The following is a 72089-nucleotide window of genomic DNA, read 5'->3' on the forward strand; positions in this document are numbered from 1 at the left end:
TGATCCGAATCATGGATGCTATATTAGACAATCAGTGCTGAACACAACACGACCGTACAGTATGTCAACAACACTGTACATTATGTCCGATACCCAGCACCTATGATCCAAATGAGAGCTAGGAGCTGAGCACTGGTACCTTTGGTTATGAAATTGTATTATTATCTAATGAAAAATCGTTGTCCACATTTCATTTTGCTCGGCCAATACCACAAGCAAGTAACAGAATTGATACTCGGACGTCTTACTTTAATATCAACAAAAACCATTGATTTCAAAAGTTGAAGGAACCATACAGCTCTATGCACAAGGACTACTTTACAATTTACACAGAGCATTTCACAAAAACATTTACTGGGAGAACTGTGTAGATGCAAAGTTTGGTAACAGAATTACGATATAATTTCCCTGTTAATTTTTATGTGATGATGTTTTCCAAAAACATAAATATCTTCCACGTAATTAAGATTCAAATATGTCCGTAGAAAGAGTGGGGTGTCAGCTATGACATGATACAATATTTGTTACAGTTAGGGTAACGGAATAACATCATGGGTCCCTGATCTGTACGATACAGAAATGCATAATGTATATGATTGTCATTCTCTTCATGGTGATGTATCCTGAATAGGTACACAAAAAGGTAGAAATATGCAAAATCATCCTTTCATATCCTGACTATTATTGTAATGAGCTCCGCCCCCAAAACAAGACCAAATTTGGTTGAAATCAGACCGGACCAAATCTGAACAAATCATCGATTTAAGTTTCACAATTTCGGACATCACAGCACAGCACAGAAGAGCACAGTACAGGACATCACAGTAGAGTTTAGTACAGTACATGAATTCTACAGTATGTACTCTACTTTTCTTCACTATACTGTGCAATCTTGTGAAACAGAAGTTTATGATTGGTTTAGATTTGGTCCGTTCACAAATCATGGACTGTTCGGAGGAGACTGCATGAAATCAGGCCTTCATGGTCAAATTACTGCAAAGAAACCACTACTAAAGGACACCAATAAGAAAAAGACACTTGCTTGGGCCAAGAAACATGAGCAATGGACATTAGACCGGTGGAAATCTGTCCTTTGGTCTGATGAGTCCAAATTTAACATTTCTGTTTTCCAATCGATGTGTCTTTGTGAGACGTAGAGTAGGTGAACTGATATTCTCAACATGTGCGGTTCCCACCGTGAAGCATGGAGGAGGTGGTGTGATGGTGCTTTGCTGGTGACACGGTCAGTGATTTATTTAGAAATCAAGGCACAATTAATCAGCTTGGCTACTACAGCATTCTGCAGTGACACGACATCCCATCTGGTTTGCTCTTAGTGTGACTATCATTTGTTTTCAACAGGACAATGAAAAATGAAGAAAAACCCTTGAATGAGTAGGTGTGTCCAAACTTTAGACTGATACTATATAAGGCAGAGGATGACTATTTGAAGAATCTCAAATATAAAATAATATATTTTGATTAACAATTATTTGGGTTACTACATGATTCCATAGGTGTTATTTCATAGTTTTGATGTCTTCACTATTATTTTACAATGTAGAAAATATTACAAATAAAGAAAAACCCTTGAGTATGAGTAGGTGTTCTAAACTTTTGTCCGGTAGTGTATGAGGGCGAGCGAGCGAGGGCTTGTTCAGACTGTTTTCACCCTCTCGCTTTGACCAGAAAGAGAAAAAAAAAACAGTATGCCAGTGGAAGGGAGGACAGTAGCACAACTGTGGTTTGTGACTATGACTACTATGATTTCACATTGTAGCCAATTCAATTGCAGTAAACTCTGTTACAGATTTGCCATCAGAATTACAAGTTTTAATCACTTAATTCATAAACATTGATTTCAGTAAAAACCCTAACTCATTGGTAGGTCTACCTTTACTTGTTACTTCTGTGAACTTTCATTGTCTTTCCTCCTATTGAAGGAGAGAAATGAGAAAATATCTTAAAGATGGGTTTTTTGGTAATGGAATTACAAGGCACGAGGCAATGTTTCTTAAACTTAATGGCAAATAATTTCTCCATTACTAAATATACAGTTGAATTCTGAAGTTTACATACACTTAGGTTGGAGTCATTAAAACTCACTTTTCAACCACTCCACAAATTTCTTGTTAACAAACTATAGTTTTGGCAAGTCAGTTAGGACATCTACTTTGTGCATGACAAGTAATTTTTCCAACAATTGTTTACAGACAGATTATTGCACTTATAATTTTATACTTATAAACATATAATATAATTCACAGTTCCAGTGGGTCAGAAGTTTACACTAAGTTGACTGTGCCTTTAAACAGCTTGGAGAATTCCAGAAAATTATGTCATGGCTTTAGAAGCTTCTGATAGGCTAATTGACAAAATTTGATGGATCACCTGTGGATGTATTTAAAGGCCTACCTTCAAACGCAGTGCCTCTTTGCTTGACATCATGGGAAAAATCAAAAGAAATCAGCCAAGACCTTAGAAAAACAAATGTAGACCTCCACAAGTCTGGTTCATCCTTGGGAGCAATTTCCAAACACCTGAAGGTACCACGTAGATCTGTACAAACAATAGCACGCAAGTATAAAAACCTTGAGACCACACAGCCGTCATACCGCTCAGGAAGGAGACGCGTTCTGTCTCCTAGAGATGAACGTACTTAGGTGCGAAAAGTGCAAATCAATCCCAGAACAACAGCAAAGGACCTTGTGAATATGCTGGAGAAAACTGGTACAAAAGTATCTATATTCACAGTAAAAACGAGTCCTATATTGACATAACCTGAAAGGCCGCTCAACAAGGAAGAAGCCACTGTTCCAAAACCGCCATAAAAAAAGACTACGGTTTGCAACTGCACATGGGGACAAAGATCATACTTTTTGGAGAAATGTCCTCTGGTCTGATGAAACAAAAATAGAACTGTTTGGCCATAATGATCAACATTGTTTGGAGGAAAAAGGGGGACACCATCCCAACCGTGAAGCACGAGGGTGGCAGCATCATGTTGTGGGGGTGCTTTGCTGCAGGAGGGACTGGTGCACTTCACAAAATAGATGGCATCGTGAGAAAGGAAAATTATGTGGATATATTGAAGCAACACCAAGACATCAGTCAGGAAGTTGAAGCTTGGTCGCAAATGGGTCTTCCAAATGGACAATGACTGCAAGCATACTTCCAAAGTTGTGGCAAAATGGCTTAAGGACAACAAAGTCAAGGTATTATAATGGCCATCACAAAGCCCTGACCTCAATCCTATAGAAAATGTGTGGGCAGCCTGTGCAAGCAAGGAGGCCTGACTCAGTTACACCAGTTCTGTCAGGAGGAATGTGCCAAAATTCACCCAACTTATTGCGGGAAGCTTGTGGAAGGCTACCCAAAACAAAGGCAATGCTACCAAATACTAATTGACTGCATGTAAACTTCTGACCCACTGGGAATGTAATGAAAGAAGTAAAAGCTGAAATAAATCATTCTCTCTACTATTATTCTGACATTTCAGATTCTTAAAATAAAGTGGTGATCCTAACTGACCTAAGACAGGGAATTTTTACTCGGATTAAATGTCAGGAATTGTGAAAAGCTGAGTTTAACTGTATTTGGCTAAACTTCCGACTTCAACTGTAAGGGTTGATATTAGTTGGCAGGGGTCTTTACTTAAACAGTTTTATGTTTTGATGTATTTCTAATACCTTTTAAGACTTTCTGGTAGACATTTTCTAAAGACCTCTTTTCCATGTGTTTGACCAGAAAATCAAAGCCATTACTTTTGCCTAGTTTTTAAGATGGAAAATGTTTTTTTTTAAATGGGAAAACGGGAAAATGTATCCATGCCTTCATTTCCCAAAAATACAGACTCTTCGCTTTCATTTGACACACAATTTGATATGCTCCTCTGAACTTGTTGGAGCTCATGGGTCCTGTTACATGGAAATGACTGGCAGTAAAATCATCAGACAACTCTATAGCAGAATATTTGACCTATTCAATTGGTCAGCTTGTCGCATTCTATGTGAGAAAAACATATTCCTCGACTCTCAAAATGCATGCCCAGTCATTGTACAACATTCCTAAAGCAGTCCCGAGAAAACACACCTTCGAAAAAGCCGTTTTGGTGGCCACTGTTTAAAGCGGATCAAAGCTTTCTACTTTCTCAACACCACAAAATGTGTGAATTGCACCATTTTAAAACCAGAGCTTTTAGCAGCAGCATGGTTTATGCACAATAGTGCTCACTAATGGTGTTGAATGCCTAGGAGAAACTGGGGCTAAATGTAACACGTCAGGTGTAACAGGTGTAACAGCCTACATTATATTCACAGTACATGATCCTTGGCTGAGTTCCAGTGGAATGTTTTTTTGCGGACCTTCAAGCTATCAATATGTTGCTAACTAGCAACAAGATCATGTTTTAGAGTGTGTGATCTAGCTAATGATTAGCCCACTGGGGTAAATGCAGATGTGCAACCCTATGCTGCATCAGTTGGGCTACAGCAGGTGACAATCCTTATTGCCTAAGGGCACACCTGCCTGATAATATGAACCAACATGTTAATGGGTTCATTTCTGGAGGGTGGAAATTATATATGTTTGATGACAGGATCATTTAATTTTCATTCATTTCAGAGTAATGTCCTTTTAAAAATTCACCAGAATTGACCTTCTCAAAGTCATTCTACAACAAAAATCATTGTAGGTCCCTCTGTGATCTGTAGTATGCAGTGATGTGCTTTTGACAGTATATATATTGTTTAGGCTAGTATATTATATCAAAGTTAGTGTTTCATCACCTTTTTCAAACTTACCTAAGGTCTACACTCATTTCTGTACTCCCTCGTAAAGGCCTACTATTTCTATTGTAAATGCCATTATAGGCCTAATCATCATCATCATCAGAAACTATGGCCTACAGTGTGAATAGGATGAATAGAGATGAATTGTGACTTAGCAATTCTCCCACTGACCTAAAATTATTGTACAGTAGGCCTAATAACTAGGCAACCATGCTTGCACTGTTGATGATATATTGTCAACCCATTTCATATCCTTATACTGCAGGAAATAGAAAGCTTGTTCATGATTGGCTAGTCATGACACCTATACAGTAATTACCAGTCATCAACAAAGTTGTCATGCCCAATCAAGCACCTCTCCATTAGTTTTCTGTTTACAATTACTGTAAAATACATGCCAATATTGTAGGAAAGTATTGTGAAAGAGTAGACAAATAGCCTATAAAAACCCCACTGTGTCCATTTTGTGCAGCTTGCCTATTGGCATAATCTGATGTTAGACAAACAGCCATTTTCATTGGCCGTCAACCAAGGCCTAATACTAGCTACTATTGGCATGTATTTAGTGTAACTTGGTGGGGGGAAAAAAACCTTTACATTTCACCATTCTGTCATAAAGAGCAAATGTAAAAAAAAAAATATATATATATATATTCCCATTTTAAGAGATATAAAAGAAAATGACTACAGTGAGTGTCTATTAAGTGCCAAATAAAGTAGCATGGTTGACCGTAACCAATTCATAGACACCAATTAACTACCTTTAGCGCCTATTGACGGTAGTACATGCGTCTTCTGGTCAGGGGAGTTTGGTTAGAAGCCCAGACGCTCGTTCTGAACGTTAAAACGCATTGCTCGCGGTACGGTTTTGGAAACATAAGGACCATATTTTTCCTACCAGCGAGAAATAATAACAAAAGGTTAAAATTACTACACACCTTTATAGGGTTGATGTTACAGCTCTTGCTTACCGAAAACATAGGTGGCCATCTATGCTAATTAGCTATCTAGGGTGCCCCGAACACCTGTGAGCGTAACTGTTGGCACGCACAGCATATAGTCTGTGCAAAACTGCTAAAGTAACTGCATCTGTTTTATTTGAAAGATTCTTTCTCAGTGATATAAAAGATAAGGCGCATATTAGGATGTTTCTAAAACCGTTTCGCAAGCGATGATTATTGACGTTGCTAAACGTTAAAACAGTAAATTGTAGTTCACATGCAGCCAACCGTGGGCGAAGCGAACTGCTGAAAACCCTACGGATAAGGAGAGTTTGAGAGCTAGGTTGACAACTTCATATTAAATCAGCCATGAATACTCTTGTGACAGGGGGAATGGAAGCTTGTTGTGCGCAAAGGAGGGCCAATTGAACGCAAGCTCCACAAAATGTTTTAAATTGTTCAAACATTTCTAGACTGTCTATCAAGGTAAAATGGTTGACGTGTTATGCTCGACCTGCTCAGTTTTCCACCACAAAACACCAGAAAAATGCCAAAGAGTAAAACCAGCTCAGCCGCTATTACACTGATTACATCTTCAATTCTCTTGAATTTAAAAAAAAAAAAATTAAGGAATAGTTTCTCCATATTAACAGTTAACGTAACAGTGTTGACCTTAAAATGGACAGTTTTTGTACCTTATATGAATCACTAATAACATTGTCAAAGCAACAAAATAACGATGGTGAAATCTTGGAGAAGTGTTTGGGTTAATTGTGTTAATCTTCTTACAAGTCATGATGCATCTAAGGACATGTCAAAATGCTGAAATGTCTTTATTCACATTAAAAATCCAATTTATAGAATTGGCCATGTGGTCTATATTAAAAAGGGCACCATTTAATAACAGGCCTTTGAAATTAAATATTTATGTGAGAGTCCAATATCAAAAAGGGACGCAAGAGGCACTCATTTCGTGGAAGGACCCAATTATTTAAATAATACCTGTACATGTGAACTGATGAGTACAACCTTAGATTGGCCTACACCCTAACATTACAACTGTATAAAGTCGAGCTGCCTGTAGCCTACAATTAACTGGAGTAGGTCCACAATTATAGAGAAGCCTAGCATATGCGGATCCCATAACTGTTAGTGAACTAGGATTGTCTTATGCAAATTTCTTTAGCACAATGGATTGAATGCTATGCGTAAACCCGGTAGAACCTGCAGCATTCATGGGAGAGCGGATGAGTTTGAAGCCGCCATAAATACCGCATAGGTCTGCGCATTAAAGGGCCAGACATTAGGTTAACAATTGGGCGTAGTTTGTATTAACGATACTTTTAGCTGCAATTGCACAGGAAATTATGAAATCATTACAGGCCCAAACCTCAAATTAAGATATAGGCGAGAGGACACAATGTCGCCCCGTATCCATTGTGTAAATTGATACAAGTGTAGTGATCTTTCCAATTGTTTTACCTATAGCGTGTGGAGTTCCGCGTCCGAAGTAGCGACCAAATAAGAAGTCAAGCAGATAATCCTCCTTTTTCACACGATCTCTGCATTTCCTACTTTACACTGAAACGGCCGCATTTGTGTAAATGTATCTTCTTTTAAAAAAGCAGACAAAAGTAAGGACATTAATCGATTTAACTTTCCATTTGATACAGCGTTTGGCCTGCTACTCTCGATTCAGCTGAGGTTGGCCTGACGCGAATATGGGCGGATACCGGGTGCAGCGTCGTACAGTTTACCCAGAAAGCAAAGCAGGATTTCAACTGGTTTCGGTGATATCACTACACTAGTTTGGCAATAAACGTTATAAAGACGCTCACTTGTTCTCCACCCAATTCACTTTTAGTTTACCTCAATATATTGTTCTGGTGAATGCTTGTGTTGGTAGACTGTGTTTTGAAACGTTTTGGGTCGATGTGTTTTTCACAGATAGGACTGTGATATCTGCGCACAAATACATCGATCATTATGACAGTGTGAATTGAATTATTCTATCTAGCATCAATATTTCAAGACCTGTCTCTGGGAATAGATAGCCCTCTTCTTCCCAGTGAAGCGGGTACAACAACGGATGAGGGGGGGACCACTATATATAGGCTCTAAATATAACTGGAATGTACTGTAGGGACGTCATTCCCAAGCAAGGAAATGATTTGGCGATCCCTTTGTCAGTTTTCCTCGGCTTTCACTGGTATACCTTCAGCGCTGAATATGTGCATATAAATAGAAAGTGGGGGGGATACAGTACAGTAAGCCCTGTGGTAGAATCAAACAGTTAACGTTAGGCTCAGGGAGGCCAAACAAAGAGATGGTAACCAATTCACACAAGTATACATTTGCATTAGAACAAAATTACGCATGTGCGTTACAACTATGCAGTTTTATGTTTATTTTTTTGTGTGGGTGTCAGACCGGGGCAGCATTGCGCAAAACAGCTATGGACAGATCCATACCCCTCGCTTCTTGTTAGAATTCAAACAATGTATATTCTCAATTTTTTTTAGTGACCAGTGCTTTGTCATACAACTAAATGTATCTGAAAAAACTATTTTAGGCACCTAGCCAAGATTAATCATCTTGATACTAATTACATCGTTATCAAATATTACACCATTCTGGAGACAGTATCATGCTCACACGTAGTCATTAAAAAATACATTTAATTAAAATGTGAATTTCATATTTAAGTTAGAGGATACAAAGTTTGAGTTTCAGCACTCTCAACCCCTCTGAGAAAAATAATATAGCATATCAAATGGATGGACTGAAGCATTTAGACTGGATTTAGATGGAGCCACGAGGGGTCAGTAGGTATCCATTTATGAGCTAGCAAACAATGCCATTGCCAATGCTCCATCAGCTGTTTTCATTCAGTCTTGTGTGGCATAAAGTATGCTCTGTGCATATTTATTGCTTTATGCTGTAGATTGATATTGAAAACGTTTTGTGGTAGGGATACTTTAAGTTGCTCTTAAATCTATGTATTTACATTGTAGTTACATAAGCAGATATAGTGTAAGTAGCCTCACGTGGTGTAGGAGACATCTTGATTTATGTTTTCTTATCCTCTTAATTTTACATGCTTGAAATGCCACTGTCTGTAAATTCGCCATTTTCTCTCAAATGAATGGTCCACTCAATGACAGAGAAAAGACACTATTTTGTTTTTTGGAATCCTGAGTATGAGGCATGCATTAATCCAATAATAAACATGATCAAAACTGTGATGTTTTGCTAAATGACCTTCACTGATCCCGCAGTAGACCAAGGGTCTCTACCAATGATTTATATATACACTAGATCAAATCAAATTTAATTTGTCACATGCTTCGTGAACAACAGTTGTAGACTATCAGTGAAATTAACAATTGGAATAAATACACAGTGATTAACAAATAACAATAAAAAGTACATATCATGTCTGTAAAGATAAGATAAGTTCACCACCAGTCACCTAGCTATTTTCCAGTTAAAAGTCTATATGCAGACTACCACAGAAGTTCACTGGAACATTCAACTGTTTGTTAATTAGAACATGTAACTTGCCATCTTGACTGACTGACTGACTCAACCCAATGCCGCAGTAAATCAGTGCCTCCATTGCAGACTTTCAAGTGTCTTCTGTCTTGGTCAATAAAATGACGCTCAAAGCTACGCAGATAACTGATTAACTCTCAAGATACTTGTTTACTCATAGAGATTATGATGAGGCTCAAAATCAACTGCAGACTTGAATTGTAATGTCCCCAGACTGCATGAATCATAGACTTATATTAAATATCATATGAATACATGAATATAATTACATTTGACAATTTAGTCACTTAGCAGACACTCTTATAAAGAGTGACTTACATTTAGTGCATTCATCTTAAAATGGCTAGGTGAGACAACCACATATCACATTCGGGTCGTTTTATGTCATTTCAGCAAGCCATGACACCAACCATTTCAGATTGTTCTGAAATCTTTTCTGTAGTTAGAAACAGATACGATAAGAATTCCAGAAACATTATTTTGTTGATATATAATAGGATCCTTGAAAAATATCATTAATTGCAATTAAATTGGTCAATTTAATTTATAGGATTCATATAATGTTTAATAATTATAGTACCTAACATCCAATTTTGACCAAACTTTTTTTCTAACAATGACTAAGACATGACTAAGACATGAGTAAGACATGAGTAAGACATGAGGAATCTAAAGAAGTGTTCAAAAGCCAGGCATAGTCCACCCAAATGACATATTGGTTTTCTTACCCTGTATGCAGACTATGGACCAGGTGTGACTTTCTTACCCTGTATGCAGACTATGGACCAGGTGTGACTTTCTTACCCTGTATGCAGACTATGGACCAGGTGTGACTTTCTTACCCTGTATGCAGACTATGGACCAGGTGTGACTTTCTTACCCTGTATGCAGACTATGGACCAGGTGTGACTTTATTACCCTGTATGCAGACTATGGACCAGGTGTGACTTTCTTACCCTGTATGCAGACTATGGACCAGGTGTGACTTTCTTACCCTGTATGCAGACTATGGACCAGCTATGACAGCAGCACCCCATGCTTTGGTTTTGTTTACCTGACCACTGTTTCAAATGCTACATTTTTTGCATATGTGTCACAAATCCAATGTAATTTAAAGGTACCTATATTAGCATTCAGCACTTCATATCCAAATCATATACAAGTAACATCATTGAGTTACACAATACATTTTTTAGACACTTTAGGATGATTTGGACATGAAGCTTGAAAATGCTATTATCAATACCATTGACTTGCTTTGGGTTTGTGACACAAATGATGAAAAGTTAACATTTGAAACAGTGGACAGATAAACAAAACCAAAGCATGGGTTGCTGTCATACCATGTCCAGAGACTGCTTACAGGGTGAGCGTCATCCACATAGCAATGATAGGAGAGATTATGTGAGGATATGACAGAGCTGAGTGACTTGATTTATAGAGAAAAGAGGAGAGAGCCTAGAACGGAGAACTTGGGGACACCAGTAGTGAGAGCATGTGGTGCAGACACAGATTCTCTCCACGTCACCTGGTAGGAGCGACCTGCCAGGTAGGATGCAATCCAGCCCTGAGAGGGTGGAGAGGAGGATGTGATGGTTCATGCCGTCGAAGGCAGTGGATAGATCTAGGAGGATGAGAACAGAGGAGAGAGCCTGCTTGAGACAGAGGCAAACAGTCTCAGTTGAGTTAGCTTCAAGTCTCTTCTCTCTACACACCAACCCACTCAGCTCTGTCATATCCTAACATGGTCTCTCCTATCATTGCTATGTGGATGACACTCAACTACTTTTCTCCTTCCCCCCTTCTGACACCCAGGTGGCAACACACATCTCTGTGTGCCTGGCAGGCATCTCAGCTTGGATGTTGGCCCACCACCTCAAGCTAAATTTCGACAAGACGGCGCTGCTCTTCGTCCCAGGGAAGGTCTGCCTGTTCTATCCCAGTTGGCAACTCAACTCCCAGAGTGCAAAGAACCTTAGCATGACCCATGACAACATCGTCGTTCTCTGCAAACATCAAAGCGGTCACTTGCCTGCAGGTTCATGCTCTACAACATCCGTAGAGTACGACCTTTCTTCACACACAAAGCGGCGCAAGTCCTAATCCAGGAACTTGTCATCTCCCGTCTGGACTACTGCAACTCTCTGTTTGGTGGGTTTTCCGCTTCTGCCATCAAACCCCTGCAACTTATCCAGAACGCTGCAGCCCGCCTGGTGTTGAATCTTCCCAAGGTCTCCCATGGTAACGAGACAGTTGGTCATAGACAGCACACACAATTGTTTTGGAAAGAAAAGAAAGAACGGATGCTGGTCCATAGTTTTTTTTTATGTCAAAGGGGTCCAGTGTTGGTTTCTTGACTGTGACTATCTTAAAGTCAGATGGGACACAGCCAGTGGTCAGGGATGAGGTGATGTGGGAAGTGAGGAATTGGAGAAGGTCTCCAGATATTCTGGAGGAGGGGATGGGGTCAATTGGGCAGGTTTTTAACCCAAACATCTAAATGTTTTTAATATATACTACAAATAATGTTGTTAATCTGTGTGTGTATATTCTGTATTAAAGAACAATGTAGCCTACCCTACCTGAATGTCACCATATGGTACCTACTCAAGTAGGCTACCCAACCACTTTCAGGAACTCCACTCCTTTAGGTGAGTAGGCCCTGTTCTACAGTGTATTGCAGCTTTAAAATGGTCCACAATGCCTTGCGGTGTCCCAGTTCCGATGCAATGTATTTACAAGCAAGAGTAATGAAATAGGCAGAGGGCGATTTTCCGCAGCGTGTTGGTCCGACCCCAAGGGCTAGCGCAGAGACGGCGCAGCGAAAAACTTTCAGCCATGGATATTTCAATGCACCTAATTTTCTTTTGATGCCGTTCTGTTTGCTTTGGACCATATCACTTTGTCGCAGTTCATATAAGTGATTTATAGGCTTGCCCCGAGAAAATGTCACCTTTGCAGATTCCATTACTCAACAGCATCTATTTTTCCTAAACTTCAGTCGGGCTACAGAAGAGTGGGGGAACTTCTGTTGTTTTTTCGTCACCAAGCCTACAACACGAAGGTAAGGTTACGTTTGTATTTTCCCTGCTAATGTTAAGATGTTAACGTTACACTGTATCTTAACTAACCCTTTACAACAGTATCCCAGGTGTAGTAATCGGTAATAGCAGGCGGCCGGGATAATGGAACAATTATTATCAGGCTGCATAGTGGAACAGTTGTGCCCGTTACAATATCGCGGGTTCTTTCTTGCGGTGAATACTATCACACTTTTAAAACAAGAGCGGAACATTTCAGAGCCATTTGCCACACTTGTTTACTATGTGGCCCATATATTTTACATCAACACATGCATTGGATCTCTACCTGAGAATAGCCCATAGCCTATGGTTTTATGACATGTTTATAAACATGTAATAATGGTTGATAATGGCTACACTGTGTCTCATGATGTCTGTAAAACATTGCACCGTTTCCACTTTTCAACACAGCATTTCCTCTGTGTATAGCCTATTTCCCACTCATAATTAAGCTAAACACTATTTAATATACCTATAGGGCTATTGTTTATTCAGACTCAGTTTATATTTCCAGTTACCCACTCTACCATTAGAGACTGAAAATACCTGTAGAGTAGGTCACTCCAATATGTTTGGCATAATGATGTATTAGAGCAGTAGTAGAATGCAAATGGCTTCTTTCTTGCTTTCAGCATCTGTGTATTGACACTTTTTTTCATACAATCAGCTCTTACACACATGTTGACGCAAACAGTGTTGGCCAGCAGATACTGTTCTATATCAGTATCTGATTCTTGTTTGTTTTGGGCTGCCTACTGCACAGCACTGTCGTTTTGTTGATAATATTAAAGAAACATAGGCCTTCTCCGTAAAACTTTTCTTAGAACCTGTTTCATTTTCCTTCAAAGCTGTACTATCTCAATCCCACAGCTGTGGTAAACATGTGTTCAATTACTGCACTAATGACTGATGGGACCGCCAGAACATGGACTAAACTAAACCCATGTCCTCATCATGTCCAAACCAACCCTCCAAACCCTTGGCCAGAGTAGAAGCCAGGAGATCGGGTCTGTTGCCCCAATCAGTGTTGCTCCTAAGGCCCTGCTCCCGGCATCAGGCTGGCACTTCAAAGCTGGCCTGCTTATAGAGCCATCATGGCAGGGGAACAAAGGCTATATTATTGCTGCTGGCTAAACGTGCCGTCCAGATGTTCGAGATCCTGCCAGTGTTGACCTCCCGACTAGGGGAGGCGGGGGCCACTCTGGAGTCTAATATAACATCCAGCCAGCCTGATGTTAGGGAGGGGGAGGAGTGTGGGGCCCCAGAAGCTCCTAATGGAAAGCTTTACAGGAGCTGGGGCTATAACTGTGGCTGTGGCATGACTGGGGCTGGTTTGAATCCCTAGTCAGGGACAGACGTCTCAAACACCGTCTCCCTAGAGATTTTTGGATTGAGTGGGTGGAGGGGGTTAGCCTAAATTCTGAGCAAGTGTTCGGTTGTACGTACGGGTGTGATCGAGGCGAGCCTATGTTTTTCAGGTGGCCTAATATAAGTACAGGATATTTTCTGGCCAAACTTTACCAGTAGAATCATTTATGTAATTTCCTTGTAGTTACGTTAACTAAACTTTTTGTATTTTCTTAACTGTCTAGACATATTTATTTTATGCTAATTTCAAAGTAGCATAATTTGCATATGTCTACAAACATGTTTACAATGTCTATAAATGTTTTCCACTTACAAGGCAATGTGAAGTGTTTCACACACAGACACCCCATCCACACAAGCAGAACTCAGTTTGGTTTTAAATAGTGGCTTTAATCTGTCACTCATTTGTAACAAACTTTATTGAAAACTGTAGGTTTTGTCATTGTAGTCAGACAAATGTAATTTAGGACCTGGTCTGACCTGAGGAGATGCTGCTGCTAGCTCCTGTGGAGGAGGGAGGAGGCTTTTAGTGATTAGATTTCAGAGAACCACCACAAGACTCCTCTCTAACATTCCTTCCTCTTTCTTGTTTTGGTATTTAGTTGGGAGTGGGGCTTCTGTTTGTAAAAAAAAGTGTAGCCTAATGCTTGTTTTATGTCATTCAATAGTACTTACCCTAGATTTAGCCTATTTAGCTTAGTTTTTTAATGATAGAATGTAATACAGTCCTTACGGTGTATTCCTTGTAATTCCTTCCTTCCAATATAAAAATAGTCAGCCCACAGAATCACCAACAAAAAAGCCTGCCACTATATAGACTGTATAACTGTGAGTAGAATCTAAGGTGTATTCATGTTAAACGCAGCCCTGAGATCAGAGGGCTGTGCACAGAACCATGGAGTTCCTTATCTCCACGTCACGGCCCATTGCATTCTCATCGGCCAGGAATCCACACTCTCTATGTTATTAGTTTCCTGGATGCCTGGCACTGACATGGAGAGGTAGTGGAATTCCTTCCTATAGAGAAGATATCTGCACACACTTTAATACCTCTGCATTCCTGGATGCCTGGCACTGACGTGGAGAGGTAATGGAATTCCTTCCTATAGAGAAGATATCTGCACACACTTTAATACCTCTGCATTCCGGGATGCCTGGCACTGACGTGGAGAGGTAGTGGAATACCTCTGCATATTTATTGTGCTGATGTTTTTGATCAGAGACCTTTTTCAAGAACTCCTCCCTATAGCCACCCAATGCTCCTTCCTCTATGCACAACGTCCTCAACCACTGGGGTCCCACAACCCAGTCTACATACCAGGCTGTTTGACATTATGGTATATAAGGCCTGAGGCCCTAGTATGACCAACTACCCAGGTCTGCTACGTGTGTGAGACATGAGAGTGTGAGGCCAGGACAGCACTTGATGGCGAACTGGGGGGGATTTAAATACATTGTTTCTTAGCCTACTCCAAGACACACACACACACACAAACAAGAGTCCCAACCACCACCACAATAAAACAGTGTCTGGCTGTGGCTGGGCAACAGGGATCCATTTCACAAGAGACCTAGTCTGGTACCAATTATACTAGAGTGTATAAATGGTTAGTAATTACAACGTAGCCCCGCAACAGGAAGTGCATTTTGAATTAAAGTTCAATGTTGAAAATAGTTTGTAAGCACCAGAACCCCCTATCGCACAACCCTGTAAAAAAAACTCATTATGTATTGTGGGGGTTGGGCTGTTTTACTTTTTGTAGTCAGGATAGAGTTGAAGTAAATGTGTCTTTTGTTTTAGTTTTTTTATATATCACTACCTCTGGTATTAGGTCACTGCTCTGCTCTCAGACCTTCAATGGCCTTCAACCTCTCTCCTTTGCCAAGACGTGATTAAATTGTTTCCCCCATAGTGAACAATGGCCTGTAAAGTACAAGGGGAACACAGGTCTAATCACAGAGAAAGCAAACGTGGACTGTGTTCCTCAAGGGGTTTCTCCCAACTCCCTGAGTCAAGTTGTGCCTGATTCTTTGTTTTAGCCCCATGATGAATACCCATTTTGTTTCTCCTCAAACGGCCGTATGTTCTTCATGGAAATGTATGATATTCATACCAGTCCACTGCAGTACAGTTCAGCAGGAATACATCATAGTTGTAGACCTAAATGAATATGATAATCTAATCCGTGACATGTAAGGGCATTGTCTTACGTCAAGTGGCATCACTGCTACTTGCTGCTTGTCCCTCAACTGACAGGAATCAGTGTAAACGGAATTAGAGACAATGATGTAAGGGGATGTCCTTATCCTTCCTACCTATGGCCACGAAACCTAACCACACGAAACCTCACCCCAGCACAGCCATATATCCCATGGCTCAGAGTTGTACATGATCACTCTATATTGGATATTATCTCTGTGGCAGTGACCTGTTGTAGGGGTTGGGAACCTGGGCTAGTCCCTGGCCTGGTAAAGAGATGGCAGTGCCTGGCCCGTGTCCCTGTGTGTGAGAGGACCCAGAGGGACATATGGTGGCTTGTTTACACTAGTGTCAGTCAGTGGAAGTCCTAGCCCTCGTGCCAACTCTCTGGGCTCCTGTAGCCCTGGATCTCTGGGCTGGCAACAGCGGGAACAGCCATGGCAGCAGCCTGGGTCTCAGCGGACACACTGCTCACAGTACCTTGTACTCGCACACCTCACTGGGCAGACAGGAAGCCACCCCAGGGACCACCAGGCTGAACTCTGAAGCCATGCCACATTGAGACAAATGACTAATGCATCTTGGGTCTAGTGCTGTGGCGGTCACAAAATTTTGTCAGCTGGTAATTGTCAAGCAAATAACTGTCAGTCTCATGGTAATTGACCGGTAATTAACACAAACACATTTAGCATCTCCTGGCTTCCAACAGCCTACAAGCCACTGAAGCAGACCTTTGGAACAGTCTAATAAATCCATGTAATATAGCCTACACCTTTACAAAAAATCCATTATTTATTTTAGACAGGTCTAAAGAAGCATGATATGAAGAAAATGTAGTCTATTTCAGAAGAACAGATTTGCATGCTCTGATGTTTGGTCCTGATCTGTGTAACGATATGCGCTGAGAGTCGGGAAGCAAGTACCGGGAGTGAGTGTTTTAATAAAATAAACAGAACATAATACAAAACAAGAAACTCTGACAGCACACAGGCATAAAACAGAAAGAGAAACAATGACGCCTGGGGAAGGAACCAAAGGGAGTGACATATATAGGGAAGGGGATCAGGGAAGTGATGGAGTCCAGGTGAGACTGACGACGCGCAGGTGCGCGTAACGATGGTGACAGGTGTGAGCCATAACAATCAGCCTGGTGATCTAGAGCCCGGAGAGGGAGCACACCGATTTGAGGGAGTGCACACATGCAGCTTTTTTGTGTTAAGCGGTTAACAAAGAAAAATGTACTCCTACATGCTTAATTTAGAGTTATTAATGTAACTTTAGTTGTTCTACAAACGTTGGGCAATATGTTTTGATTGTTAATACATTGTAAGGCTGCATGATGCGACTAATGATATTTTGAAAAAAGTCGCTTGAAAGGCATGAGCTCTGTTTTATTTTTTTGCGCAGGCTGTACACACTTCATCAGTCTCTCATTCACAATTTGACAAGCACTTGATAATGCCTCAAATTTCACAGGGGCCTCCCCTTTGTGTGGCCATAATGCACCCTAAAAAAATCCATGCCTTTTGGGCCTGTGCCCTTCTTCCGGAGTGCTGCATTGTGCCCTTCTCCCTGAGTGCTGCACACTCCATAGGACATCTCACTCACATGGTTCTCAATCACGTGATCGGGTCTTTCTCACAGGCTACAAGTGAAGACAGACACATCGGGGACGCAACTGCGCTCGTCCTTATCCCATTCCGAGGTGCATAATTGAAGATATTGGAAGAACTGTCCACATTTACTTTTCATCAGCCAACAAGATGAGTAGGCCTAACAAACAGAAAAAGCACTAGCCTATGTCAATCTACTATCCCCACAGTGCAAAAGTTGACCTATTATATTCTGTGTGAGAAATAAATATTCCAAACATAGTCTGGTACAGTTGTGGGATGCAATAGATCCCAAATTAATACAACCACTAGCATCCCAAAAACCTTTTTACGCAATGTTGCTGACGCAACGTTTAGCTTTAAATGTTGATGAACTATTAGACTATTTCTTCACATTATAAACACAGCAATGCGCACATTGCCATAGGCAATAAGCACGGATGTTCCATTAGCGGGAAAACACCATTATCAAAAGGGACCACAAATGCAATTATGCATGTAATGCTTTTATTATAAAGGTGCATTTTTATGGTGAAGATTATCTTTCCCAAACTTGAAACTCATGAGCTGCTTATATATGCCAGTTAGGCTCTACACACCTTGTAAAGCGGATTAATGTGCTTAATTTTAAGAAGTTATTTGGCCACTTTAGTTGTGATACAAACCTTATCAAAACATATAGGCCTATGGGCTAGGCTATATGAGGTGTGCAACTATGATTTAAAAAAGTCACACAAAAAAAGGCATTGTTTCTTGCCTTATGCTGGGCATCATTCACAAGTCATAATGTATAATTCACAAGTGATAGGCTAATATTGTCACCCATCAGACTATTCTTCATTTAATCTTGTCTTTACATATACTAAATAATATGTGTCAAATTTGTTTTGATTTAGAATGGACCATTATCATGCACCTGTCACGAAACAGGTGGGATAAAAATACATGTCCTCTATGCACTTAAATAGCAATTGGAGGACACTTTTCCTGTGGTTAATTTCCATGCCAGCCAGGTAGGCTATACTCCTGTTGTAAAGATAAGCAATGTGCTTAATATTAAGAAAGATGAGAAATATAGTAGGCCTAGCCTATAGAAAGCTGAATGGCACCTCCTCTTTTTAATAGAGGCCGTCACCCTGTTTTCTTGCGCAATTGCATAGCCTATAGAAATGTTGCGCAACATGAGCTCATGGGATCTCATGAAGTGTTTGATTAGATTTTCGATTTCATTTGCATTGATGTCAGAGTGATAAGAGGGACAATAGAGTGCTGAGTACCAGGCAGTTAGCAAGTTTGGTAGGCTACTAATGACCATCAGTAGCATCAGAGCTTGGAGAAGCCTAATTACCGTGACTAAACGGTCCGGTGGAATTTGACGCCCTTCATGACTCGTGACCGCTGGTGTGGCGGTAATATGGTCACCGCAACAGCCTTACTTGGGTCATCTGCCTTTTGGTCTGTTTTGGTTTTACGTTACAGCAGTAAAGCATCTCTTTAGCTGTTCTTCGATCTAAAATGGAATCTGTTGGAATGTACTGTAAGCCATGCTCTCACGGAATGCTCCTTGGCTCAGGGTTGTGAGCAGCTCTACAGATCAGGCCACGGTCGTCTCTGCAGGGCAAAGGGGCAGATCTTGAGATAGACCTGTGCCCTGTGCCACTATGCTGGCTTGGCACCAACCACTATATTATCCTGTATCATTGTCAGTTATACAGTACTGTCCTGGATTTGCTGTTGTATTTTCTCTGTTGTGTTATATGATTACTATATGCTAAGCTTATATGGATAATCTTATATGGATCACCAGTTTTGCGGCCTTATGTCATATAGTAGTACACGCCAATGTGTGTTACAACATGGTATTAAGACACATTAGTCCCTTCACTGTGTAGACATAACCATTGGCTGTTTTCCTGGGGGGGGTTGGAACAAAACTGTCAACCAGCTTTATATATTATAGCCTGAACTTCTGGAGAGGTGAAAGGTTAGTTATATAACACACACACACACACACGCACGCACGCACGCACATACACACACACACACACACACACACACACACACACACACCCCTCAGTGTAACCCAACCTCCCCTGAGGACCTATCTGTCATGTAATGAATGGAAAACTCATCATATTCATAATACTACAAGCCTCTCATTCACATCTCATTCACCATGGGGGGCTTATTGGAGGTGTCATTTGTGACTGAGACTTGTAAACCGGTGCTTTAAACAATGTACATTTGTTGATTGCTAAAGGCATACAAATACGATTATTTCTTGATACATTTGAAACAAGGTCTAGAAGCGGTCGAGCTTGTGAACGACTCTTGGCGGAATGTATTGCTTGACTGCCTTGAGGGTGATAAGCACAATATCGTTCACAAACTGCAGCTCCCCAAGCAATTCGTTCTCAAGTTTGAGTTTGTTTTTGGTTCTACAGAGCAGTGTCCATCATAACATTCAATAATCAATTAATTGTGTTCCTTCTTGCACCATGTGATCAGTTATCAGTACTTAACGTCTTTGTCTTCTCTATTTTCCTGCGAGCATATGACAGACGGTGGTTGGAGCACGTCTTTGGAGCCACTAATCCAGAGGAGCGTGTATTAATCCTGCTGTAGGACTCATTGCAGCCAACTCGTCAAATGAACAAATAAAATGAATTAGTCACTCAGAAAAACGAATCATGACTCTCGAGTCGGTAAAAATAGTCATTCAAAATAATGAATCATTTGTGAACTGTACATCATCAGCACACAGTTCCTTCACGCTGTTTATTCTCTCAACCTACTGTCAATTCATGCGGCTGGGTAAGCATGGAGAGGCCAGAGATAGCCAGACTTCTAAATTGGGCTAAGTAACAGAAGTTGGGTTTTGGAGAAACGTCATCAGTGCATGCTCTGCAAGCAATACAGCAGATGAAGGCGCGACAAGAGCGCGGTGATCGGATAGATGAGGTTATGGACAGTAAGGAAGAAGGGGAAGAGCCAAGTGTAGTGGAAAGGTATGTGTTGGGTAAGACGCGCGCCAAGTACAAACAATATTCTGCTGCCTCTGATGGTCAAAAATCTTACCTGACGAGTGTGAGGATGAATTACCTATGGTGGCTGGTGTTGTGAAGATCTCAGAGTCCAAACCTCGCCCGATGGTCATGCAAGGATAATTTGGGCCCGGTAGGAATTACATTTTTGGAGAAAATGGATCCCTGACTTTTGTCTGGTCCATATGTAGTCTTAGGCTGGGTAGAAAATAAGTTGGATACTATTACGTTTTTGAAGGTAGCTCGAAGTGGATTTTATGGATTTATTTCATTCAAGGGGGAGCAGGCGCTTCGCGTCACATGACTAGGGACAAAACCTGTGAGTTGCTTTGCTCTCCAGAGTAGAGCGCCTTTGAAAGGAGTGATTGGGATATGTCAGTTATCCAGTGAGAGCATCTGTACCAAACCCATTAAGGTGTTTCAGATGCCAAGCTTATGTTCATGTTGCAGCAGTGTTTAGGACAACGATTCCGAGATGTGAGAAGTGTACAGGAGGGCATGGGACAAAGGAATGTATAGTATCAGTGGAAAAAACTGTGTGTCAATTGTGGGTGTGCCCATGTAGTTGGCGATCAGAAGTGTCCAGTTCGAGAGAGACAGGATGAGGCTGCCCAGGTCAGAGTAGGACAGACGGTGTCGTATGCTGAGGCAGTGAAGAGAGTAGAGGATGATGGGTCTAAGGTGAGTAGTAGGCCTAAGCCAATACAGAGTGACACGAACTTGTGCTTCAGTAAGGTTGGCCTTCTAGCATTCATTGCCATGGTTATCAACTGTACCGCAGAAATGGAATGTAAATCACAGAAAATAGATGTTATGGTGGCAGCTGCAGAGAAGTACTTGGGTGTACGAGGTTTTACTGCAGAAGAGTTACAAGGTGTGTTGAATGAGGTGTGTTGAATGTCCCGTCATCCCAGGCCGTTGGCCTGGTGTAGGATCAGTTAGGGTCAAAGTAGTGGAATGGGGTGGTGATTATATATTTTTTATTAAATAGTGGTATATACTGTAGGTGTAGGATTAGTTGGTGTTGCAATTTTTTTCCTTTTCCATGTTTCTTTTTTATTTTGTATCACAAAATGTAACATGATTGAACACACACTACCGCACAGTAGGTGATGACATGCACAAACAAAATGTGTGAACTCCATGGTACCAGAGAAGAAGAAGAAGAATTCATTCACTCAGCATATTCTTCCAAAACAAGAATGAAGCTGCTTTCCACGTTGCATCTAAATATGAATCCACATGTTTTCTCTATTATACTATTCATTTGTGTATCTTGCTCTCTGAAAAACATGAGTTAGTCTAAGGAAGCTGGCATATGCCTAAAATAATGATAATCGATAATGCTAATGGTTAACTAGCTAGCTGGCTAGCTAAATGCCATTTAGCTAAATGCTCTAGCTAGGGCAAAACAAACTATAGCTCTAATACAGGTTGCTACCGGTGGTGGTATAGATCACCATGTTGTTTGTGCAACTGTGTGTTCTGAATTAGATAGAATATTCTAAAATCTTTGTCTAAATGCAACATTTATTCAAATGTGATTAGGTTCCCCTGGTAAACACTGACCAACACTTTGGTTCCTACCCTGTCCTAACTGCTATCTGGTTTTTGCATTTGTTGTCTTGCCAACCAACATGAACCATAGAAAATAGATATCTTCTTCAGGAGATGTGCCACAAAAGTAAGTAAGATTCTTATAGGCCCAATGTACAGATGTAGAATCTTAATTTGATCACTCTTTTATTGCTTTGAATATTCCTCAAACCTGTAGTGTATTTGAGTTTGAAAAATGCTAAATGAAAATGTAATTTGCACTCTAACATTTCAGACCTGATTTGCCCTAACATGAAATATTTGATTTGCCCACAAAATAATTCACATTTCCTGTTGCTGCAGGATTAGTGTCTTGCTGTAGCAAACTGGCTCAAATTAAGATCCTAGTCTATATCTTAATCAATTTAAAATCTATTTTTATTGTGCTCCTGAATTTTAAGTGGTACTCTTAACTGGTCTAAGTTAGCAGCACAAGTGTTACCAATGACATTTTTTCATTTAGAGCCCTGGCCATGTATGTTTTGTATTCCAATGTCAATTCACTTTTCACTCTCCCCTGGGGGAAAAAAAGTTCAACAAAATAGTGACAGAGTTATGTGTCAGTACAGAAAAATTTCCCAGAGTCCTCTTTGTGTGTGACTCGCAGCCCATTTCCCTGCATGCCTCTATCTGCACTCTGCTGCCATTTAAGGGCAATCTGGATGAAGGACAAAAGGCACTTCCTAGCCAGCTGTAAATATGCCAGGAATAGAGAGATCATCAGCCAGGCAAGAGACAAAGGTGACACACACACAGAGACACATACACAGAGTGTTTGTTTGACATCCCCTTTGCCTGGCCCTAAAAAGAGATTGTTCTCTCAAAGCCCCTACCTAGTTCTATTAAGCTGAACCGGTTTTATCTTGCAGTGATATTTAGTGTTCTCAACCCACTGTTTTTAGCAAAGCACCATGTGAGAGGTAGAGTGTGTGTGTGTGTGTTGTGTGTGTGTGTGTGTGTGTGTGTGTGTGTGTATAAAGCACAGCAGCATGCCGAGGCTGGTCTAAATTACATTACAGGAAGAGAATCCACTGGGGTGGGGGAGGTGTGAAGGGGGGTTAAGTGACCAGCAGGAGGATAGAGCAGTGCAGTGCAGTGTGAAGGTCAGCCCTCTAGGGGGCATCACAGCTCTGGACAGTAGCCATACATCCACTCTCCATAGACTCTCCTTGAAGAGGACTGCAATGCAGATAGTTTTTCCTTTGAAATGTTCCTAATTTGATCTGATTTCGCAATTCCATATTGACTTTTTATCCTTGGTCCGTTGTGGAGACAGGATGGAATATAGAATGTGCCAGACTGCATGGACTAAGGCCACTGGTCATGCTTTTTCCCACTCGCTTATCATTTGACACCAGGCTGAGTGTCTACTACAGTCACAAAAGCAGTCTTGTTAATTTTGTCTGGAATGAACTTGACTGGGAGATGAATGCGGTTCAAAATGAATGTCTTTACCACATACTTCATAGGATTACTACCGTGAAGCTACAGGTAATTGGCTAAATAAAGTAAACACATTTGAGTAAATTAAGGAATACAATGTATATTGAAATCAGGTGCTTCCACACAGGTGTGGTTCCAGAGTTAATTAAGCAATTAACATCCCATCATGCTTTGGGTCATATATAAACATGGCCAGTTGCCCAATATTTTGCCTACCATGGCTAGAAGAAGAGATCTGTGACTTTGAAACAGAGGTCTTAAAGGAGCATAGGTGGTTTAATGTGTGTGTGTGTGTGTGTGTGTGTGTGTGTGTGTGTGTGTGTGTGTGTGTGTGTGTGTGTGTGTGTGTGTGTGTGTGTGTGTGTGTGTGTGTGTGTGTGTGTGTGTTTATGTCTCAGTCACCAGATCTCAACTTATGAGAGATTCTGGAGCGGCACCCGAGACAGCGTTTTCCACCAGCCTTAAACAAAACACCAAATGATAGAATTTATTGTGGAAGAATGGTGTTGCATCCCTCCAATAGAGTTCCGGACACTTCTAGAATCTGTGCCAAGGCGCATTAAAGCTGTTCAATAAGCTTGTGGTGGCCCAACACCCTATTAAGATGACTTTGTTTGTTTCCTTTATTTTGGCAGTTACCTGTATTTTGAAACTCATATAGTAAACAACATACAGAGCATTATACAGAAAATAAACCAAAAATAGTTTCTCATCAAATGTTCCTCCTCATATCAAGCCAGACAAACATACAAAGTTGCCACATCTGCAGCAAAATACGAGACCCTCGATGCCGAGACATCAAAAGAAAGTCCTTGTTCCCCTCCTTCTCCCTCTCTCCCTCCCTTCTCTGTTGCAGTCTCTCATCCTGCCCTCCCCTCTCCATTTCACATTTCACTCACTTTTCCTGCTCTCCCTCTCTCCTTTTCACTGACGCCATCTTCCGGCTTTCTCCTCACCGTTGTTTCCTCCTTCATCTTTGTACAATAGCAGGAACTTGGCTCAGACCATCAGTACTGGCAGGCTCTTTCTGTCCAACCCCCCTAAAGACATGCATCTATTCACAGAGCTCGGATGAAAACAACAATTTCATGTCCAGCTGGTCCTACTATGCCTGGCTGGACGGTTCTACCATTCCCCAACCATTTGAGCCGTCCTCCTTTTCCACAACAGCCTCTAAAAATAGTGGCACATATTTTCAGGCTGATATTGTTTTAAGGCCATGATGAATCTCTCATTGCTACTACCTGTCTCGTCACAGACTACACTGACGACAACAACTTCTACCTCTAGCGAAGAAATAGGTTTACACAATTTAAAAGATCCATCCCAGTGGGGTGAAAACTGGTTGAAATTGCATTATTTGGTCCAGTTTTGACCAGTTTTGTGCAGTTCTGGGAAAAGAGTTAAACTACGTTGTCCTCTTAAATGTGCTGCTTCCTGACCAGGTCCTTCCTGGTTTGCTCTGTGCTCTTCCTCCTCAGGGAGTTTGTGGCCAGAGGTGCTGCAGCTGGAGCCACCCTGCACTGCTGGAGCTTCCAGGAATGACGGGGCCAACCCATCGCAGCCGGCCCCCTCGCAGCACCTGACCTGACTCACCTGACCCATCATGGAGCTCAAGGTCTGGGTCGATGGGGTCCAGAGGGTTGTTTGTGGGGTCACAGAGGCAACCACCTGCCAGGAAGTGGTCATCGCTCTTGCTCAAGCCATAGGTGAGTGACCTCTGAACTATGCCTCTTAAAGACATATTCCAGAGGATTGAAAACGACCTCGTTATTTTTTTAAACCTCCCATTTTGGACTTGACGTGTCATTGTACGGCTCATACATGCATAATAAATGATCTACAATCCTCTGCCAGTGGAAAGGGGCACAGAATCCTTACATTCTAGCCTGCCACCATTTAGTGCATCAGATCTACGTGCTCGTTCCTGTCATGGAGGGAATGCGTGCTCTGAAGCAAGTGGGATTGGTGGCTGCTTGCACTTACTATTAGTTATTGTGATAACAGTGACAATACACTGAATAAATCGATCAAATTCATGCATCAGAAGTTAGAAAGCATCCAAAAGTAGAAGTTAGATCTTTTTGACCTCGGTAGTAGTTGCATTTCTCTCTTTCAATACATTTCTGCAAACCAGAAAAAGTTGTGAGCTAAAAATTTAATTTTAGCCACACAAATGTTTGTATTTTTTATTTTTTATTTAACCAAGTAGGCATGTTTGGGGGTGACCAGAGAGATATACCTGCTGGAGCGCGTGCTACAGGTGGGTTCTGCTATGGTGACCAGCGAGCTGAGATAGGGGGGGACTTTACCTAGCAGGGTCTTGTAGATGACCTGGAGCCAGTGGGTTTGGCGACGAGTATGAAGCGAGGGCCAGCCAACGAGAGCATACAGGCAGTCGTGGGTAGTATATGTGTCACACCCTAACCATAGTTTGCTTTGTATGTTTCTATGTTTTGTTTGGTCAGGGTGTGATCTGAGTGGGCATTCTATGTTACATGTCTAGTTTGTCTATTTCTATGTTTGGCCTGATATGGTTCTCAATCAGAGGCAGGTGTTAGTCATTGTCTCTGATTTGGAACCATATTTAGGTAGCCTGTTTGGTGTTGGGTTTTGTGGGTGACTGTTCCTGTCTTTGTGTTTGTTACACCAGATAGGGCTGTTTTCGGTTTTTCACGGTTCTTGTTTTTGTATATTGTTCTATTGTTATCTTTATTAAAGATGTATCAAAATAACCACGCTGCGTTTTGGTCCGCCTCTCCTTCAACAGAAGAAAGCCGTGACAATATGGGGCTTTGCTGACAAAATGGATGGCTCTGTGATAGACTGAATCCAATTTATTGAGTAGGGTATTGGAGGCTATTTTGTAAATAACATCGCCAAAGTCGAGGATCAGTAGGATGGTCAGTTTTACCAGGTTAATTTTGGCAGCGAAATAGGAAGCCAATTCTAGATTTAACTTTGGATTGGAGATGTTTGAGGTGAGTCTGGAAGGAGAGTTTACAGTCTAACCAGACACCTAGGTATTTGTAGTTGTCCACATATTCTAAGTCAGTTTTTTTAACATATTTTTCTTCGCATATCTTTTAAAACATTTTGCTAAACCTCAACTTCTAAATACTCTCCTGCAACCCGCCTCACCCAATGTAGCTATTTTTTCTAAAGTACTAAAGCTAGCCAGCTAACTACCAGCTATCAGTCAGCAAACCATTGCTACCATAGCGGTCACCAACTAACCGGTCATCAGCTAACCTTTAGCACGGAAAGCTCTCTCCAGTAGAGAACAGGGGGAGGGAGGAGACAGCACAACATCCCTCCCCCGGTTTTAACTTCCGGCGCCGACAGAGATGGCCGCCTCGCTTCGCGTTCCTAGGAAACTATGCAGTGTTTTGTTTTTTTACGTGTTATTTCTTACATTAGTACCCCAGGTCATCTTAGGTTTCATTACACACAGTCGAGAAGAACTACTGAATATAAGATCAGCGTCAACTCACCATCAGTACGACCAAGAATATCGCGACGCGGATCCTATGTTCTGCCTTTTTTCCGACCCAAAAAACGACTCCGAAAAAGAGGGAAACGAGGCGGTCTTCTGGTCAGACTCCGAGATCCTAGCATTCTTCTCGCCAATGTCCAGTCTCTTGACAACAAGGTTCTGCCTTTCACGGAAACAAATCAAATCAAATCAATCAAATCGGACAAAATCAGAATGGAGCGAAATGCTTGTGCTTCTCGACAATGCAGTAATCGAGCAGGTAATCTAACTAACAATTCCAAAAAAAAAAACGACTCATACAAAAGAGGGATAAAGAATATGCGGTCTTCTGGTCAGACTAGGGAGACAGTAGATGGGCAGTATATACATATGAGATAACCAAACCAAGTGGCATTCTTCTAGTGATACCAATGATGCAGTCTCTTGACAACAAGGTTGATGAAATAAGTAACATTATATAAGGTAGCATTGTTTAAAGTGGTAGCATTCCAGATTAAAGGGACAGTGTCATTGACAGACTGTAGCCACAATGTTAGTGGTGGCTGTTTAACAGTCACGGAAACATGGCTCACTGGAGAGACGCTATCCGAGGCGATGCAGCCAGCGGGTTTCTCCACGCATCGCGCCGACAGAAACAAACATCTTTCTGGTAAGAAGAGGGGCGGGGGCGTATGCCTTATGGCTAACGAGACATGGTGAGACGAAAGAAACATACAGGAACTCAAATCCTTCTGTTCACCTGATTTAGAATTCCTCACAATCAAATGTAGACCGCATTATCTACCAAGAGAATTCTCTTCGATTATAATCACAGCCGTATATATCCCCCCCCCAAGCAGACACATCGATGGCTCTGAACGAACTTTATTTGACTCTTTGCAAACTGGAATCCATTTATCCGGAGGCTGCATTCATTATAGCTGGGGATTTTAACAAGGCTAATCTGAAAACAAGACTCCCTAAATTTTATCAGCATATCGATTGCGCAACCAGGGGTGGAAAAACCTTGGATCATTATTACTCTAACTTCCGCGACGCATATAAGGCCCTGCCCCGCCCTCCTTTCGGAAAAGCTGACCACGACTCCATTTTGTTGATCCCTGCCTACAGACAGAAACTAAAACAAGAAGCTCCCACGCTGAGGTCTGTCCAACGCTGGTCTGACCAATCTGATTCCACACTCCAAGACTGCTTCCATCACGTGGACTGGGATATGTTTCGTATTGCGTCAGACAACAACATTGACGAATACACTGATTCGGTGTGCGAGTTCATTAGAACGTGCGTTGAAGATGTCGTTCCCATAGCAACGATTAAAACATTCCCGAACCAGAAACCGTGGATTGATGGCAGCATTCGCGTGAAACTGAAAGCGCGAACCACTGCTTTTAATCAGGGCAAGGTGACTGGTAACATGACCGAATACAAACAGTGCAGCTATTCCCTCCGCAAGGCTATCAAACAAGGTAAGCGTTAGTACAGAGACAAAGTAGAATCTCAATTCAACGGCTCAGACACAAGAGGCATGTGGCAGGGTCTACAGTCAATCACGGACTACAAGAAGAAATCCAGCCCAGTCACGGACCAGGATGTCTTGCTCCCAGGCAGACTAAATAACTTTTTGCCCGCTTTGATGACAATACAGTGCCACTGACACGGCCTGCAATGAAAACATGCGGACTCTCCTTCACTGCAGCCGAGGTGAGTAAGACATTTAAACGTGTTAACCCTCGCAAGGCTGCAGGCCCAGACGGCATCCCCAGCCGCGCCCTCAGAGCATGCGCAGACCAGCTGGCCGGTGTGTTTACGGACATATTCAATCAATCCCTATACCAGTCTGCTGTTCTCACATGCTTCAAGAGGGCCACCATTGTTCCTGTTCCCAAGAAAGCTAAGGTAACTGAGCTAAACGACTACCGCCCTGTAGCACTCACTTCCGTCATCATGAAGTGCTTTGAGAGACTAGTCAAGGACCATATCACCTCCACCCTACCTGACACCCTAGACCCACTCCAATTTGCTTACCGCCCAAATAGGTCCACAGACGATGCAATCTCAACCACACTGCACACTGCCCTAACCCATCTGGACAAGAGGAATACCTATGTGAGAATGCTGTTCATCGACTACAGCTCGGCATTCAACACCATAGTGCCCTCCAAGCTCGTCATCAAGCTCGAGACCCTGGGTCTCGAACCCCGCCCTGTGCAACTGGGTACTGGACTTCCTGACGGGCCGCCCCCAGGTGGTGAGGGTAGGCAACAACATCTCCACCCCGCTGATCCTCAACACTGGGGCCCCACAAGGGTGCATTCTGAGCCCTCTCCTGTACTCCCTGTTCACCCACGACTGCGTGGCCACGCACGCCTCCAACTCAATCATCAAGTTTGCGGACGACACAACAGTGGTAGGCTTGATTACCAACAACGACGAGACGGCCTACAGGGAGGAGGTGAGGGCCCTCGGAGTGTGGTGTCAGGAAACTAACCTCACACTCAACGTCAACAAAACTAAGGAGATGATTGTGGACTTCAGGAAACAGCAGAGGGAACACCCCCCTATCCACATCGATGGAACAGTAGTGGAGAGGGTAGCAAGTTTTAAGTTCCTCGGCATACACATCACAGACAAACTGAATTGGTCCACTCACACAGACAGCATCGTGAAGAAGGCGCAGCAGCGCCTCTTCAACCTCAGGAGGCTGAAGAAATTCGGCTTGTCACCAAAAGCACTCACAAACTTCTACAGATGCACAATCGAGAGCATCCTGGCGGGCTGTATCACCGCCTGGTATGGCAACTGCTCCGCCCACAACCGTAAGGCTCTCCAGAGGGTAGTGAGGTCTGCACAATGCATCACCGGGGGCAAACTACCTGCCCTCCAGGACACCTACACCACCCGATGTTACAGGAAGGCCATAAAGATCATCAAGGACATCAACCACCCGAGCCACTGCCTGTTCACCCCGCTATCATCCAGAAGGCGAGGTCAGTACAGGTGCATCAAAGCTGGGACCGAGAGACTGAAAAACAGCTTCTATCTCAAGGCCATCAGACTGTTAAACAGCCACCACTAACATTGAGTGGCTGCTGCCAACACACTGACACTGACACTGACTCAACTCCAGCCACTTTAATAATGGGAATTGATGGGAAATGTAAATATATCATTAGCCACTTTAAACAATGCTACCTTATATAATGTTACTTACCCTACATTATTCATCTCATATGCATACGTATATACTGTACTCTATATCATCGACTGCATCCTTATGTAATACATGTATCACTAGCCACTTTAACTATGCCACTTTGTTTACATACTCATCTCATATGTATATACTGTACTCGATAGCATCTACTGTATCTTGCCTATGCTCCTCTGTACCATCACTCATTCATATATCCTTATGTACATATTCTTTATCCCCTTACACTGTGTATAAGACAGTAGTTTTGGAATTGTTAGTTAGATTACTTGTTGGTTATTACTGCATTGTCGGAACTAGAAGCACAAGCATTTCGCTACACTCGCATTAACATCTGCTAACCATGTGTATGTGACAAATAACATTTGATTTGATTTGATTTGAGTTCGAGCAACGCGACTCTAACCAGAGCATAACGGACCTATTATTTTATCCCCGGATTCCCACCGGATTCCCACCGCAAACGGAACATTTTCAGCTGGATCTTCACAACTAGCTAACTAGCTAACCGCAACCCCGGATGATTACTCCTGGCTAGCGTTTCCACCCACTTAGCTTGAAGCTAGCCCGGCCAGAGCTCCTGTGCTACCACCGAAGCATACTCCTGGGCTACAATATCCGGCCCCACGACCGGTCTATCGATGTCACCGCATGAAGAGGCATAAACAGACTCACCCCATCGCGACGCCCCCCAAAGGCTAACTTTCTAGCCCCTGCTATCTCCTTGCTTGCTAATTCAGCCTGCTAACTGCTAGCTTGTTTAGCCCCGGTCCGCTAACTGCTACCTTGTCAAATCAAATCAAATCAAATGCTTCCGTGCTTCTACACCTGCATTGCTTGCTGTTTGGGGTTTTAGGCTGGGTTTCTGTACAGCACTTTGAGATATCAGCTGATGTATGAAGGGCTATATAAATAAATTTGATTTGATTTTGATTTGATTTGATTTGACCGTGTTTAGCCCGGCCTACTAACTGTTAGCTTGTTAGCACAGGCCTGCTAACCGTCTGAATCGCCGCATCCCAAACACTCACTGGACCCATATTTACTTTCAATCTCTTTTCGATTTTTAATTTGTTTATACCTTCCGGTAACCTGCCTCACCCAATGTGATACGGAATCGCTATTATTTTTAATTTTTAGAACACACTCAAGAACCTCCAGAAGCTAACCAGCTAACTAGCTACAAGCTATTTAGTCATTGTTAGCCACTGCTAGCGGCTTTTACCTTTTACCTTCTGCACAGCCAGCCAGTTTTTTAACCTGGATAATACTCGCCAGTCCAGCTTCCCTGCCCCATCCACTGCTGCCCCCTGGACACTGATCACTTGGCTACATAGCTGATGCATGCTGGACTGTCCATTAATCACGGTACTCCATTCTGCTTGTTTATGTTTCATCTGTCGGCCCCAGCCGCACTCAGGCTCTGTGTGTAGTCAATCCAACCCTCCCTGCCTAGTCAACGCCATTTTACCTGCTGTTGTTGTGCTAGCTGATTAGCTGTTGTTGTCTCACCTACTGTTTTAGCTAGCTCTCCCAATTCAACACCTGTGATTACTGTATGCCTCGCTGTATGTCTCTCTCAAATGTCAATATGCCTTGTATACTGTTGTTCAGGTTAGTTATCATTGTTTTAGTTTACAATGGAGCCCCTAGTTCCACTCTTCATACCCCTGATACCTCCTTTGTCCCACCTCCCACACATGCGGTGACCTCACCCATTACAACCAGCATGTCCAGTGATACAACCTCTCTCATCATCACCCAGTGCCTGGGCTTACCTCCGCTGTACCCGCACCCCACCATACCCCTGTCTGCGCATTATGCCCTGAATATATTCTACCATGCCCAGAAATCTGCTCCTTTTATTCTCTGTCCCCAACGCTCTAGGCGACCAGTTTTGATAGCCTTTAGCCGCACCTTCATTCTACTCCTCCTCTGTTCCGTGATGTGGAGGTAAACCCAGGCCCTGCATGTCCCCAGGCACCCTCATTTGTTGACTTCTGTGATCGAAAAAGCCTTGGTTTCATGCATGTCAACATCAGAAGCCTCCTCTCTAAGTTTGTTTTACTCACTGCTTTAGCACACTCTGCTAACCCTGATGTCCTTGCCGTGTCTGAATCCTGGCTCAGGAAGGCCACCAAAAATTCTGAGATTTCCATACCCAACTATAACATTTTCAGTCAAGATAGAACTGCCATAGGGGGAGGAGTTAGCCTGCAAAGTAATGTCATACTTTCCAGGTCCATACCCAAACAGTTCGAACTACTAATTTTGAAAATTACTCTCTCCAGAAATAAGTCTCTCACTGTTGCCGCCTGCTACCGACCCCCCTCAGCTCCCAGCTGTGCCCTGGACACAATTTGTGAATTGATCGCCCCCCATCTAGCTTCAGAGTTTGTTCTGTTAGGTGACCTAAACTGGGATATGCTTAACACCTCGGCAGTCCTACAAACTAAGCTAGATGCCCTCAATCTCACACAAATCATCAAGGAACCCACCAGGTACAACCTTAAATCTGTAAACAAGGGCACCCTCATAGACGACATCCTGACCAACTGGCCCTCCAAATACACCTCCGCTGTCTTCAACCAGGATCTCAGCGATCACTGCCTCATTGCCTGTATCCGCTACGGAGCCGCAGTCAAACGACCACCCCTCATCACTGTCAAACGCTCCCTAAAACACTTCTGTGAGCAGGCCTTTCTAATCGACCTGGCCCGGGTATCCTGGAAGGACATTGACCACATCCCGTCAGTTGAGGATGCCTGGTCATTCTTTAAAAGTAACTTCCTCACCATTTTAGATAAGCATGCTCCGTTCAAAAAATGCAGAACTAAGAACAGATATAGCCTTGGTTCACTCCAGACCTGACTGCCCTCGACCAGCGCAAAAATATCCTGTGGCGGACTGCAATCGCATCGAATAGTCCCCGCGATATGCAACTGTTCAGGGAAGTCAGGAACCAATACACGCAGTCAGTCAGAAAGCTAAGGCCAGCTTCTTCAGGCAGAAGTTTGCATCCTGTAGCTCCAACTCCAAAAAGTTCTGGGACACTGTGAAGTCCATGGAGAACAAGAGCACCTCCTCCCAGCTGCCCACTGCACTGAGGCTAGGTAACCCGGTCACCACCGATAAATCCATGATTATCGAAAACTTCAACAAGCATTTCTCAACAGCTGGCCATGCCTTCCGCCTGGCTACTCCAACCTCGGCCAACAGCTCCGCCCCCCCCACGAAGCTACTCGCCCAAGCCTCTCCAGGTTCTCCTTTACCCAAATCCAGATAGCAGATGTTCTGAAAGAGCTGCAAAACCTGGACCCGTACAAATCAGCTGGGCTTGACAATCTGGACCCTCTATTTCTGAAACTATCCGCCGCCATTGTCGCAACCCCTATTACCAGCCTGTTCAACCTCTCTTTCATATTGTCTGAGATCCCCAAGGATTGGAAAGCTGCCGCAGTCATCCCCCTCTTCAAAGGGGGAGACACCCTGGACCCAAACTGTTTACAGACCTATATCCATCCTGCCCTGCCTATCTAAGGTCTTCGAAAGCCAAGTCAACAAACAGGTCACTGACCATCTCGAATCCCACCGTACCTTCTCCGCTGTGCAATCTGGTTTCCGAGCCGGTCACGGGTGCACCTCAGCCACGCTCAAGGTACTAAACGATATCATAACCACCATCGATAAAAGACAGTACTGTGCAGCCGTCTTCATCGACCTTGCCAAGGCTTTCGACTGTCAATCACCATATTCTTATCGGCAGACTCAGTAGCCTCGGTTTTCGGATGACTGCCTTGCCTGGTTCACCAATTACTTTGCAGACAGAGTTCAGTGTGTCAAATCGGAGGACATGCTGTCCGGTCCTCTGGCAGTCTCTATGGGGGTGCCACAGGGTTCAATCCTCGGGCCGACTCTTTTCTCTGTATATATCAATGATGTTGCTCTTGCTGCGGGCGATTCCCTGATCCACCTCTACACAGACGACACCATCCTATATACTTCCGGCCCGTCCTTGGACACTGTGCTATCTAACCTCCAAACGAGCTTCAATGCCATACAGCACTCCTTCCGTGGCCTCCAACTGCTCTTAAACGCTAGTAAAACCGAATGCATGCTTTTCAACCGTTCGCTGCCTGCACCCAGCATCACCACCCTGGATGGTTCCGACCTTGAATATGTGGACATCTATAAGTACCTAGGTGTCTGGCTAGACTGTAAACTCTCCTTCCAGACTCATATCAAACATCTCCAATCGAAAATCAAATCAAGAGTCGGCTTTCTATTCCGCAACAAAGCCTCCTTCACTCACGCCGCCAAACTTACCCTAGTAAAACGGACTATCCTACCGATCCTCGACTTCGGCGATGTCATCTACAAAATTGCTTCCAACACTCTACTCAGCAAACTGGATGCAGTTTATCACAGTGCCATCCGTTTTGTCACTAAAGCACCTTATACCACCCACTACTGCGACTTGTATGCTCTAGTCGGCTGGCCCTCCATACATATTCGTCGCCAGACCCACTGGCTCCAGGTCATCTACAAGTCCATGCTAGGTAAAGCTCCGCCTTATCTCAGTTCACTGGTCACGATGGCAACACCCATCCGTACCACGCACTCCAGCAGGTGTATCTCACTGATCATCCCTAAAGCCAACACTTCATTTGGCCGCGAATTGCAAAAATCGTTGAAGTTGGAGACTTTTATCTCGCTCACCAACTTCAAACATCTGCTATCTGAGCAGCTAACCGATCGCTGCAGCTGTACATAGTCTATCGGTAAATAGCCCACCCATTTTTACCTACCTCGTCCCCATACTGTTTTTATTTATTTACTTTTCTGCTCCTTTGCACACCAATATCTCTACCTGTATGACCATCTGATCATTTATCACTCCAGTGTTAATCTGCAAAATTGTAATTATTCGCCTACCTCCTCATGCCTTTTGCACACAATGTATATAGACTCCCCTTTTTTCTACTGTGTTATTGACTTGTTAATTGTTTACTCCATGTGTAACTCTGTGTTGTCTGTTCACACTGCTATGCTTTATCTTGGCCAGGTCGCAGTTGCAAATGAGAACTTGTTCTCAACTAGCCTACCTGGTTAAATAAAGGTGAAATAAATAAATAAATAAAAAGGCAGGGTAGGATAGATATAGGTTTGTAGCAGTTTGGGTCAAGAGTGTCCCCCCCTTTGAAGAGGGGGATGACCGCAGCTGCTTTCCAATCTTTGGGAATCTCAGATGACACGAAAGAGAGGTTGAACAGGCTAGTAATAGGGGTTGCAACAATTTCGGCAGATCATTTTAGGAGGAAAGGGTCCAGATTGTCTAGCCCAGCTGATTTGTAGGGGTCCAGATTTTGCCGCTCTTTCAGAACATCAGCTGACTGGATTTGGGAGAAGGAAAAATGGGGAAGGCTTGCGCGAGTTGCTGTGGAGGGTGCAGTGCTGTTGACCGGGGTAGGGGTAGCCAGGTGGAAAGCATGGCCAGCCGTAGAAAAATGCTTATTGAAATTCTCAATTATAGTGGATGTATCGGTGGTGACAGAGTTTCCTATCCTCAGTGCAGTGGGCAGCTGGGAGGAGGTGTTCTTATTCTCCATGGACTTTATAGTGTCCCAGAACTTTTTGAGTTTGTGTTGCAGGAAGCAAATTTCTGCCTGAAAAAGCTAGCCTTGGCTTTTCTAACTGTCTGTGTATATTGGTTTCTAGCTTCCCTGAAAAGTTGCATATCACAGGGGCTGTTCGATGCTAATGCAGAATGCCATAGGATGTTTTTGTGCTGGTTAAGGGCAGTCAGGTCTGGAGAGAACCAAGGGCTATATCTGTTCCTGGTTCTAAATGTCTTGAATGGGGCATGCTTATTTAAGATGGTGAGGAAGGCATTTAAAAAAAATAACCAGGCATCCTCTACTTATGAGGATGAGGTCAATATCCTTCCAGGTCGAATAGAAAGGCCTGCTCGCTGAAATGTTTCAGGGAGCGTTTGACAGTGATGAGTGGAGGTCGTTTGACTGCCTTCCCATTACGGATGCAGGCAATGAGGCAGTGATCGCTGGGATCATGGTTAAAAACAGCAGAGGTGTATTTAGAGTAGATGTCGACCGATTATGATTTTTCAATGCCGATACCGATTATTGGAGGGCCAAAAAGGCCGTTACCGATTAATCGGACAAAAAAAATGTGCATATTTTTTATTTGTAATAATAACAATTACAACAATACTGAATGAACACTTATTTTAACTTAATATAATACATCAATAAAATCAATTTAGCCTCTAGTAAATAATGAAACATGTTTAATTTGGTTTAAATAATGTAAAAACAAAGTGTTGGAGAAGAAAGTAAAAGTGCAATATGTGCTATGTAAGAAAGCTAACGTTTCAGGTCCTTGCTCAGAACATGAGAACATATGAAAGCTGGTGGTTCCTTTTAACACGAGTCTTCAATATTCCCAGGTAAGAAGTTTTAGGTTGTAGTTATTATAGGAATTATAGGATTATTTCCCTCTATACCATTTGTATTTCATTAACCTTTGACTATTGGATGTTCTTATAGGCACTTTAGTATTGCCAGTGTAACAGTATAGTTTCCGTCCCTCTCCTCGCTCCTCCCTGGGCTCGAACCAGCAACACAACAACAACAGCCACCATCGAAGCAGCGTTACCCATGCAGAGCAAGGGGAACAACTACTAGAAGGCTCAGAGCGAGTGACATTTGAGACGTTATTAACTAGCTAGCGCTAACTAGCTAGCCATTTCACTTCGGTTACACCAGCCTCATCTCGTGAGTTGATAGACTTGAAGTCATAAACAGCGCAATGCTTGACGCACAATGAAGAGCTGCTGGCAAAACGCATGAAAGTGCTATTTGAATGAATGTTTACGCGCCTGCGTCTGCCTACCACCGCTCAGTCAGATACTTAGATACTTGTATGCTCAGTCAGATTATATGCAACGCAGGACACGCTAGATAATATCTAGTAATATCATCAACCATGTGTAGTTAACTAGTGATTATGATTGATTGTTTTTTATAAGATACGTTTAATGCTAGCTAGCAACTTACCTTGGCTTACTGCATTCGCGTAACAGGCAGTCTCCTTGTGGAGTGCAACGAGAGACAGGCAGGTCGTTATTGCGTTGGACAAGTTAACTGTAAGATTGCAAGATTGGATCCCCCGAGCTGACAAGGTGAAAATCTGTCTTTCTGCCCCTGAACGAGGCAGTTAAGCCAATGTTCCTAGGCCATCATTGAAAATAAGAATGTGTTCTTAACTGACTTGCCTAGTTAAATAAAGGTATAAAAATATATATACATAAAAAAATCGGCAAATCGGCGCCCAAAAATACTGATTTCCGATTGTTATGAAAACTTGAAATCGGCCATTCCGATTAATCGGTCAACCTCTAATTTAGAGGGCAAGTTGGTTAGGATGATATCTATGAGGGTGCCCGTGTTACGTCTTTGGGGTGGTACCTGGTAGGTTCATTGATAATTTGTGTGAGATTGAGGGCATCAAGCTTAGATTGTAGGATGGCTGGGGTGTTAAGCATGTTCCAGTTTAGGTCACCTAGCAGCACGAGCTCTGAAGATAATTGTCAACCTGATCAGCAGGTACGTGCACAGATAGAGAGAATGAGTGCCCTTTCAGATTGGTGGTGTTTTTTTATTATGGCATTTTTATTTCACTTTTAATCTATGTTCTCTTGATTAAATTAAAACCTCATCAAACTAGTTTTGAATCCCACTCCTCTTCCCCCACTCGAGGGCACACTGACTGCACTTGTCCTGCAGGCAGTGGCTACCGGCCAGGGCAATAAATTAAGGGCGTCCCGGGACGATAAAGCATATGTCTGGGATGGTTTAAAACAGACTCTGGAGCAGTTCTGGGATGATAGATCCTAAATCACTGTACATCATTTCATTTTTTTTTAAAGCAATGAGGCTGATGCACCAGATCAGAAGGCTTACCTTAAAATGTTGATAAACTATTATTTCTTCGCATTATAAGAGCAGCAATGTGCACACGGCAGTAGGCTAACACGGAACCCAAACCGGCTGCGCGCGTGGGCCATCGTGCATAAATGTATTTTGTCCCCCCACATCAAACGCGATCACAACACGCAGGTTAAAATATCAAAACAAACTCTGAACCAATTACATTAATTTGGGGACAGGTCGAAAAGCATTTCAACATTTATGGTAATTTAGCTAGCTAGCTTGCACTTGCTAGCTAATTTGTCCTTTTTAGATTGTCCTGGGATATAAACATTGAGTTGTTATTTTACCTGAAATGCACAAGGTCCTCTACTCAGACAATTAATCCGCACATAAAACGGTGAACCGAATCGTTTCTAGTCATCTCTCATCCTTCCAGGCTTTTTCTTCTCTGGACTCTATATTGCGATTGGCAACTTTCAGAAATTAGGTGCATTACCGCCACCGACCTCGTTCATCTTTCAGTCACCCACATGGGTATAACCAATGAGGAAATGGCACCTGGATACCTGCTTCTATAAACCAATGAGGAGATGGAAGAGGCAGGACTTGCAGCGCGATCTGCGCCAGAAATAGAACTGACTTCTATTTTAGCCCTTGGCAACGCAGACGCTAAAACGCAGACACAGTGTGGGTGCAATTATTGAATAATATAGATTTCTAAATGTATTTTTGCAACATGCGATGCGAGCGGTGTAGTCAGTCTGTAAGCGCGAACATTCCAAAATGCAATTAGCGGCAACACGTGACAGAGATGAAATATAGACATTTTTATGATATTTTCTTGCGATAGCCATTACGCATATCACCTCGGTTGAAATATATTTATTTACATTTATGTACAAAATAGATTTATTTAGTTGGGACGATTCATCTTCAATTTGGTATGTTTGAAATTGCACTTCGGGACGATTCTGGGACGGTGATGAAAAAAGTTAGTCTCAGGTCCTTCTACCGGTGCCAAAAGGTAAACCTTTTAAATTGCATGTGTCATCTCATGGGGAATGCTTCAATTTGACTGTTTGTTGGTTTGTTAGTAGGCCTATGAGGAAGTTGTAAGTAGCAGAAGAAACTCCAATCACAGGTAAAGACTAGTTAGATTGTTTCAACATAGCTAACTATCTAGCAAACTAACTAGCTGATTTACATAATCTACATCCGCTATGATCAGCTGATAGCCCACCCCTCTTTGCCTTCTCTTTGAGCTGTAGGCTGTAAACTTGCAGGGATGAGTGTGATTTGACAGAAAATAAATGCTAAAAAATATATGTTGAAATTTGGCTACAGGCGCATTAGATAATTAGCTATGAATGTAAGAATTTTAAGTCAACAGATTTTTTTGCGTGTGTTTTTTGGGAGCAGGAGCAGGTGCTCTTTTTTAGGTCTGTGCACGGCCCTGCCGATCAGAAACACTGTGCTGACAACCTTTAGCTTCTAAATGGTGTCACTGGTGAATTTTGGAATATAGTGCACAATAGGCTATAAGGTTTTTACCAGGTGTCCGTCCATTCATTTATCCCGTTCGCCAATCACAGCAGAACACACATATTGATGCACTCAAGACATACATACTGAAGCAAACTTTCACCCACTTTTTAGACAATTAAATATTTGCCCTAACTTTATGTTGCGCCAACCAACCATCCATCCAAATGAAATAATTCCACCTTTTGTCCTTATAAACATTTACATAGGTATTCCATGATATGGGGTAATAATACAACACTGCAGTTGAACTGCCAGCGATCATCATTCATTACGTATGCAAATATAATATAATCCATTCACGACTTTCAAGGAGTAGGACATTTGATGCAACTTTTCCATTGTATGAAATTACGTTTTCACATTTGCTTGCTCATTTTCCATACTAGTCTGATGAGACAATCCACGCAACTACTGGAATTTGGGAACTGGCCTGCAACAACCAAACATGATGGACAAGGTTGATTGGCAGGTGGAATGATGTCCAATGAGGTTGCATGGTTAAAGTGGAAGGCGGGATCAGGTCGGTCCAGTATAATCCAATGAGGTTGTGGGATGTACACCACAGAGTTTTTTTTTTACTGTCTTCGGGCACATGCTACAGAGGCTCGAGAAAAATTATGTGACATTGTACATAATTGTGCACAATTTTCAGAGACCTGCTTTGGTTTGTGAGCTCTAATTTCAAAACTACTGGCTGAAATTATTCAAAACTTCTGGAAAATCCCTTTAACAAAGGCTTTAGGGTGTTTGTTTTATGTGTGTTGGCTACTAATATTTCAAATATTACATTTATGAATGTAGGTCTATACGTTGTTTTCTGCAAGTGCATTCCCCTTCGTTATGTATGATATTGAATAATATAAGGATAGTATAATGTACCTCTAACCTAACCTACAGTATTTACCTGTGAGACTTTGGTAAGGTAGGCTACTGTCTGTCACCAAGCCATAGTTGATTGACAGCGTACCAATATGGCCCAGTGTTACATAGTAGTACTAGTATAGTATAGTATACAAGTATAGTGACAGTGAAGAGGATATACTGATTCTCTGTTGTAATGTATTGCACCGCTTGTATAAGAAATGGTGGTTAATTAAACTCCAATTTGAATCAGGAGCTGTCTTACAATTCGGCTTACTGCTGAAAACTAATATTTGTTCCTCTCCTACAGCTTACACCTCAATCTGGTGCTGTAGTGAGAGATAGAGAGGGTCTTAGTCAGAAACCCCCTCCATCCATCCCTCCATCCCCCTCTCTCTCAGTGAGAGGAGAGGAATGGAGCAGACTGTATTGACATCACTTCCCATTAAGCGTGGGGCAGGCGAGAGGAGGGAAAGTCTGAGTCATCTCTCCATCTCTCGCAGGCAGGGGGAAGCAAAAGCACTGACGAAGCCCCCTCTCCTCCCTCCTGCTACTTTCCATATAGAAATTCCTATACACAGTACAAATGTCTAATGACAAGATTAATGTTAGGTTTTTAGGGTTTATCTCTAGTTGGGACCAGCACTGGAAAGAGACTGTGTACATCAAGGGGTTTGCCTCAGTCTCTTTGACCTTGTTTCTTGTGTGAAAATTGGAAATTGAAAAATAAAATGTCCCACTAAAATAAAATTTCCACTAAAGCAAATATCATATTACCTAAAAAAAACTAACAGGGTTATTAATATCTGTTAATAGATAGATGTTAAATTATTCAAGGCTCTTATACATTCGCTTTTCGCTTTTTAATAGCTGACGATGCACTGATACTTATCCTATTGATTCTCGTAAAATATGATTACAAAGAGAGCTATTATTCATATCAACTGATTTGTTAGTTAGTTTGTCAAAGTATATAAGCTGAGAAGACATACACATACAGAAAACTATGCACAAAGCATACACTAAAACATACACAAAAGCTGATATAACTGAACTTGTCCTATCTGTTTTTCCCAGGCCGAACTGGGCGCTATACACTGGTGGAGAAATGGCGGGACACAGAGCGCCACCTGGCCCCCCACGAGAGCCCAGTGGCATCCCTCAACACCTGGGGCCAGTATGCCGGTGACGTCCAGCTGATCCTGCATCGCACGGGCCCCTCCCTGACCGAACGGCCCCCCTCCGAGGGTCCCTTGCTCCGGGGTCCGGAACGCGGCCCACACCGGCAGAGCCTCCCCCCGCTCGCCAAGCTCCGCCATCCCAGTGAGCACGCCCTCCATCGCCGCGAGCCGCGCCGCAAGTCCCTCACCTTCACCGGCGGGCCCCGGGGCCTCCGGGACATCCTGAGTGGAGGCCGGGTGGGGGAGGGGAGGGAGTTCGAGGCCAAACGACGTCTCCTATTCCAGGGGAATGGTGGTAACCAGAACCACCACCACCATGCAGCAGCGGCAGCCACAGCGGTAGCCCCAGGAGGAGCAGTGTCCCCTGGCATGTGGGCCTGCCGCATGGAGGACCTGGTCAGACTGGTGGGGCTCCAGAGAGAGACTCTGGCCGTGCTGGAGAAGAGGCTGGAGGCCTACGAGGCTGAACTGCAGACCTGGGGGGGACGAAGGGGAGAGGAGGCTAGAGGAGCAGGGGGGCTGATGGAGGAGATAGTGAGGCTGGAGAGACGACTGAGGAAGAACGAGGTGGAGATGGAGGAAGAGGAGTTCTGGGCCAGCGAGCTGCAGATTGAGCTGGAGAGTGAGAGGCAGCTGGAGGACAGGCTTGAGGAGCTGAGAGGGCGTCTTCAGTGTGCTCAGGTCGAGCTGGGGGACAGGATGGCTCTGGTACAGGTGGGTGGGACACACTTTGGATTTATGACCCATGGGCATTAATTAGATACGGTATGATCAAATGGCATGGACACTATTATAGGGCCCCTAAATGTTACGATTTCTGTTGTATATTGTGTAAGGGGCTATGTGCTCTCAAGGAAAATAATGCATGATGCGAAAGGTGTGTGCCACGACCAGGGCCAGTCCTTGGAGACCAAAAAATGCCGCCCCCGCAAAACTAGAATAGTCCCAGTGAGCAAAATGACGTTTAAAAGACGTATTTTCCAGACGTTGAAAAGGTTCGATTTAATTTCTGAATGAAAGGTGGAAAGGTATTTTCCGTATATTTAAAATACATATTTTCCAGGATGTTGAAAAGGCATCTTTTCCGGACTGTAAAAAAACATATGTATTTTCTGGACATGGATATCAGGTTCATTTTCTGTTCTGAATGAAAGTTGAAAATTAGTCATTTCTAGACGTCTATGTTCGGGCCAAATCAAAGCTGGTCCAGACCAGGCAAAATCTAAACCAAACGTAGACGTCTATGATTGGTCTGGACCGGACTAAAAACCAAAGTCCGTGCCGGTCTGGAACTGCACCAAAAAAAAGATGTCCAAAAGGCATCAGTCCGTGCTTACTGAGGTGTAGCCTACAGTGTTGCCTGAAATTTAATTTTAAGGTATGCCCATCTATCTATGTGGGAAGCCTACCGGTTGTAAAACACCAAACGTTCAGACAGGACCATAACAAGACGTCCAAAAGACGTCGGTTCGTGATTACTGGGGCGTAGCCTAATATGTCGGACTGCAATAGAATGTTATGAATGTACATCAATGTGGTAGGCCCACCGTTTGTAAAACAGGCATTGGATTTATTAGTCCTGATTCCTGTGACTAATCAATTTGGCTATTTAAGCTCTGAATATCAGATACCCAGTTATCGCTAGCCTATTTGCAATGTATTTACACAGCAGGAAATGCAGTATTTTCTGCATATTTTCTGGAAAAAAGTATTTTCTTTTTCACTATGACAAGATTATCAAAAATTGACGGACACAAACTTGAAACCACTGATCATGAAAATGTGGTGGAACTCCTGGACTAAAGTTGTGATTGTCCATTAGATATTATGCATTTTATGTTGACCTGTGCTGTTTTTAGGATTTATAGTTTTGTTAACATGACAGCGTTTAAAAAATCTTTTTATTGAGCTCCATCTCATTACATCCATTTTATCTCCAGCCTGTAGGCTACAGAAAAGGCCACATACTCTTTCTACCATATCCTATATCTGCTACTTGAATGTTGGTGGAGCGCTGCAGAGATGCGTCTCTCCAACAGCACCATGGAGAGGCGCGCTGGGAATGGACAAGTAAAATCATTTCGCCCCCTGCCTTTGACAAAGTGGTCACTGCTTATCAAAGGGCGGCATCAGTGCTCACCTAAAAAACCCATATGCCACTGGTTGAAAGAAGTTGTCATTGTTTTTGGGCAGAATTGTGTGAGGTTTTATGTATTGTTGGAGTTCCGTCTTTGTCAGTTTTGCTCAGAACATGCCGCCCTTGTCAATTTGCCGCCACCTAATCATGCCTACTGAGCGGGCCGGCCGTGGCCACCAAGCATAGCGGAGTGGCACTAACCTTTTGCAGAATGCCATTATATTCCAGAGAACACATACAGCACCAAGTTGATTATCCCGCTTACACCACGGCTATAATTTAACACATTACTGAGTTAATTTACCTGTAGAAATGTGTTCAACATCCACAAGTTGCTAAAAAGTTTACTGGATAGCCAAACAGATTTGCTAGCTAAGCAAACCATCAGTCCTCCTAAATATTAGCTAGCTATAAAAATGGAATTCAACAATGCCGATAATGTTCGACTATTGATAGCAGTTGGTTATTGTCGTGTTTTATAGCGAAATAATGCACACTCTAGAATGCTCTTCAAGGAAATCAGAAATTAGTATTTAACAATTCCGGCATAGTATAATTAAGCAATAAGGCACAAGAGGCAGTGATGTATTATGAAAACAGTCACAGGTAAATGTTGTTTTTCGGCCTGACATATTTAAAATAACAAGGAATGACATATTTTCATTCAAATGTTATGTTGATAAGTCAATTATTCTTCCACCATCTGGTTATCTGGTTGTTTGTTGCTACAGACCAAAATAAGTTACTAGCTATGCAAAATAACTGGTTGTCCGTTCTAAACAAAATGGTTGCTATGCCTGCTCGATAGCTAACATTCTGGTCACATGCTAGCTAGCTAGCTAGCCAACTTTCAGCTTATTTTCTATTGATGCGTGATTTCAACTGGCTCAGAAAAAGTTGTCTCGTTTCGTCTGTGCACCATTCACTCTATTTATTATACTACAGAGAAGGAAATTAAAAAGTGAAACATTGTTTCCGAGGTCAAACAGACAGCGAAGCTTATATTAACTCCCACTGTACCAAACTAAATGCTAGGCTGGAAGCAAGGGGAAATAATGTGCAAGTTGGGATAAATAAATAAATAAAGAGATGACTCAGACATGATATTCTTATGGAGGCGCAGTGATTCAGATGGAACTTAGGTGTGTCTCTGTGGCAGCCAATACAGCACGGCTTGGAACGCTGTTCATCCAATCAGTTTTATAAATTGTTATAATCACATAACATTAAAAGTGTGCAGGCACCTTGCGGCATCATTTGAACGACAGATAATGCATATCCTCTCTCTGAATTTCTTGCTGTGCCTTTCTATGCACTTCCATCTAAATCAGGGTATCCCTTACTCGGTCCTGGGGGCCCCCCCAGGTTTTGTTTTTTGCCCTAGCAAAAAAAAACTAAATGTACACCCAAGGGGGGCCCCAGGACCATGTTTGGGAAACCCTGGTCTATATAACAGACTACTAGCAAAACCGATGATGTAGCTAGGGTGCTGGGAAGCATATGTTCCCCTAACCATCTCCTACTCCTATTGGTCTAAAACTCAAACCTGTCTGTGTGTCAGGGTGTAGAGGCCAGTCTGGAGGAGGAGCGTCTGCAGAGGGAGAGACAGGAGACTCAAAGGGTGAGCGAGGTGGAGGCCAAGGCGCAGGTACTCAGAGCCCGCACGGAGCTCAAGGCCCAGGACAGACAGTCTGTCCAGCTGGAGAGCAGCTGCAGAGCCGTGGACAGGTCCCTCGGCCTGAGTGGCAAGAGACTGCAGGTCAGACACATGTATTAACATACTCACACACGATGATGCATGAGCATACACATGACAAAATGCATGTAGAAACACATATAGTGCTTCTACATATACAGTATACAGTACCTACCAGAAGCATACCAGAAGCAAAGCCACTGCAGGGCAATCAAAGCCTGGGATTGGTTTTAAATCAACTTAACCGCAAAGTTTATTAAAATCAAATTATGATTTTTTTAAAAATCTAATCATCAAGAGCAGCTGCCAAAAAAGAACTTGATTCAGCAAGCATAAACCTGGCCTACCAAGGCAGGGATAAAAACATGAAATCATAGCAGGTACGAATACAGTAGCTCACTTAGAATCAAACACATATAAGCCTGGCTTACCAAGACAGGCATGAAAACATTAGGCTAAGTCATAAATAAGCAGTATTCAGGCTTACCTTTCTTGTGTTTGACGTTTTACAGCAGAAGATATAGACGTTCCCTTTCAAAGGCATGCAGTAAGCATGCAAGATCTGATTCATGTTTTGATATGTCATGTCGTGGAGAAGAGTCTCTCAACACTACATGAAGTCATTGGAAAGGTGATAATGGCCCTTACTGGAACTTAGTAGTACTACTTATTTATCTGAGAATGAGGTAAATACATAGCGTTTAGCAAAAAAAAAGGATTATTTGTCTCTCTGAAATGAAACCATCAAGTGATACATTTTTTTAAAACACGTATGTCATTGAACATCCCAATGCCATGATTAGAGAGGGAAAAAACATCAATTATTTTTCATACATTTTAAACAATAAGGTAATTTACCAACATTTCTGAAAATGGATATATAGAGTTTTGGAAATAAACTCTTGAAATAGGCTACCATTTATCCATCACTCATTCAATAGCCAAGCATGCTCAAAAGTAAATAGACCGGTAGCCTATTTAAATTATTTTACAGTATTGTTAGGTACAGTATTGCTGTGCGATAGGAGCTCAACATCATAACCTAATCTCAGAGCCTATCCCAGGGCAGGAGATAAAATATTTGGGCTGTAGCATTTACTTTAAATTGTTCGAATAGACAATGTTAAAGGTGTGTACTGGAGGCGAAGTCAGGTGCAGGAGAGCAGAGTGTAGTTAACACTCCGGTCCAAACGAAAGCACATAAGACATAAAACGTTCCCAAAACATGGAACATAAACAAACGTTTGGTGCGTAACAATACCCACCAGGTGTGTAAGGAACAAGACAAAACAAATGGAAATATGAAAAATGGGAGCGGCGATGGCTAGAAAGCCGGTGACGTCGATCACCGCCCGAACAAGGAGAGGTGCCGACTTCAGCGGAAGTCGTGACATCTTGTAGAATGTATGACCAATGTTTGGCACTCGCTATAGGCAGCATGCTTTTTTTTTTAATTGCTAGGTTTATATTCTAAAATAAATAAATAAATAAAATCCTCATAAAAACATTGTCCCACCAGAGATGTATTTCCTTTAAATGTACTTGTTGCGGATAAAAGTCTGTGTGTGATGAGCTAGTGCATATAAAAAAAACTTTTGCAGTTAAATTTCCATGAACCGGATAAAAAAATACAAGTTAAATGGGTTTCAACTCTACTGATGGTTTTGTCACAAAAAATGTGCATTATATATCAAATGTGTCCACACTGGTATTGGATAATGCGCCTTAGCCAACAGCTCGCGTATACAGTGCTGGAATAGCCTACATGACTAGATTATTATGGACAAAATACTATTTTTATTTGTCAAATGACAACTAAACATCGATTATCATGTCACCAGATTAAGACCATAGATATTTATTGGAAAGGAGCATCAAGTTAATCAGCTTTCACTTTCACCACCCTGTGAAGTTCATCATCATTTATTTAATCTGTAGTCTAACAAACTGCATGCTGTCCCGAGTCATAGGGGGAGGACAACACAGACTTGTCATTGCGTGACTCCAAGTTTACTCCGATATGATAGTCATTATATCAATATTTGCGCATCAAGCATTTCCATCGCCATTTCTCACAAAATACATTTTACAGACACAAACAGATCCCAGCTTGTCTAGCGTATTTTGTTTTGTCTACATTTGGAAAGTTTACCGACAAATTTGCTGTTTCCTCAGGCCTGTCATGACATTTTTTAATCTCACATTAAAACGTTGGATGGAAACCTGGTTAGTGAGAATGAAACATTCTGCTCACACCTACTGTAAATACAAATGTGAGCAAATTTGCCATTTCTTTTAGAAACGGTCATGGCCCAGTTACATCAAATTTGTACATTTAAGTAATTTAGCATACACTCTTATCCAGAGCGACTTATAGGTGCAATTAAGGTTAAGCACCTTTCTCAAGGGCACATCGACAGATTTCTCACCTAGTCAAGTGCTTTGCTCAAGGGCACGAACAGATTTTTTCACCTAGTCGGCTCAGGGATTCGACCTTACAGTTACTGGCCCAATGCTCTTAAGTGCCCTAAAAAGTTGGTTGCATTACATTTCAGTCATTTAGCAGACACTCTTATCCAGTAGTGAAAACTTAAACTTTCATACTGGTCCCCCGTGGGAATCAAACCCACAACCCTGGCATTGCAAGCACCATGCTCTACCAACTGAGCCACACAGGATCTCTAAACCATACAGCAAAATAGGGCGTTTTTGTTACTATGAAAGGTGAATGGAGGACGATTTCTAGGCGGTGTTGTAACGCTCCTTCACGAGCGCATAAATATAATACGTCTGATTTATCAACGAAAACATGCATATATGTTGCATGCAAATCCTAGAATCTCCACATACGGCAGAATTTAGTGAGTTTTTGCATGTTTGGTAAATGAGGCCCCAGGAACAGAGGGCCAGTCAGTTTAGCTGCAGGCAGATTATACAGTAGAGTAAATACAGATGGCAAAAATATAGATTTATATCGTTGATCAATCTGTATCTCCCCTTCAGGACATGCAGCATGAGCTGGAGCAGCTGACCAAGGAGCTGAGACAGGTCAACCTGCAGCAGTTTATCCAGCAGACTGGCACCAAGGTCACCGTGCTGCCAGCCGAGCCCAGTGAGGAAGAGGAGGAGACTACCCACACCGGACAGGGCACAGGTAATTTACATCAAATGAGCTAGATTCATAGATCCTCTGTGGGTGCATCCTCCCTGACGGCACTGGGCCAATTGTGCGCCGCCCTATGGGACTCCTGGTCACAGCTGGATATGACACAGCCTGGGATCGAACCCAAGGCTGTAGTGGCGCCGCAGCACTGCGATGCAGTGCCTTAGACCGCTGCGTCACCCGGGAGGCTTCTGCGATAACTTTTGTTCTGACTACTGCTCGTGGTCACATCATATTGCTGATTACTGTTTATTCATTGAAATGGCAAAATCATAAATTATGTGATTTATTTCTGATTAATTAAACATAATGCCTAACAAACTTGTCCACACTGAATAAAGAGGCATGATTGACAACTTCATGACACTGGCTGCATCTCTAAGCACTGTGCAGGAGGTGCATTCATGTGCCGTGTGACTTGTCGGGCAACATTTTCGTGCAGCACAAGAGCACAGATTTGTGCAAAAAATACTTTAAACCTTCAAATGTTATCACGTTGCCGTCACGCCATCTTCTTTTCATGAAAGAACACCATTCTGCTCTTCCACTGCTCTGTTTGCCAGGTCACTCAATCAGTCCCACTTAGGCAGTTCTCTTTCACTGTGTGCCTGCTGAGATAGGATGACTCAGCTACGGAGAGGGAAGGGGGGGGGAGACCATGCAGTGTGTGCCTGCTGAGATAGGATGACTCAGCTACGGAGAGGGAGGGGGTGAGACCATGCAGTGTGTGCATTTGTTCCACCCCCTCAAGTGGCACTTATGGTTTCCATGCCAACGGCTGCCTAGATACGGCTGCTGGCATGCCTAGCATCACACACTCCGCCAGCTCAGCTCTCCCTCTCTCCCTCCATCATCATATCCCTCCATCATCATATCCCTCCATCACTATCTCCCTTCATCCTCCCTCCATCCCATGCTCAGCAGTTTCTGTGGTGATGGACTCAGTGGACTGTAGTCTTGCCTACCAAGAGGCTGGTCTGGCAGAGAGAACAGAGTTAGACAGAGAGCTAAGAACACTGTGAACACTGAGGCTTGTCAAAAGGCTATGGGAGCATACACAAACAAGCTATTCTAATCACCAGGTGCTCTTGGAGAACCTTTGAATACCTTAGAAGTTCAGTCTCTTTATATCAATCTTGAATTTTAAATGGGTTTTGGAAGTGTAGGATAGTCAGCCCAAGTGTTCCATGTTAAAGACTGTAAAAATATTTTTTTATGCACCAAACCAGACCCTGTTAAAATATCCTCTATATCAATTTACGTAACAGTACACCTTTAAATCCCACCTCACCCACCAAGTTTTTCCAGATCACTTTTCCAAATGTTTTTTTATAACTGCATGACCATGTGCTTACCATTACCTCATCTAAAGGGGTTGCTCTTGTATTTATATTAGACTTCATGCTAATGGTTTTCCATTATGTCAAGTAATGAGTTTAATGTTCTTGTCCTTCTAATAACCTAGCAGGACATGTGTGTTCAATCAGCAAGAGCCCTCTGTTTAGCCATTAAGTTAACTGTTATGGCTGGCTTCCTGCACGGTTCAACGCTGACACCGTGTGGTCAGATCTAGTAACGCATAGAGGAACATGCATTCAAATCTGAAAAGTGGATTTGAGGGTGTCCTTTTTTAAAGCAATTGTAGTAACTTATCCTCTCTCTCTTTCCCTCTCTCTTTCTGTCTCCTTCTCTCTGTCTCTCTCTCTATCTGCATCTCTCTGTCTTTCCCTCTATCTCTCTCTCAAGAGCAACCCCTTTAGATGAGGTAATGGTAAGCACATGGTCATGCACAGTTATCAAAAAAACATTTGGAAAAGTGATCTGGAAAAACTTGGTGGGTGAGGTGGGATTTAAAGGTGTACTGTTACGTAATTTGATATAGAGGATATTTTAACAGGGTCTGGTTTGGTGCATAAAAAAAATATTTTTACAGTCTTTAACATGGAACACTTGGGCACTATCCTACATCTCCGAACTCTTTTTAAAATTCAAGTTTTATATAAAGAGACTGAACTTCTAACTTCTAAGGAAGCACCTGGTGACTAGAATAGTTTGTGTATGCTCCCATAGCCTTTTGACAAGCATCAGTGTTCACAGTGTTCTTAGCTCTCTGTCTAACTCTGTTCTCTCTGCCAGACCAGCCTCTTGGTAGGCAAGACTACAGTCCACTGAGTCCATCACCACAGAAACTGCTGAGCATGGGATGGAGGGAGGATGAAGGGATATGATCCCACGGGGGACAAGTACGAACAAATATGATAAATGTATGCACTCACCTCTGTAAGTCGCTCTGGATAAGAGCGTCTGCTAAAACACTTACATTTTAAATGTAAAACAAAATGTGATGATGGAGGGAGAGAGGGAGGGAGAGCTGAGCTGGCGGAGTGTGTGATGCTGGGCATGCAGGCATCTGTATCTAGGCAGCCGTTGGCATGGAAACCATAAGTGCCACTTGAGGGGTCGGAACAAATGCACACACTGCATGGTCTCCCTCCCTCTCTCCCTCCCCCTTCTCTCTCTTTCTTTCTTCCTCCCTCTCTATTCAATTCAAAGGGGCTTTATTGGCATGGAAAACATGTTTACATTGCCAAAGTAAGTGAAATAAACAATAACAAATGAATAATTAACATTAAACACGCGCAAGTTTCAAAAGAGAAAGACATTTGACATGTTATATTAATATGAACTACAACAGTGTTGTTACAATGTGCAAATAATTGTACAAATGGCAGGGGACAATAAATAATAAGATAAATATAGGTTTCATTTACTTGTGTTTCTGCTCCAATGGTTGTCCTTTTCTTATTGCAACAGGTCACAATTTTTGCTGCGAGGATTACAAACTGTTGTATTTATGTATATTTATGGTGCGGCAGTTAGCCTAGAGGTTATGAGCGTTGGGCCAATAACTGAAAGGTTGCTTGTTCAACGCCACAAACCAACTAGGTGAAACATCTGTCTATGTGCCCTGTAGGAAGGCACTTATCCCGATTTGCTCCTGTAGGTCACTCTGCATAAGAGCATCTGCTAAATTACACAATTGTTCATGTATCTCACCTAACAGAATCAGAAGCTTATCAATATTTGTTTTCAAATCCTTTTGGGTCCCTGTAATCTGAGGGAAATACAGTGGGGCAAAAAAGTATTTAGTCAGCCACCAATTGTGCAAGTTCTCCCACTTAAAAAGATGAGAGAGGCCTGTAATTTTCATCATAGGTACACTTCAACTATGATAGACAAAATGAGAAAAAAAATCCAGAAAATCACATTGTAGGATTTTTAATGAATTTATTTGCAAATAATGGTGGAAAACAAGTATTTGGTCAACAACAAAAGTTTATCTCAATACTTTGTTATATACCTGTTGTTGGCAATGACAGAGGTCAAACGTTCTCTGTACGTCTTCACAAGGTTTTCACACACTGTTGCTGGTATTTTGGCCCATTCCTCCATGCAGATCTCCTCTAGAGCAGTAATGTTTTGGGGCTGTTGCTGGGCAACACGGACTTTCAACTCCCTCCAAAGATTTTCTATGGGGTTGAGATCTGGAGACTGGCTAGGCCACTCCAGGACCTTGAAATGCTTCTTACGAAGCCACTCCTTCGTTGCCCGGGCGGTGTGTTTGGGATCATTGTCATGCTGAAAGACCCAGACACGTTTCATCTTCAATGCCCTTGCTGATGGAAGGAGGTTTTCACTGAAAATCTCACGATACATGGCCCCATTCATTCTTTCCTTTACACGGATCAGTCGTCCTGGTCCCTTTGCAGAAGAACAGCCCCAAAGCATGATGTTTCCACCCCCATGCTTCACAGTAGGTATGGTGTTCTTTGGATGCAACTCAGTATTCTTTGTCCTCCAAACACAACGAGTTGGGTTTTTACCAAAAAGTTATATTTTGGTTTCATCTGACCATATGACATTCTCCCAATCTTCTTCTGGATCATCCAAATGCTCTCTAGCAAACTTCAGATGGGCCTGGACATGTACTGGCTTAAGCAGGGGGACATGTCTGGCACTGCAGGATTTGAGTCGCTGGCGGCGTAGTGTGTTACTGATGGTAGGCGTTTGTTACTTTGGTCCCAGCTCTCTGCAGGTCATTCACTAGGTCCCCCCGTGTGGTTCTAGGATTTTTACTCACCGTTCTTGTGATCATTTTGACCCCACGGGGTGAGATCTTGCGTGGAGCCCCAGATCGAGGGAGATTATCAGTGGTCTTGTATGTCTTCTATTTCCTAATAATTGCTCCCACAGTTGATTTCTTCAAACCAAGCTGCTTACCTATTGCAGATTCAGTCTTCCCAGCCTGGTGCAGGTCTACAATTTTCTTTCTGGTGTCCTTTGACAGCTCTTTGGTCTTGGCCATAGTGGAGTTTGGAGTGTGACTGTTTGAAGTTGTGGACAGGTGCTTTTATACTGATAACAAGTTCAAACAGGTGCCATTAATACAGGTAACGAGTGGAGGACAGGGGAGCCTCGTAAAGAAGAAGTTACAGGTCTGTGAGAGCCAGAAATCTTGCTTGTTTGTAGGTGACCAATACTTATTTTCCACCATAATTTGCAAATAAATTCATAAAAAATCCTACAATGTGATTTTCTGGATTTTTTTTCTTCTCATTTTGTCTGTCATAGTTGAAGTGTTCCTATGATGAAAATTACAGGCCTCTCTCATCTTTTAAAGTGGGAGAACATGCACAATTGGTGGCTGACTAAATACTTTTTGCCCCACTGTATGTGTATCTTATATCGTCGTACATTTGGCAGGAGGTTAGGAAGTGCAGCTCCGTTTCCGCCTCATTTTGTGGGCAGTGGACGCATAGCCTGTCTCCTCTTGAGAGCCAGGTCTGCCTGGCAGCCTCTCTCAATAACAAAGCTATGCTCACTCTCTCTCTCCCTTTCTCTCAGACTTGGTTCCTCTGTCTGGTTCCCTGAAGCGTCCCGTCTCCTTTCACCCGATGCCTGGTCACCTTCGGGTCCTGCACAGTCCTCTGACATCTGGCCTAAACCCAGAAGGGATCTACGTGTAAGAGAAAAGAGGGCACACTTGGGGTGGCTTTGTTCCTCTGCTAGATGGACACCTGAAAACACCCTAAAGGCAACCTGGTTCCACTAAGACCTGATCCCAGATCTGTATGTGCTTTAGCTAACTCCTCAACACCCAGTCACTCCTAGTCAAATAAGTTGGCTAAATACAGATCTAGGACCAGTGCTAAAGGATTCCCTGTGATGTGACATCCAAGTACAGGTTACCTCAGTAGCACTCTCCGGTCCATTCTCTGTTCTGTTACCTACATATCATGGAGAACAGGAACACTTAAAGAGATCATATTGTTATAGGCCGTTGTGTACAAGCACTCCAAGTCTCTGACATGGGCCAACATATGACGATGATAGCTCCAATGATGAAGGAAAAACTATTGGTAACATATCTGACTGCAGGGCGCTTGAATGGACAGACAGAGATAGTTGAAATATACAATATAGCAACAGACATGAGCACCGTGTGTCATAGCCCGAATTGTTTTCTGTCTATTTAAACCTTGGAACTAAAAGTGATGCGTCATTATCATCATCAGTGTCATCGTAGTTTACATCCCTTGAAGGTGTATGCAATTACTTTATTTTCATTTTAATAAATAAAGAAGTTTTTAAACGTTAATATTTTATCCATTATATCAACATACAGTAAAGAGGTTCGATACTATTTTTTATGAATGTTTGCATTTTGGAAAATATCGCTCCAAACTGAAAAACTTGCTGTTGAAATCTGTGAACTATACACTACCAGTCCAAAGTTTGGACACACCTTTCTTTATTTTGACTATTTTTTACATTGTAAAATAATAGTGAAGCTATGAAATAACACACATGGAATCATGTAGTAACCAAAAAAGTGTTAAACAAATCGAAAATACATTTTATATTTGATATTCTTCAAAGTTGCCACCCTTTCCCTTAATGACAGCTTTGCACACTCTTGGCATTATCTCAACCAGCTTCACCTGGAATGCTTTTCCAACAGTCTTGAAGGAGTTCCCACATATGCCGAGCACTTTTTGGCTGCTTTTCCTTCACTCTGCGGTCCAACTCATCCCAAACCATCTCAAATGGGTTGAGGTCGGGTGATTGTGGAGGCCAGGTCATCTGATGCAGCACTCCATCAATCTCCTTCTTTGTAATATAGTCCTTACTCAGCCTGGAGGTGTGTTGGGTCATTGTTCTGTTGAAAAACTAATTATAGTCCCACTAAGCACAAACCAGATGGGATGGCATATCGCTGCAAAATGCTATGGTAGCCATGCTGGTTAAGTGTGCCTTGAATTCTAAATAAATCACTGACAGTGTCACTAGTAAAGCACCCCCACACCATCACACCTTCACGGTGGGAACTACACATGCATAGATCATCAAGCAAGTCTATTCTTCTTATTGGTGTCCTTTAGTAGTGGTTTCTGCCATGAAGGCCTGATTCACGCAGTCTCCTATGAACAGTTGATGTTGAGATGTGTCTGTAACTTGAACTCGGTGAAGCATTTATTTTGGCTTCAATTTCTGAGGCTGGTAACTCTAATGAATGTGTCCTCTGCAGCAGAGGTAACTCTGGCGGTCCTCATTAGAGACAGTTTCATCATAGCGCTTAGTGGTTTTTGCGACTGCACTTGAAGAAACTTTCAAAGTTCTTGAAGTTTTCCGGATTGACCTACCTTTATGTCTTAAAGTAATAATGGACTTTCGTTTCTCTTTGCTTATTTGAGCTGTTCTTGCCATAATATGGAATTGTTCTTTTACCAAATAGGGCTATCTTCTGTATACCATCCCTACTTTGTCACAATACAACTGATTGGCTCAAAGGCATTCAGAAGGAAAGAAATTCCACAAATGAGCTTTTAACAAGGCACACCTGTTGTGTGAAATGCATTCCAGGTGACTACCTCATGCAGCTGGTTGAGAGAATGCCAAGAGTGTGCAAAGTTGTCATCAAGGCTAAGGGTGGCTACTTTGAAGAATCTCAAATATAAAATGTATTTTGATTTGTTTAACACTTTTTTTGTTTACTACATGATTCCATATTGTTATTTCATAGTATTGATGTCTTCACTATTATTCTACAATGTAGAAAATAGTACAAATACAGAAAAATCCTTGAATGAGTAGGTGTGTCCAAACTTTTGACTGATACTGTAAATTTGAAGAGTTTAGTGATTCTGTGGTAAATAATTGTATTTTATCCAGTGTATTAATTGATGTATGGACTGTGTTGAGTCCTGGATGAGATGTCTATACAGTGGCCCTATGGGGCAAAGTAACTTTTAAAGGATGTCTGTTTCTGAAGCATTTATGCTCACATCAACCAACAGGCAGACTGTTTCTGCTCTGCTCTGTTCTGATTCTCATTATACACTATGCACAGTTATGCAACCAAGGGTTCAAGGCTTTGTTACTGAAGAAAGGGGTAGATGGTAGCCTATGAACTGTTCAAAAGTGCTGATATGTCACTTATTGTTACGATATGTGAAATGTCAATGGATATAATCACTTATTGAAATATTAGAATACTGTAGATAGTATGAAGTTCGGTCACCATTCACATTTATTTCCAATTGCTGAGGAAGAAGCAGAACTGTGTATGTACACTTATGCAGTATTGTTAATGTAACAGTATCAAATGAACCGACAGCGTTAGTTTTCTCCTTTATCTTGTGTTGAAAATATGTATTACTTTGCCAAAATGTTTAATCTTATTCATCTGTAAAGAAATGGGACCAAAGATTAGAGGTCTTATTGCATGTGTTTGTTTTTCCAAGTAGCCATATCTGAATACTTATTCAAACCTAAGGGCTCCATTTCATCGACAGGGCTGAAGACCTGTGCTACAGGGCGATAGCAATTTATAAGCAATGTTCCTGCATTCGTGGGGATTGCCTTCATGGTAAACGCTGCATATGTCGTCTCAATGGGAAATGACCTTTACATTTCAATCATGCTACAGCGCAGATCTTCAGCGCTACGGATTAAATCAAGCCCTAAGTAACACTAAAACAACTTCTGTTAGATCCTAAGAGGGAGTGGTTTGGCTCAATTGACAGATATGTAAAACTAGACTTGTCCCAGGGCCTGTATTCATAAAGTGTCTTAGAGTACAAGTGCTGATCTAAGATCGGTTTTATCTTTTATAGCAAAATGAATATGATTATGTGGACAGAGGGGACCTGATCCTAGATCAGCACCCATACTCTGAGAAGCTTTGTGGATAATGACCAAGATCCGTTTTTCATGTCTTGCCAATTCCTTGGCGTGACAATGACCAGAGGAGTTGCCAAAGCAGCACAAACTGATCTGGAACCAGGCTAATGTAACACTATAGCACTGACTAAAACCTGATAAAACGAGTTGATCAAATGGACACATTTTAATGTGATGTATGCAACAGTTGCCCTCATTGTACCGAACACCTCTTATTGGTTTTGATGAACTAATGGTTCTGTGCTACTCAGCTTTTAATAAGTTCTTAACAAGTGCCTTATACTCATACTTATTTCTGCATATACTGTATACGACTAATGTCAAGCTTTACCGGGGATTATTCCAACAATGACCCTGCTCTGTTCTAGGCTGGTCTCAGATGTGTTTGTTGTCTTGCCAATTCCTATACTCATTGTTATGCCAGTGACCAATAGGAGTTGGCAATACAGCACAAACACATCTGTGACCAGGCTAGCTCTGTTCATTGTGCGGGTAAGATGTTTATTGGAAAAATAGGTAGTTAAGAAACCACTTGTATGTTTCCATAGGTTGTTTCGGTCAGTGTTTAACATTTGTGTCCTGTGCTCTCCCATGTAAAGAAATCAACTGTACATACATGTTTTGTATGGCTACTGGCTGCTGATATGACATGGATTGCATTATTATAATAAAACAATGTGACAAACTTTTTGTCAGCTTTTATGTTGTCCATGAGTTTGATATTCTATACAATGCTAATTGAAAGAGGCACAGGACATAGGAAGAGTACACCGGAGAAACATGTGCCCTTTTAACACTACCATGCCGATCCGGACCAAACTGCTGGCTCAGATATTTTCTTTTCACATTGTCCTTTCCAGTACAGTGTGAGCAACTAAGGTGGGTGTGTAACTAGGCCAGCTCTGTACAACTTGGTTTGGCTTGCCTCGGTTCGGCTCAAGTAGTGTGAAAAGCCCTATGGTGAAAGAAGTGGGAATTACTTGATGATGGAGATGGAAAACGTGTTGTCTGTATCTCCACTAGATGGCTCTGTCCGTCCAATAATCACAAAGCCATAGACAACTGGATGGCTCTGGTGGTTCTTGTTGACCGTGGGAAATCATTGTGGGAAATCATTGCATAATAATAACCAAGTGGATTATTTCTAAACTAATTGCGGTCATGAAAACACTTCAGGCAACAAGGTTAAGTCAGACACATTTCTCATTTTGATCTCATGTCTGGTTTATGAAGAGTTTTAACTTGAATTGTATTATAGAAGTCAATGGGGTTGAGTTGCATTTTTATTTATTTTTATTTAACCTTTATTGTAGGCAAAGTCAGTTAAGAACAAATTCTTATTTACAATGACGGCCTACACCGGCCAAACCCTAACCCAGACGACGCTGGGCCAATTGTGAGCCGCCATATGGGACTCCCAATCATGGCCAGTTGTGATACAGCTTGGAATCGAACCAGGGTCTGTAGTGACACCTCCAGCACTGAGATACAGAGCTCATAGTTAAATATTCCAATCTGCAACAATACTTTATATCTGACTAAATCTTTACACAGTTGTAACCAGAATTCAGGATACTAGTGAAAGTATCTAATAGACTAAAAGATAAGGAGGGTAACTAGTATGTATATCAAGTCAACTTACTCTAACCCTTACGAAAAAAGATTGCAGTCAGAGTGCAGTATAACTGCAGTACACTGCAGTATAAATGCAGATAGAGTGCAGTATAACTGCAGTATGCTGCAAATACTGTGACCAAAATAAGTAATTTTGCAGTGATTTGATTCCCTTACAGAAAAATATTTCAGTTTTGAAACTGCGGTAAAAGTGTAGTAACTACAGTCGACTGTGGTATTTTGGACACAGTAATTGCAGAATAACTGCAGTGTACTGCAGCTGAACTGCAGTTATACAGCACTCTAATTGCAGTTGCACTGCAGTAAAAAAAACTGTTATTTTGGAAGCAGTATTTGCAGCATACTGCAGTTATACTGCACTCTAACTATAACTGCAGTGTACTGCAGTTATACTGCACTCTGACTGCAATCTTTTTTCGTAAGGGTTAGAATAAGTTGACTTGATATACATACTAGTTACCCTCCTTATCTTTTAGCCTATTAGATACTTTCACCAGTGTCCTGAATTCTGGTGACAACTGTGTAAAGATTTAGTCAGATAGAAAGTATTGTGCTTCGCCAGTGAGGGTGGAAATGTTGCAGTTTGGAATATTTAACTACTAGACTGCTTATCCATTACTATGCAGAGCATTACTGATACAGGGAACCCCCAAGGCTGTGTCTGTCCTTCACTGACCTTGACTAAAACAGAAGTAAGAAGTGACTGGAAATCAGCTTATTGCTCTCTGATTCAAATAGCTGACACACCTTTGACTTATCAACAAGTCTTACAAATCAGACAATAGTTTTTGAAATATTACCTAACAATCCAAACGGAGAAACACAAATGTCATGTTAAAAACTAGAGATCAAATCGAATTTTATTTGTCACATACATGTGTTTCAATGTTATTGCAGGTGTAGCGAAATGCATGTGATTCTAATGTAAGAAGAAACATGTAATACTGTTTCCTAAGACTTTGAAGCACGGCAGCCCTATCCGTCTGCACCATTTTCCAAGGTATCAACCACCTCTGTTTGGTCGATACCAAAAATGTACAATAGTGACAATTGGTAACAATTGCAGTGATGGCTGTGTTCAGAAATAACAGCCTAACAAGAAATCAAGGTGTTCAACTAATTGTGACAACATAGACCTACGGTACTGGGGGTGGTCTTTGTCATCAGGCCTACTCAAAGGTGTTATTAGGAACAGAAGCCCTTTTGTCCTTTTCACTGGAGTTGACTTTGCCAAATAGCACAAAAGTAGCGAAAGAAACATTGTTGCTTTGCACCAGCCAGCGCAGTCAGTGTGTGTAAGTGTAAACACACTTCATCATTCTCTTATCACATCCCACTGGGCACACACTGGTTGAATCAACGTTGTTGTCCACATCATTTCAATGATGGAATAGACGTTGAATTGACATCTGTGCCCAGTGGGATGACATTAGCTCTAAGCCTTAGCTTCCTATACATTCCACAGCTGGCTTGATGTCAGCTGATTAGAGAGCTAGTAACAATACAGATCAACCTGAGGACTTAACAGTATCAGGGTGTACAGTATGACTTGGTGTTCACACCACTTGTTGTTGGAGATCCAATTAAATGTGGATGCTACTGTGATAATGGATGTAGAAGTTTTCAGAAACATCTTCTATTCTTATTTACAATATAAAGTGACTTAAAAATGATAGAATGTATTATTCCCCATTCAGTTAGGCTAAACAGAATTTTAAACACAACCAAAACAAACTGCAAATGAATCCAACAAGTTTGTAAAGTCAAAAGCTTGATGTGGTCATTGAATGCCAGGAATATGGGACCAAATACTACACTTTTGACGACTTTAATACACTATAAGTGAATGTGTCAATGTTAAGTAGATCATTGTAATGTTTGTGATCATCTCTAGCATGTTTTCTATCAATGAAAGCATATGTTATAGCTACACTACATGACCAAAAGTATGTGGACAGCTGCTCGTCAGACATCTCATTCCAAAACCATGGGCATTAATATGGAGTTATTATAACAGTCTCCACTCTTCTGGGAAGACTTTCCACTAGATGTTGGAACACTGCTGCTGGGACTTCCATTCAGCCACAAGAGCATTAGTGAAGTTGGCACTGATGTTGGGCGATTAGGCCTGACTCGCAGTTGGCCTTCCAATTCATCCCAAAGGAGTTCGATGGGGTTGAGGTCAGGGCTCTGTGCAGGCCAGTCAAGTTCTTCCACACCGATCTCGACAAACCATTTCTGTATGGACCTCGCTTTGTGCACGGATGCATTGTCATGCTGAAACAGGAAAGGGCCTTCCCCAAATCGTTGCCACAGATTTGGAAGCACAGAATCGCCTAGAATGTCACTGTATGCTTTAGTTTTAAGATATCCCTTCACTGTAACTAAGGGGACTAGCCCGAACCATGAAAAACAGCCCCAGACCATTATTCTTCCGCCACCAAACTCCTGGCATCCGCCAAACACAGATTTGTCGATCAGACTTCCAGATGGTGAAGCGTGATTCATCACTCTAGAGAATGCGTTTCCACTGCTGCAGAGTCCAATGATGGCGAGCTTTACACCACTCCAGCCGACACTTGGCATTGCTTATGGTGATCTTAGGCTTTTATGCGGCTGCTTGGCCATGGAAACCCATTTCAGACGAACAGTTCTTGTGCTGACATTGCTTCCTGATGCAGTTTGGAACTCTGTGAAGTGTTGCAACTGAGGACAGAATATTTTTTACATGCTACGCGCTTCAGTACTCATTGGTCCCATTCTGTGAGCTTGTGTGGCCTACCACTTCGCGGCTGGTCCGTTGTTGCGCCTAGATGTTTCCACTTTACAATAACAGCACTTACAGTTGACCGGGGCAGCTCTAGCAGGGCAGAAATTTGACTAACTGACTTGTTGGAAAGGTGGCATCCTATGAGGTGCCACGTTGTAAGTCACTGAGCTTCTCAGTAAGGCCATTCTACTGCCAATGTTTGTCTATAGAGATTGCATGGCTGTGCTCTTGATTTTTTTTTTTCACTACTCTTGATAGCCGAATCCACACATTTGAAGGGGTCTCCACAGACTTTTGTATATGTAGTGTGTCGATGAAGCAAACTATCCATTTTGTGGTAAAAAATAATAATAACAATAAGACATCCAAATGGTTTTTGGTCTGATATTTATTTTACAACTTGTCAGCAATAATTTAGAACTCCATATGTGGAAAGCATTAACGAAATGTGCAACAGTTGCTCGGTTAAATATTTTTGGACATTGACATCAGACATATATTCCATAGTATATTCACAAAATTATTTACACACACGTGCCACTTTTGAAGACAGTTTAAACTCTCCAACCCTGTTCCTGGAGAGCCACCATCCCGTAGGTTTTTGCTCCAACCCTAATCTAGTGCACCTGATTCTAATAATGAGCGGGTTGATAGGCTGAATCAGGTCAATTAAAACTGGGGTTGGAGCGAAAACCTACAGGAGAGTAGCTCTTCAGGAATAGGGTTGGAGAGCCCTGGTTTAAAACATAGTGGATTTGAGGCAAGAGCTGATGAACATAAGCTAAAAATAAGCAATACTGGGTATGCGAAATTATATGTAGTTACTCACACAAGGAACTCATAACACACAATAAACACCACATTTGCAGGAATGAATCTCTTTTAAAAGGACATTTATCAGAACTATCGGTCCCCGACCAAAGTTACCTCTCCATCTACATACACCTATCCTGTATGTGTTTGTGTTAGAATGTGATACTACAGCTACTTCTTCATTCTGAGGCTGAGTATCAGTTGTATCATGTAGCTGTAGAAGTACAATAAGACTTATTACCCCAAAACGAGCTATGATTAGTGGCTTATAAGTTCTGCACAAAATCACTAAAAAGCTTCAATATCTGTAGTAGCCTAGTATCTGGTTCTTCAAACACATTGACAGTCTGTACAGTCCGGAGTAAAATGTCTGCCCTCTAGTTTAGTGATTTTCTAAAAATAGATACAGTGATAGACTAGAATAGTTGGAAAGTGAGTGTTGGGAGGGAACAGGGGGGGATTTTCCAAAGGCAGAAACAAGTGCACTTTATCTCTCAAATAGTAAAGAACTACACGTTAATCCTATACATACAAACTTCCAGAGCTAAGAAATACACAGGTAGTTACATTCAATATCAAAGTTCTATAAGGTGCTATCATACCTAGTATCATTTTGCTGGAGGTAGCCGACAGGTCCCGCGTGTGTGTGCAGAGATGCCAACCAATCAGGGACATAATTGTCAATTGTCATAAAACAGCATCTTCCAATGAAGTGCTTCTTTTCAATATGCCAAATATCAGCAGTCAGAAAAACTTATTTGAGGAGGTGATTGAAAATTCCAGAAGACTAAATAGACAAATCAAATGGAGTTGGCATGGATAGGGAGTTACATAATACGTAGTCATGTATCCAGTTAGTTAGTCATTTGTGTGTGTATGGGTGTATGGGGGTCAATTTAGTGCATATGTACAAGGAAATGGATCAAAACACATCAATCACCATTAGTCATACTGTAGTCAGTCAGCAATGTTGATTCTAACCTTGGTGGAGGTCATTTGCAACTCCATACATCCAATGTGACTAGTATCTGATTGGGGATCTGAGCACAATACTGCGCATAGAAGCAGAATGTTTATCTTGATGTTTTGGCACTGATATTGCCAGTTTTAAAGGTTGTGTCAATGGAAAAACTAACTCCAGCTCAATATACCCTAGGACTGTAGTAATAACAGATGTGTGCATGTTGTTAGTGTCAATCATTGTCGATTATCATTCAGATTACTCTTGCATTAAGTGCAAAAGGCAGAAACTGTCACAACTTCCCCCTGCCTGGCCAAAATAAAGGAGAAATTCAATTGTGAAACTTGTCTCAAAACTCCTACTATCAATGACAATCATTTAAAATATGAAAATAAGGTAAAAACAGACAGCTATCAGAAAATCCTAAACAAAATAATATGCAGAATGTAGATCCAATTAGGATATAGGCTACACAGGTAAATTAGACCGTTTTACAAGAAATAAAAATCTAATGTTATCTTCATTATGTACAGTCATTTTCATTGTCTGGGGAGTCGTTCCCTAATACCATCATCATCATCATCATCATCATCATCATCATCAACATCATCATCATCATAATCAACATCATTCTCAGGGTTGTCCTCCCTCTCCTCAGGTGAGCCAGGCTCCACGTTTGACATGTCACTGTCGTCAGAGAGAGAGTGCTTGGAGTTGGAACCGAATCCAGAGCTCTTCTCTGTCGACATGCCGGAGAAAGCACCTGCGGCAGCCGCTGCAGTTGCCGAAGCGTGTGAGTTAAGGCCGGGGTATAACCATGGAAACGGGGCTGAGAGAGCTGCTGCTGCCGCAGCAGGGTACACAAACTTCTCTAGGTTACTTTTGTCGAATAGCGGCATGTAGGTCGCTGCTGCAGAGGGATTGATGAAGTAAAAAGGCATGCAAAATGGAGTCTGCTGTCCCACGCCAGTTATTCCCATCAAAGAGTTCATAAAGGCCAGATCAGGTCTGGTGGTCGTGTCTGCGCCCGTCGTACCGTTTCCAGCCCAGTTCATCTTCGTTTTTTTGGCTGCGCGTTCATCCCCGAACTCCTGCTTTATCTTCACTGCTTTGCTACGGTCACATCCTTTATTCCCATCGGTCTTTTCCGCCTCACCCCCGTATCCACTGTCTGTGTCTGTGTCATTCTCGTTAAGCTCCCCGTGGCTCCTCTGTATGACCGATACGCGGTCATGTCCGGCTTGGATTTCAGCTTTCTGGCCATCGCGCTCCAGCACGTCTCCGGCAGGTTGCTGGGAATGGAGCAGTGGCGCACTGGGCTGAAATTGCGCAGATACTTTGTGCAAGTGGTTGATGAGCTGCGCGCACCGCTGCTCGCGCGTATTCCAGTTCTCGAACTTGTTGAGGTACTGCAGGACCTCTTTGGCACATGCTTGGAACCCGGAGTGGAACGCATCCAAATCAGCGTGAACGGACGTCTTCATCGATCGATCCCCTGAAAAAGTTAGAAACGACACAATTTACAGTACATGATTTAATCGTAATCAACTGTGAGAACACAACCAATAGGCCTATCGAATTTGAGTTAGGCTACAATAACGTTTACGCATAGCCTATCCAAGCCCAACTCTAAACCCACAGTAGTCTATGTAGAGAAACCTAAAAGTCAAAAATTGAAGTCACTGGAGGTTATGTAACAATTTACCATTCTGCAAAGCAATAATCTTCTGGTGTTGTTGCTCAGTGACTGCAGTCAAAGCGTTTAAATGCTTCAAAGTTAACTCGAGAACAACCGCTTTCTCCAAATGCCCGAGCGTCTGAAAGAGAAAAACATGATATCCAATTACTCAACAATCATTTAACGAAACAATCAAATAAAAACACAAATTATTAGGCTATACATCATACTTCATAATTGCAAAAGCTTACCGTCAATTTGAGATGTTCGGGTAACAAATCCTTCAGCTGTCCGATACATTCATTGATTCTGTCTCTCCTCTTCTTCTCTATCAATCGGTGTGGTAACTTGTACGCGTCCTGGGAACAATTAAGATAGATATATTCGATTAGGACCACATAAACGAATGACAGTGTTAGATTCATTCTACATCAAGTGCCACATAGTCAAGACAGTTGTGTTATCCTACAATGACTTGTTAGCTATCAGACATTGTATTGAGATGCAAACAAGACAAAATGAGCGCATACCTTGCCATCTTCGCGCTTCAGTCCTCTTTTAGATTTACACATGTAGAGTGAGGAGTATTCCAACCTGAAATAAAGAAAGAGGGCAGGATAGTCACATAGTTATAAAGGCACCAAGGGTGATCATCTAATAGTTTATGGACAGAGCCCATACTGTCCTAAAAATGAAATTATTACCCTAAAAAATGTTCATGATCAGTAAATTGTCTGTCTTGCAGACGCGGTATTCTTTCATCCATAACTTGTCGGTAGGCTATTCCACTTTGTCTTTACAATGTTTGTTATTCCAAAACCAGGAGACAGAGAAGGTTTGGGAAGATGTTACACGGCGACTATTCTCGATAGTGCTGCGCTTTAGAATGCTGTCTATTTTCCTCAACTGCCACTTTGCGAGCAGTTTGTGCGAGAGTGCACAGCGCACGCGCGTCTCGAGTCGGAACAGCTCCAACTCACGTGTAAACTGCACCAGCACAACGTCCGGTAATTAAGACCTTTGCAAGACCCGGTCTAGTAGGCTACGTCACAGCCCGTTTCTATGGCAATGCAAAATAAGACATATCTATTAATGTATGGTATTCTATTGGAGTTAAAAGTCATAGTCAAACGACTGAAATAATTGTTTATTATATCATGTCCGTTCTACCGGTGCACATCCTCATCCAATTGAGCTCTGCTTTGACCATGTACGTGAATGCGACGCGCACACGGGACTGTGTTTTCGCGTGCGTGCGTGCAAGGAGAGTGTGCTTAGGGCGCTCACACACACACACGCACACACACACACACATCCGGGGGGCGAGGTAGGCTGCTCATTCCCTTCTCGCGCTGAGTCTCTCAGCCCGCCAGCCGCCCTGAGGTGTGTTTTCAGTAACCATGGCACTGTCTGAGTAGGCTACACAAAAACGTGCGCAGCAGTTCCAATGTAACAATGTATGCAATCGTGTCATTGTGCTATGCATAATGCATTACAATTAGGCTACATTATTGTTGAGCACACGAAGATAATGTGAACATGGCCCATGTGAGAAGAGAAACAATTCTATGTGTTAACTTATGCATGCTTGGCTATTGAAACATGTTTTACTAAGTGACATGCCGTTTTTATTAAGATCCAATATTGATACTTTGGAGATCATTGGAAGAAATAAACTTGCACTATTGTAAATATGTAATAAAGATGTTATGTTGTTAGTAATACATAGGCAAATAGTGTAGCCTACTGCCAAGACGTGACACTAACTTAAAACAGGTTTCACCATATAACCAAGCAGCTTCAGTATACTTACACTGGCCATGTAATATACCATGTAACACCTAGCTATAGAGACATTTAAAGGGATACTTCACCCAAATGACGTATTGGTTTCCTTACCCTGTAAATAGTCTATGGACAAGGTATGACAGTAATCCATGCTTTGGTTTAGTGTTCCTGACACTGTTTCCAGATGCTATCATTTTAGCATTTGTGGCACAAATCCCATTCAAGACATTTTTTTAGGCATCATATCCAAATCATCCGAAAGTATCTCAACTGTATTGTGAAGCTCACCAAAGTAATTTATGGATGATTTGAACATGATGCGCGAAAAATGCCAATATCGCTCCCATGACTTGAATGGGATTTGTGCCACAATTGAATGCTAAAACGTTAACATTTGGAAACAGTGCCAGCCACTGCCAGGGAAACTAAACCAAAACATGGATTGCTGTCACACAGAACGCATAAAGGGTAAGGAAACCAGTGTAATTGTGTAATTTGGGTGAACAATCTCTTTAATATAAACTTCAGTAACAAAAAAAAAAAAAGTTTCCATCTGCATTTTATAGTGAATGTGCCCCCTCTGGTGTTGGCATGCTTTAGCCAACAACTGGCAGATAGCATACAGTGCAGGAAGGATAGCGTACATGATGAAATAATTATGAACAAAAGAAAATAGCAAGATTATTTTTATTTGTCAATCGGCAGCCACGCATCGATCATAATGTCTCTCGCGATATTTATTGGAAAGGAGCATCAATCACCGCGTGCACTTTCACCACCTTGTGATGTTCATACATTTATGTTATCTGTAGCCAAATAAACTGCATTCTTTCCCGAGTCATAGTGGACAGACCACGCAACATATTATTGATGCTGCCGTTGACAGTGGTAAACCCAAAGCAACACCCAGGGTTTATTGCTATTATTAGCCCATACAAACACCTGCATAACATATTCACAACAGATACTTTTTGGGGACTTTTTACACATTTTGTTACGTTACAACCTTCATCTAAAATAGTTTTTTCTTAATCCTCATAAATTTACACACAATACCCCATGATGACAAAGCAAAAACATGTTTTTATACATTTCAGCAAATTTATATTAAAAACTAAAACAGAAATACCTTATATACATAAGTATTCAGACCCTTTGCTATGAGACTCCAAGTTGAGCTCATGTGCATCCTGTTTCCATTGATCATCATTGAGATGTTTCTACAACTTGATTGGAGTCCACCTGTGGTAAATTAAATTGATTGGACATGATTTGGAAAGGAACACACCTGTCTATATAAGGTCCTACAGTTGGCAGTGCATGTCAGAGCAAAAAGATCGTGTCGAGGCACAGATCTGGGGAAGGGTACCAAAACATTTCTGCAGCATTAAAGTTCCCAAAGAACACAGTGGCCTCCATCATTCTTTTATGGAAGAAGTTTGGAACCACCAAGACTCTTCCTAGAGCTGACCGCCTGGCCAAACTGAGCAATCAGGGGAGAAGGGCCTTGGGGTCAGGGAGGTTACCAAGAACCCAATGGTCACCCTTTTTATGTTTTATTTAAAAATTAATATATTGATATATGTATATATATTTTTCAAACTTTTTAATGATATCCAATTGGTAGTTACAGTCTTGTCCCATCGCTGCAACTCCCGTACGGACTCGGGAGAGGCAAAGGTCGAGAGCCATGCGTCCTCCGAAATACGACCCTGCCAAGCCGCATTGCTTCTTGACGCACTGCTCGCATAACCCGGATGCCAGCCGCACCAATGTGTCAGCTACAGCTGGTGACCGAAGTCAGCGTGCATGCGCCCAGCCCGACACAAGGAGTCGCTAGAGCGCGATGGGACAAGGACATCCCAGCCAGCCAAACCCTCCCCTAACCCGGACGACGCTGGGCCAGTGTGCACCGCCTCATGTGTCTCCCGGTCGCGGCTGGATGCGATACAGCCTAGGACCGCTGCGCCACTCAGGATGCCCCCGATGGTCACTCTGAAAGAGCTCCTGAGTTCCTCTGTTGAGATGGGAGAACCTTCCAGAAGGACAACCATCTCTGCCGCACTGCACCAATCAGGCCTTTATGGTTGAATGACCAGACAGAAGCCACTCCTCAGTAAAAGGCACATGACAGCCCACTTGAATTTTCCCAAAAGGAATTTAAAGGATTCTCAGAACATTAGAAACAATATTATCTGGTCTGAATGCTTGGCCTGAATGCCAAGCATCACATCTGGAGGAAACCTGGCACCATCCCTAAGATGAAGCTTGGTGGTGGCAGCATCATGCTGTGGGGATTTTTTTCAATGGCAGGGACTAGGAGACGAGGGAAAGGATCGAGGGAAAGATGAATGGAGCAAAGTACAGAGAGATCCTTGATGAAAACCTGCTCCAGAGTGATCAGGACCACAGACTGGGGAGAAGGTTCACCTTCCAACAGGACAACGACCATTAGTACACAGCCAAGACAACGGCTTCGGGACAAGTCTCTGAATGTCTTTGAGTGGCCCAGCCAGAGCCCGGACTTGAACCCGATCGAACATCTGTGGAGATACCTGAAAATAGCTGTGCAGCGACGCTCCACATCCAACCTGACAGAGCTTGAGAGGATATGCAGAGAAGAATGGGGGAAACTCCCCAAATACAGGTGTGCCAAGCCTGTAGCGTCATACCCAAGAAGACTCAAGGCTGTATTTGCTGCCAAAGGTGCTTCAATAAAGTGCTGAGTAAAGGGTCGGAATACTTGTGTAAATGTTTATTTCAGTTTTTAACATTTTGAATAGATTTGCAAAAATCTATACAAACCTGTTTTTGTTTTGTCAATATGGGGTATTGTATGTAGATTGATGAGGGGAAAACATGATTTAATCCATTTTATAATAAGGCTGTAATGTAACAAAATGTGGAAAAAGTGAAGGCGTCTGAATACTTTCCAAATGCAGTGTATACTTCCATTCATTTTTTTCAACTGGTACCAGGGGACATTCAGATGAATCTTGTGAGGCCTGTGGGGATCCTAGAACAAAACAACTGACATATAGGAGTCTCACCTTTCCACAGAGGGGTCATATTAGTGTGTAGCCCAAACTGTTTGGACGCTACAGACAGAATTTGGCAGATCAGCTGAACTGACTTCAGACGAGTCCCAAGACGCTTGTGGGGGTTGTAGTGCAAATCTGAGAACACCATTGTGTTTGTGAGAGTCCTCTTTCCACAAACCATTCAAACGGTTTTGTGAGAAGACCGATTTTCAGGATGTCTCATGGTCCGAAAAAACACTGGTTCTAGCTCTGTCACCTTTTACCGCAGATGCGGAAGGGCGACATAGGCGAATGCGGTGGATTGAGACACATCCAATGCAAACTGATATCTCTAGCTTAAACTGACCGATTTTCATGGGGATTTCTTTATTATGCTAATTAGATGCGTAACTACTGAATTCCCAGCTAAGAAACACCTGGCTGTCAGGAAGTTATGTGCTAGCTGTGTATTAACTTTCTGGGATAGGTAACCAACATCTTTGGGCCATAAGAGTTTTCCTTAACCATGTGACCTGACCAGATAAAAATACTGGATTCCATAGGGTATAATCCCAATAGTTTTTCCTGGTCAAGTCACATGACGTCTGGGAAAATCTTCTGGCCCTGGTTTCTCTGAAACCATATAATAATATGTAATAACTTATTCCATTAGTTTGGCATAGCTATTTAATAAAATACCCCCAAATTCCTTATATACCCTAGAGGCTGAACTGTAATTGGACCAATTAATCCATGTTTTGATCATTTCAATAGAGGATCAGAGCTATAGTAATGCCCTCACATGTCTCCCGATCACATTACTTCTTCCACTAAATCATGTGACTTTGGCTTCCAGCACTTGGCCATACTGTGCGTGTAATGGTGTAGACAACAGTGATCCAACCACTCTCATTTGAGAATGACGTGGGTGACGACCTCTGTGCCAATCTTCCTTTAACCCATAGACCCAACTGCCACTGAACTTGATTTTTTATTTCATGTTAAAACAAGCTTCCTTCATTTTCTATGTTATTGTCTGTTCACAGGGGTGCTTCTGATCGTGTGTTGGAGTCCCCCCTTGTGTCTTCTCTGCCCCCCCCCTTCCTCCTCTTATTTTACTCCACAGTGTGCTCCTGCACTGCTATATGTGGCGCCCGGAGCCGCTCCAGGAATCTGCCCTAAATGTTTTCCATATTAGTTCAGAGCCTTCTCTGGTTCCAAATAGCCTAGCAGCCGAGCTGGGCTAATACTGAGAGGAACCCTGAGCAGAGAGGGGAAGGGAACGGGAGGCGTGGCAGGGAGCAGGGTAGCACACTGACAGACAGCATAACGGTAAGACACTGACAAAGAAACAGGAAAGGAAAGAGTGAGAAAAGAGAAAGAGAAAACAACCTCCCAAGGAGCTGAAGAATACGCGCTAGTCTCATCTCAAGGCAGAAGGTGAAGAATGGGAGAAGGAAAGAAGGGATCTGGAGGAGGGGAGAAGAGCAGAGGAGCACCCCCCATCCAGGAGAAGAAAGGGGGGAAAGCAGAGGAGGGAGGCCCAGCGCCCGAGGATGCCCACAAGTGCTGTGGCTGTCGCTTCCCCCTGCTCATTGCCCTGCTGCAGCTGCTGCTGGGGGTGGCCATCACAGCCGTGGCCTTCCTCATGGTCACCATCAGCCCCTCGCTCCTGGCCAGGGAGACACCACACTGGGCCGGCATCATTGTAAGCATGGACCCGTCTCTTTCTGTATGCATGGACACTTAATATGGCCTTGTGCCACTGTTGTAGCTGCATGGGCCTTTACCTTAACTGACTTAGGTCCTTATGTCCATCTTCAACTCACCTCACTACGTGACTGCATGGATCCTCGTCCGAATTGTCTAACAACCCAATGCAGCCTTGTGTATCTACAGGCATGCACACTCAACATGGCCATTATTGTTGTCCTGATACTCTACCTACCATGTCTCCCATGCACTTAACCTACAATGCACACTGGGTTGTACTGCCTCATCTCCCAGAATGTAGCAGAATGGTCCTATCTTCATTGCATGCATGGCCTAATAATGTGTATAAACACATACAGTATGTACAGTTGAAGTCGGAAGTTTACATACACTTAGGTTGGAGACATTAAAACTCGTTTTTCAACCACTCCACAAATTTCTTGTTTACAAACTATAATTTTGGCAAGTCGGTTAGGACATCTACTTTGTGCATGACACAAGTAATTTTTCCAATAATTGTTTACAGACAGATTATTTCACTTATAACTCACTGTATCTCAATTCTAGTGAATCAGAAGTTCACATACACTAA

General features: G+C 42.4%; 4 protein-coding genes across 7 annotated transcripts in view; 2 read left to right on the plus strand and 2 right to left on the minus strand.

Moving 5' to 3' along the window:
* LOC112252543 (GTPase KRas) overlaps nt 1-7478 on the minus strand; it is a 15683-nt gene extending 8205 nt beyond the window's left edge. Inside the window, exon 1 of one of the 2 annotated variants that reach the window (XM_024423846.2) lies at nt 7214-7478. The gene's annotated coding sequence lies outside the window, so the exon portion shown is untranslated. The remainder of the gene's footprint in view (nt 1-7213) is intronic. The other variant, XM_024423847.2, reaches the window with a different exon arrangement.
* A 4539-nt stretch (nt 7479-12017) lies between these two features.
* On the plus strand, nt 12018-54767 carry LOC112252544 (ras association domain-containing protein 8). 3 transcript variants are annotated; one of them, XM_024423849.2, is made up of 6 exons: nt 12020-12350; nt 25079-25342; nt 41776-42593; nt 45578-45775; nt 48716-48866; nt 53781-54762. In XM_024423849.2, exons 2-6 carry the CDS (start codon nt 25240-25242, stop codon nt 53900-53902), a joined length of 1392 nt encoding a protein of 463 aa, XP_024279617.1. In that variant the 5' UTR covers nt 12020-12350; nt 25079-25239; the 3' UTR covers nt 53903-54762. The 3 variants fall into 3 exon arrangements, with proteins under 3 accessions (XP_024279618.1, XP_024279617.1, XP_024279616.1); XM_024423848.2 differs by having other exon boundaries at nt 12021-12350; nt 25115-25342; XM_024423850.2 differs by lacking the exon at nt 45578-45775 and having other exon boundaries at nt 12018-12350; nt 25115-25342; nt 53781-54767.
* An 8453-nt stretch (nt 54768-63220) lies between these two features.
* Nucleotides 63221-65924, minus strand: LOC112252545 (class E basic helix-loop-helix protein 41). The gene is made up of 5 exons (XM_024423851.2): nt 65681-65924; nt 65507-65570; nt 65228-65335; nt 65004-65115; nt 63221-64793 (listed from the first exon to the last, which is right to left on the minus strand). Exons 1-5 carry the CDS (start codon nt 65740-65742, stop codon nt 63838-63840), a joined length of 1302 nt encoding a protein of 433 aa, XP_024279619.1. The 5' UTR covers nt 65743-65924; the 3' UTR covers nt 63221-63837.
* Nucleotides 65925-70917: 4993 nt separating this feature from the next.
* LOC112252546 (sarcospan (Kras oncogene-associated gene)) overlaps nt 70918-72089 on the plus strand; it is a 13425-nt gene continuing 12253 nt past the window's right edge. Inside the window, exon 1 of the mRNA XM_024423852.2 lies at nt 70918-71492. Within this exon, the coding sequence (XP_024279620.1) occupies nt 71232-71492 (261 nt within the window). The 5' untranslated portion in view covers nt 70918-71231. The remainder of the gene's footprint in view (nt 71493-72089) is intronic.

Source organism: Oncorhynchus tshawytscha, linkage group LG06, assembly GCF_018296145.1.
Source record: "Oncorhynchus tshawytscha isolate Ot180627B linkage group LG06, Otsh_v2.0, whole genome shotgun sequence".
Classification (NCBI taxonomy): domain Eukaryota; kingdom Metazoa; phylum Chordata; class Actinopteri; order Salmoniformes; family Salmonidae; genus Oncorhynchus; species Oncorhynchus tshawytscha.

What these genes read in the sequence shown, in the direction of transcription:
- LOC112252545 (XM_024423851.2), bottom strand. Translation starts at nt 65,742, where the DNA reads ATGGATGAAAGAATACCGCGTCTGCAAGACAGACAATTTACTGATCAT. An exon ending in GATCATGAACATTTTTTAGG is followed by an intron (nt 65,571 to 65,680) that starts GTAATAATTTCA and finishes TCTTTATTTCAG; the next exon opens with GTTGGAATACTCCTCACTCT. An exon ending in TGAAGCGCGAAGATGGCAAG is followed by an intron (nt 65,336 to 65,506) that starts GTATGCGCTCAT and finishes AATTGTTCCCAG; the next exon opens with GACGCGTACAAGTTACCACA.
- LOC112252544 (XM_024423849.2), top strand. Translation starts at nt 25,240, where the DNA reads ATGGAGCTCAAGGTCTGGGTCGATGGGGTCCAGAGGGTTGTTTGTGGG. An exon ending in ACAGGATGGCTCTGGTACAG is followed by an intron (nt 42,594 to 45,577) that starts GTGGGTGGGACA and finishes TCTGTGTGTCAG; the next exon opens with GGTGTAGAGGCCAGTCTGGA. An exon ending in CCACACCGGACAGGGCACAG is followed by an intron (nt 48,867 to 53,780) that starts GTAATTTACATC and finishes CCTTTCTCTCAG; the next exon opens with ACTTGGTTCCTCTGTCTGGT.